This window comes from Sebastes fasciatus, chromosome 7, assembly GCF_043250625.1.
Source record: "Sebastes fasciatus isolate fSebFas1 chromosome 7, fSebFas1.pri, whole genome shotgun sequence".
Classification (NCBI taxonomy): domain Eukaryota; kingdom Metazoa; phylum Chordata; class Actinopteri; order Perciformes; family Sebastidae; genus Sebastes; species Sebastes fasciatus.
Genome location: NC_133801.1, coordinates 36,976,893 through 37,048,981, shown reverse-complemented (window position 1 = coordinate 37,048,981; position 72,089 = coordinate 36,976,893). Strand labels below are relative to the sequence as shown.

General features: G+C 41.6%; 1 long non-coding RNA gene across 1 annotated transcript; it reads left to right on the top strand.

The window, feature by feature from the left end:
- The first annotated feature begins 15,376 nt into the window (after positions 1–15,376).
- LOC141770857 (uncharacterized) lies at positions 15,377–63,557 on the top strand. The gene is made up of 2 exons (XR_012594635.1): positions 15,377–15,504; positions 63,436–63,557. It is a non-coding gene; the product is annotated as an uncharacterized LOC141770857 (long non-coding RNA).
- The last annotated feature ends 8,532 nt before the right edge of the window (positions 63,558–72,089 follow it).

The window sequence follows — 72,089 nt, the reverse complement described above, 5'->3', positions numbered from 1 at the left end:
CAATGTGTCTATCCAAACTAGCCTAATGATCCAGAATGTGTGAAAACATCAAAGGACGATGACATCACATCAAAGGACGTCACATCAAGGGATGAAGACATCACATCAAAGGACGATGACATCACTGTAATACATAAAAGTATATGTATGAATATTTGAAATGAACTATGGAAAACAAAATTTAAATTTCCAGAAAAGTGGCAGTGTTGCTATGCAGCAGTGTCTGATGTACGTTGTGAAGCTGTGTGTTGAGCAATGCAAGTTGCATCCAATTCATATTTACATGGCATTGGAGCTACAATGATCAAGTATTTTATGACAATATTTTTTTTTAAAGTTAAAAACCAATACAGATTAATACCATCCATATTCTTGAAAAGAAGCATTATTTTGAAGAAAAAAATATGTATGTTACAAATATCCAACTGAGTAGAGAAGTCAACTGTGAGTGCATTGTGGCAGCACGCTTCAATGTGTCTATCCAAACTAGCCTAATGATCCAGAATGTGTGAAAACATCAAAGGGCGATGACATCACATCAAAGGACGATGACATCACATCAAGGGACGAAGACATCACATCAAAGGAAGATGACATCACTGTAATACATCAAAGGATATGTATGAATATTTGAAATGACGTATGGAAAACTAAATTTAAATTTCCAGAAAAGTGGCACTGTTGCTATGCAGCAGTGTCTGATGTACGTTGTGAAGCTGTGTGTTGAGCAATGCAAGTTGCATCCAATTCATATTGACATGGCATTGGAGCTACAATGATCAAGTATTTTATGACAATAATTTTTTTTAAAGTTAAAAAAAAATGTAGATTAATACCAGCCATATTCTTGAAAAGAAACATTATTTTGAAGAAAACAATATGTATGTTACAAATATCCAACTGAGTAGAGATTGTCAACTGTGAGTGTATTGTGGCAGCACACTTCAATGTGTCTATCCAAACTAGCCTAATGATCCAGAATGTGTGACAACATCAAAGGACGATCACATCACATCACATCAAAGGACGATGACATCACATCAAAGGACGATGACATCACTGTAATACATAAAAGGATATGTATGAATATTCGAAATGATGTATGGAAAACTAAATTTAAATGCCCAGAAAAGTTGGCAGTGTTGCTGTGCAGCAGTGTCTGGTGACCGTTGTGAAGCTGTGTGTTGAGCAATGCGAGTTGCATCCAACTCATATTTACCTGGCTTTGGAGATACAATGATCAAGTATTTTATGACAATAATTTTTTTTAAAGTTAAAAACCAATACAGATTAATACCATCCATATTCTTGAAAAGAAGCATTATTTTGAAGAAAAACATATGTATGTTACAAATATCCAACTGAGTAGAGAAGTCAACTGTGAGTGTATTGTGGCAGTACGCTTCAATGTGTCCATCCAAACTAGCCTAATGTTCCAGAATGTGTGAAAACATCAAAGGACGATGACATCACATCAAAGGACGATGACATGACTGTAATACATAAAAGGATATGTATGAAATTTCAAAATGACGTATGGAAAACTACATTTAAATGTCCAGAAAATTTGGCAGTGTTGCTGTGCAGCAGTGTCTGATGTACGTTGTGAAGCTGTGTGTTGAGCAATGCGAGTTGCATCCAACTCATATTTACCTGGCATAGGAGTTTAGATGATCAAGTATGTTATGACAATATTTTTTTTTTAAGTTAAAAACAAATAAAGATTAATACCATCCATATTCTTGAAAAGAAGCATTATTTTGAAGAAAAAAATATGTATGTTACACATATCCAACTGAGTAGTAAAGTCAAGTGTGAGTGTATTGTGGCAGCACACTTCAATGTGTCTATCCAAACTAGCCTAATGTTCCAGAATGTGTGAAAACATCAAAGGACAATGACATCACATCAAAGGACGATGACATCACATCAAAGGACGAAGACATCACATCAAAGGACGATGACATCACTGTAATACATAAAAGGATATGTATGAATATTCAAAATGATAAATTTAAATGTCCAGAAAAGTGGCAGTGTTGCTGTGCAGCAGTGTCTGATGTACGTTGTGAAGCTGTGTGTTGACCAATGCGAGTCGTATCAAAATCATATTTACCTGGCATTGGAGATACAATGATCAAGTATTTTATGACAATAATTTTTTTTAAAGTTAAAAGAAAATACAGATTAATACCATCCATATTCTTGAAAAGAAACATTATTTTGAAGAAAAAAATATGTATGTTACAAATATCCAACTGAGTAGAGATTGTCAACTGTGATTGTATTGTGGCAGCACGCTTCAATGTGTCTATCCAAACTAGCCTAATGATCCAGAATGTGTGAAAACATCAAAGGACGATTACATCATATCAAATCAAATCAAATCAAATCAATTTATATTTGTATAGCGTCAAATTACAACAGAAGTTATCTCAAGACGCTTTATGTCATCGCTTTATACATCAAAGGACGATGACATCACTGTAATACACAAAAGGATATGTATGAATATTCAAAATGATGTATGGAAAACTAAATTTAAATGTCCAGAAAAGTTGGCAGTGTTGCTGTGCAGCAGTGTCTGATGTACGTTGTGAAGCTGTGTGTTGAGCAATGCGAGTCGCATCCAACTCATATTTACCTGGCATTGGAGATACAATGATCAAGTATGTTATGTCAATAATTTTTTTAAAGTTATAAAGAAATACAGATCAATACCAGCCATATTCTAGAAAAAAAGCATTATTTTGAACAAAACAATATGTATGTTACAAATATCCAACTGAGTAGAGATTGTCAAATGTGAGTGTATTGTGGCAGCATGCTTCAATGTGTCTATCCAAACTAGCCTAATGATCCAGAATGTGTGAAAACATCAAAGGACGTCACATCAAGGGATGAAGACATCACATCAAAGGACGATGACATCACTGTAATACATAAAAGTATATGTATGAATATTTGAAATGAACTATGGAAAACAAAATTTAAATTTCCAGAAAAGTGGCAGTGTTGCTATACAGCAGTGTCTGATGTACATTGTGAAGCTGTGTGTTGAGCAATGCAAGTTGCATCCAATTCATATTTACATGGCATTGGAGCTACAATGATCAAGTATTTTATGACAATATTTTTTTTTAAAGTTAAAAACCAATACAGATTAATACCATCCATATTCTTGAAAAGAAGCATTATTTTGAAGAAAAAAATATGTATGTTACAAATATCCAACTGAGTAGAGAAGTCAACTGTGAGTGTATTGTGGCAGCACGCTTCAATGTGTCTATCCAAACTAGCCTAATGTTCCAGAATGTGTGAAAACATCAAAGGACGATGACATCACATCAAAGGACGATGACATCACTGTAATACATAAAAGGATATGTATGAATATTCAAAATGACGTATGGAAAACTAAATTTAAATGTCCAGAAAAGTTGGCAGTGTTGGTGTGCAGCAGTGTCTGATGTACGTTGTGAAGCTGTGTGTTGAGCAATGCGAGTTGCATCCAACTCATATTTACCTGGCATGGGAGTTTAGATGATCAAGTATGTTATGACAATCATTTTTTTTAAAGTTAAAAACCAATACAGATTAATACCATCCATATTCTTGAAATGAAGCATTATTTTGAAGAAAAAAATATGTATGTTACAAATATCCAACTGAGTAGAGATGTCAATTGTGAGTATATTGTAGCAGCACGCTTCAAGTGTTTACCCAAACTAGCCTAATGTTCCAGAATGTGTGACAACATCAATGGACGATAACATCACATCAAAGTAAGATAACATCACATCAAAGGACGATGACATCACATCAAAGGACGATGACATCACTGTAATACTTAAAAGGATATGTATGAATATTCGAAATTACGTATGGAAAGCTACATTTAAATGTCCAGAAAAGTGGCAGTGTTGCTGTGCAGCAGTGTCTGGTGACTGTTGTGAAGCTGTGTGTTGAGCAATGCGAGTTGCATATGTTACGGGTCCCAGGGACGGGTGTCACCGTAACAGAAATGTTACCTGTAGAAGAGTAAACAATGAGGAGACGGTGCATCTTGTTTCGCGCCAAATTGCTTCTGTTTTATTACACTCACTCAACACATGTAGCCATAAACACAACATATTTCTATTATCTGTATTTCCATACTCTTCATTAAAGTCCATTACTTACTTCAGTATTTTCACAGTCTCAATAAAACACACATTCACTTGGTCAGTTACTCTCTCTGTGATGAACATCCATTTTCATATTTAAATAAACATCTTAAGTCTTAAAATACTTCTTCTCTCACAGTAATTAACTGGTTTAGACAGTATTATACTCATTTAGAGCAATTCAGCAGTTGTACACAATGCCCCTTTAACTATGCCAATATGCCAACTGGCTCAGTTCGGCGCTCCAGGCGCTATTCTGTAATAATTACAGGATTCAGAAATGTATAAACAAGAAAATGCTGTGCTACAGGAACAAAACATACTTTAGTGTAATTAACAACTTACATTCAATTTATAACTTTCAGTCACTATTAATAAAGTGCCTGAGACCCAATAAACACATCAGTAAACACATTAGTACACAATCATCCTAAATATTCACAATAGCCCTGAGAGACACTCTTCTATTGTCAGGCCACTTTAGACCTAAAATGGCGCCAATATGTAAACCCTGCTCCAGGACGGACGTAACTCCCGTTGGTCTTCTATGCATATAAAATCAATATAAACTCCGTAAACATTTAGCTAATAATCTCATTAATAAAACCCGACCTTGTAAAGTATATAATAATAGTTTATTTACAGTTTACCGACCTGTATTAAGCAGGTAGAAGAGTAAACAATGAGGAGACGGTGCATCTTGTTTCGCGCCAAATTGCTTCTGAGGAAACAGCGGAAGCGTGCGCTCTCTCAACCGTTCCCCGGAGCAACTGAAGCGAACACAAACGTTCCGCCTCACAACTTCCTTTTTAAAACGGTTTCATTACTCCATTAATGTAAGAAAATAAATAAAGGTCCAAACATAAATGCAAATAATGATCCAAAATAATAAGTTAAATCATCACACACCATATTATCACTGAAATGTGGCCACACTGTCTCAGGTGTGCCACACATACAACTCATATTTACCTGGCATAGGAGATACAATGATCAAGTATGTAGAGACAATCATTTTTTTTTTAAAGTTAAAAACAAATACAGATTAATACCAGCCACATTCTTGAAAAGAAGCATTATTTTGAAGAAAAAAATATGTATGTTACAAATATCAAACTGAGTAGAGAAGTCAACTGTGAGTGTATTGTGGCAGTACGCTTCAATGTGTCCATCCAAACTAGCCTAATGTTCCAGAATGTGTGAAAACATCAAAGGACGATGACATCACATCAAAGGACGATGACATCACTGTAATACATAAAAGGATATGTATGAATATTCAAAATGATGTATGGAAAACTAAATTTAAATGCCCAGAAAAGTTGGCAGTGTTGCTGTGCAGCAGTGTCTGGTGACCGTTGTGAAGCTGTGTGTTGAGCAATGCGAGTTGCATCCAACTCATATTTACCTGGCTTTGGAGATACAATGATCAAGTATTTTATGACAATAATTTTTTTTAAAGTTAAAAACCAATACAGATTAATACCATCCATATTCTTGAAAAGAAGCATTATTTTGAAGAAAAAAATATGTATGTTACACATATCCAACTGAGTAGAAAAGTCAAGTGTGAGTGTATTGTGGCAGCACACTTCAATGTGTCTATCCAAACTAGCCTAATGTTCCAGAATGTGTGACAACATCAATGGACGATAACATCACATCAACGTAAGATGACATCACATCAAAGGACGATGACATCACATCAAAGGACGATGACATCACTGTAATACATAAAAGGATATGTATGAATATTCAAAATGATGTATGGAAAACTAAATTTAAATGCCCAGAAAAGTTGGCAGTGTTGCTGTGCAGCAGTGTCTGGTGACCGTTGTGAAGCTGTGTGTTGAGCAATGCGAGTTGCATCCAACTCATATTTACCTGGCTTTGGAGATACAATGATCAAGTATTTTATGACAATAATTTTTTTTAAAGTTAAAAACCAATACAGATTAATACCATCCATATTCTTGAAAAGAAGCATTATTTTGAAGAAAAACATATGTATGTTACAAATATCCAACTGAGTAGAGAAGTCAACTGTGAGTGTATTGTGGCAGTACGCTTCAATGTGTCCATCCAAACTAGCCTAATGTTCCAGAATGTGTGAAAACATCAAAGGACGATGACATCACATCAAAGGATGATGACATCACATCAAAGGACGATGACATCACATCAAGGGACGAAGACATCACATCAAAGGACGATGACATCACTGTAATACATAAAAGTATATGTATGAATATTCTAAATGACGTATGGAAAACTAAATTTAAATTTCCAGAAAAGTGGCAGTGTTGCTGTGCAGCAGTGTCTGATGTACGTTGTGAAGCTGTGTGTTGACCAATGCGAGTCGCATCAAACTCATATTTACCTGGCATTGGAGATACAATGATCAAGTATTTTATGACAATAATTAGTTTTTAAAATTAAAAACCAATACAGATTAATACCAGCCATATTCTTGAAAAGAAGCATTATTTTGAAGAAAAAATTGTGTATGTTACAAATATCCAACTGAGTAGAGATTGTCAACTGTGAGTGTATTTTAGCAGCATGCTTCAAATGTCTACCCAAACTAGCCTAATGTTCCAGAATGTGTGAAAACATCTAAGAACAATGTCATCACATCAAAGGACGATGACATCTCATCAAAGGAGGATGACATCACATCAAAGGACGATGACATCACTGTAATACATAAAAGGATATGTATGAATATTCAAAATGACGTATGGAAAACTAAATTTAAATGTCCAGAAAAGTTGGCAGTGTTGCTGTGCAGCAGTGTCTGATGTACGTTGTGAAGCTGTGTGTTGAGCAATGCGAGTTGCATCCAACTCATATTTACCTGGTGTAGGGGTTCTACTTTAGTAGGTTTTGGTTATTAGCAAAATAATTAATAAATAATAATATAATTATTAATATTAATAAAGATTATCAATAAACATCAATAATAAACGGGGCACCACCCTGGAATCAGGGACCAATGACCAAAACGTTAATATAGTCTCATTATATATGCTAAACTATCAATTTGGAACGTTGATTAATAATTAAATTAATAACTATAACCAAAATAGATAGTAAAGGTTGATATAATGAGACTATATTAACGTTTTGGTCATTGGTCCCTGATTCCAGGGTGGTGCCCCGTTTATTATTGATGTTAATTGATAATCTTTATTAATATTAATAATTATATTATTATTTATTAATTATTTTGCTAATAACCAAAACCTACTAAAGTAGAACCCCTACATAATGGTGCCCCGTGTGAGGCATAGTATTCTTGTTGGCAAATGTTCATAATTGTGCAATATTAATTTTCAGCATAATTTTTGGTCAAAAACAAAAATTTCATATTCCACTTCTAAACAAACCAAAAGTGTTTACATTCTACACCACTAGTCTTCCACAGGAGTAGAAGTCCAGTTGTACTTTTAAACAAGTACATGGTGGTTAGAATTGTTTATTTGAGAGATTTTGAGTATTAACACTTTATGCCTTCATGGTGTTAATTTTAATAATTTGCTTTTGCTGCTAATTCAAGTTGACCTACGCTGTAGACCTTGAAAGAATTTTGGTTCAGCATTTGAATACCACGTATTCAATGCAATCTAGTCTAGTTGTCATATTTTGCTGTTAATCTAAGTGTTCCTTTAATGACACAGCGTGCCACCGGCCCTGTGTAACATAGAGAGCTTGTACCCTGCTGTGTAACTGCCAAGCATTCCACAGCCTGAGTTAAGATAAGAGCCACAGTGTGCTACCAGCCCTGTGATATAAGTTTGCAACCTAGCTGTTACTTCCACGTGTCCAGCTTGAGTCACCTTTAAGAAACATCATCACAACTGTTACTGCCGTGCATCTCAGTTAGTGCATGTTGTGTGTAAGCAAACTTATTTTGTAAACCTTTGTTTAATTTACTGGCCTTTTGTTGATGCCCACTAGAGTCACTAGTTGGTCCCCTCCTCCACAGGAGCTACTCCACAGGGAGCTACCCCCCATAGGCCAGTGTATTGTTGTTTTGCTAGTGTACCTCCCAAACTACACCACAAGGTGTCTGCCAGCGCAACACCATAGCCAACAACATTGTTTTGTTTTCTACTAGACATCCTGTTTAGTTTCACCCTCCATTCCAGGTTTAACAATGGAGAACCCCTGTGTTGAGCTTTTTATTTCTTCCCTAGCACAGAGCCTAAACCCTGGATGCCCTGAACTCATCAGCAGGTTGAGTTTCAGTGAGTGCAGGAAAGAAATGGAATCGCTCCTCACAGACAGGTTTGATGCGCAGACTGCATCCAAAGACTCATTGTTAAAATGCTTACTTCTGATTTTTCACAGGCAAACCAGTCTTGCCATTCAGAGTAAAGCAGCCCTGGAAAAAGAGGTAGATAGCCTAAGAACGCAAAGTGCTGCTCTCCTTCATGAAGTTCAGACAGCTGATAAGAAAGCCATGCGTTACTTAGGAGACCTGCATTCAGCAGAGTTAGCTCTTTTTCAATATAAAGAAAAATTGTTAGGGCTTAGATTAGAATGTCTTTCCCCACCTGTCAGTTACTGTGATTCTGGTTACTCCTCACTTGATGAGAGCTGTCCAGCCTCTGCCTCTCAGCCAGAGAGGACATTAGCATGTGATGCACCAGTGCATTGTAATGCTAATTTAGTCTTGCCTTCAGCAGAAAGGACCCCACAGGGTCCACGCCATGAAGTGCTGGAATTCATAGCTAAGGACATTGAATGTTTTGATCCAGGCAACTGTGATCAACACATTGATGACTATTTTAAGGAATTAGATCACAATCTAATTGACTTAACACACGCCACCCAAAGGGAGAAGGTTAAACTTGTGTGGAAAACCAGCTCTAAAGCTGTGCACAAGTTTATACAGTCACAACCTCTCAGTGTCAGAAATGACTTTAGTGAGCTTCGTCATGCACTGATAGAAGAATTCTCTTCCACAGCTGACGAGACCTCAGCGATGTTTGCAGCCCTTCAGATTAAACATTCACGTAGTGAGAATCCTAGAGATTACTATAAACGTTTAAGGCATGCATACTTCCAAGGTAAGAATGCGCCAGGCTTAGAAGAAAACTCCTTCTTCAAGTCCTTGTTTCTGCAGAATCTGCATCCCTGCGTACGCACTCACGTCGTACTGAGGATGCATGAGGGTAACCCCTCACTGTGTGAGATAAGGAAGATGACACAGATAGCTTGGGAAACTCTGGTCATCTCCAAAAGGGGGGGTAAATTAACTGAGCCCACCAGCTCAAACACTGACGTGTCAAGCAGATCTGCCACCTCAAAAGACCACCTTCACAACAGGTCGAAGGGGGGTCAGAAGAGGTTGCATAGGGACACTGAGCGTAACCGCCATGTCCCCCATTTGCATAGAGATAGGCATTCACACAACAGAAGTGTTAGAAAGCCATACGCTGAAATTCTGTCCCAGAATTGGCGTGACCGGTCTGACGATGACCACAGCATCTCTGACCACATTTCAGACTCTGAACAAGGTTCAGAACATGGACATAATCTAGCAGACAGTGATAGCTACTCTGAGTGCATCTCTGCCTCTGGCTACCTGGAGCGTTACAGCCCTGAGTCACGAGGTAAGCATCAGAGATCCAGAGCTACCTTCCCACGGTACTAGCTACACCTAGCTAACAGTGAGACTGACGCTAGATTACGGTGCCTTAATTTTCCTTTCCTCTTTTGCAGATACTAGGGAAAACTTGAGTTTGTTAGCAACAGCAAAAACTCAACTCAGACACCACTGTCCAACTTTACAAGTACACTTGGACCAACTCCTTAGTAGTATCTTGTTTAGAGATCACTAGTGCACACACTAGCTTAGGACACCACATTATGACTGTACAGAACCAGTCATACACCTGTCCGCATTGTTTTAGGTGACACTCTCCGCATCTCACCGTAACAACTTAACACCTCTAACATTCCTGTTCTTCACTAACCTTATAAATAACAGAGAAACACAGTTATGTATTTTATACAATGCTATTGTTTTTGTTTATCTGGTTTTATTTGTAACTTAGGGACTGTTCTTGCTTAGCCAGGATAGATAGTCTTAACCAATGCCCAATTGGTTAATGAACTGCCCAGACGTTACAAAATGGAATGAACTGTTGAATGAACTTTTTCAATCATGGATTTAACAACTTTTCAGTTGTCCCCAGGGATTGGACTGTACAACCTCCAGGTTGTTTCCAAGGATCTGTGAACTGTTCAACCTTCTGTTTTGCTCTTCAAGGATGACACACATCTTAAGACCACAACAGGGGGGATGTAGGGACCTGCCATTTCGGGTGGCAGACACAGTGAACTGTCTCCCAGAATCCTGGAGGTATGCTCTCCTTGACCACAGGACTCAGCTCAGTCCTCATTGGCTACAGTAACATTTCACCCAGAGGTGTGAAAATCACACAGAACAAAACCAGAGGAATGTCCTTTGTTCCTTCTCTTTCGACCTCTTTCTTCTCATCTGCTCATCTCTCCTGACGTGTGAGAGGTGAGCTGCTGCGCTCTCTCTGCTCTTCATCTACTCAACCCAGGCTGACCTGGTTGAGGTGAACGGCTCTCAAGTCCAGAACTTGCAAAACAGTTCTGGTTCTGATCAATGGCCTGTTAGGAAACAGCCATTGCAACCAAGGAACCAAACGGCAGACGACGCGAGTGCTCTGCCCTTTCCACCAGCTAACTTCAAGCTATCAAGCAAAGAAGTTAGCACCAAACTAACAGCAAAGACGACCTCTTTGACTTGGAACCACAACTTCAACACATGGAATCACAAACCCTTTTCTTCCATGGATTGGTAACGTACTGGGCCTTAGCATTAGCAATCGCACAGGGCTGAGCAAGACTGTCCAACTTTGATTTCTAGAAAGTACTTGTATTGATTTGGTTTAATGTTATTCATTGAGTTTGACTGTGTTGATTTATCTGTATTTGATTTTTGGGTAACTGGCTTCGCCACATCTGATGTGTTTAGTTTATGCTTCACATAGACAAGGTCTTGCATGCAACTAACCATCTTTTCTAACCCACTGCATATCTAACACACATAAAGATCACATACAGAAACTGTGAATTAGTTAAACATAAACATACAGCTTCAGATAATCTTAACCCCACATCACCCCCCCCCTCTCTGTCCTTCTTCTCAGAAGAACAAAGAGGTCATGTGGTGACATGCTGATGGCCATCTTTGATTCCGCCATCTTTGATTCCGCCATCTTTGATTCCGCCATCTTTGATTCAGCCATCTTGTTTGTAGGCCATACAGACATTTTGAGACAAGAACCCATCTTGTTTCCCCCCCCCCTCTCTCTCTCTCTCACACACACACACACACACACACACACACACACACACACACACACACTTTGTTTGATTTGTTTAGTTTAGTTATTTAGTTAGATTAATATTGTGTTTTGAACCTTTATTAACTTGTAAATAAATGTTTGTGGAATATACATGCTGGTCTCTTTAATGTTGCACAAGAGTGAATACTGCCAACCTCTGCTATGTCAAGAACTCCGATATCCTTCAACCTTTACTATCTATTTTGGTTATAGTTATTAATTTAATCATTAATCAACATTCCAAATTGATAGTTTAGCCTATATAATGAGACTATATTAACGTTTTGGTCATTAGTCCCTGATTCCAGGGTGGTGCCCCGTTTATTATTAATGTTTATTGATAATCTTTATTAATATTAATAATTATATTATTATTTATTAATTAATTTGCTAATAACCAAAACCTACCAAAGTAGAACCCCTACATAGGCATTGGAGATACAATGATCAAGTATTTTACGACAATAAATGGTTTTTAAAGTTAAAAACAAATACAGATTAATACCAGCCATATTCTTGAAAAGAAGCATTATTTTGATGAAAAAATTATGTATGTTACAAATATCCAACTGAGTAGAGATTGTCAACTGTGAGTGTATTGTAGCAGCATGCTTCAAGTGTCTAACCAAACTAGCCTAATGTTCCAGAATGTGTGACAACATCAAAGGACGATCACATCACATCAAAGGACGATGACATCACATCAAAGGACGATGACATCACATCAAAGGACGATGACATCACTGTAATACATAAAAGGATATGTATGAATATTCTAAATGACGTATGGAAAACTAAATTTAAATGTCCAGAAAAGTGGCAGTGTTGCTGTGCAGCAGTGTCTGGTGACCGTTGTGAAGCTGTGTGTTGAGCAATGTGAGATGCATCTAACTCATATTCACCTGGCATGGGAGATGCAATGATCAAGTATGTTATGACAATAATTTTTTTAAAGTTATAAAGAAATACAGATCAATACCAGCCATATTCTAGAAAAGAAGCATTATTTTGAAGAAAAAATTATGGATGTTACAAATATCCAACTGAGTAGATATTGTCAACTGTGAGTGTATTGTAGCAGCACGCTTCAAGTGTCTACCCAAACTAGCCTAATGTTCCAGAATGTGTGACAACATCAAAGGATGATCACATAACATCAAAGGACGATGACATCACATCAAAGGACGAAGACATCACATCAAAGGACGATGACATCACTGTAATACATAAAAGGATATGTATGAATATTCGAAATGATGTATGGAAAACTAAATTTAAATGTCCAGAAAAGTGTCAGTGTTGCTGTGCAGCAGTGTCTGGTGACCGTTGTGAAGCTGTGTGTTGAGCAATGCGAGTTGCATCCAACTCATATTTACCTGGCTTTGGAGATACAATGATCAAGTATTTTATGACAATAATTTTTTTTAAAGTTAAAAACCAATACAGATTAATACCATCCATATTCTTGAAAAGAAGCATTATTTTGAAGAAAAAAATATGTATGTTACAAATATCCAACTGAGTAGAGAAGTCAACTGTGAGTGTATTGTGGCAGCACGCTTCAATGTGTCTATCCAAACTAGCCTAATGTTCCAGAATGTGTGAAAACATCAAAGGACGATGACATCACATCAAAGGACGATGACATCACTGTAATACATAAAAGGATATGTATGAATATTCTAAATGACGTATGGAAAACTAAATTTAAATGTCCAGAAAAGTGGCAGTGTTGCTGTGCAACAGTGTCTGGTGACCGTTGTGAAGCTGTGTGTTGAGCAATGCGAGTTGCATCAAACTCATATTTACCTTGCATTGGAGATACAATGATCAGTTATTTTATGACCATATTTTTTTTTTAAAGTTAAAAACCAATACAGATCAATACCAGCCATATTCTAGAAAAGAAGCATTATTTTGAAGAAAACAATATGTATGTTAGAAATATCCAACTGATTAGAGATTGTCAACTGTGAGTGTATTGTGGCATGACACTTCAATGTGTCTATCCAAACTAGCCTAATGATCCAGAATGTGTGAAAACATCAAAGGGCGATGACATCACATCAAAGGACGATGACATCACATCAAGGGACGAAGACATCACATCAAAGGACGATGACATCACTGTAATACATAAAAGTATATGTATGAATATTTGAAATGACGTATGGAAAACTAAATTTAAATTTCCAGAAAAGTGGCAGTGTTGCTATGCAGCAGTGTCTGATGTACGTTGTGAAGCTGTGTGTTGAGCAATGCAAGTTGCATCCAATTCATATTTACATGGCATTGGAGCTACAATGATCAAGTATTTTATGACAATAATTTTTTTTTAAAGTTAAAAACCAATACAGATTAATACCATCCATATTCTTGAAAAGAAGCATTATTTTGAAGAAAAAAATATGTATGTTACAAATATCCAACTGAGTAGAGATTGTCAACTGTGAGTGTATTGTAGCAGCACGCTTCAAGTGTCTACCCAAACTAGCCTAATTTTCCAGAATGTGTGACAACATCAAAGGACGATGACATCACATTAAAGGACGATGACATCACTGTAATACATTAAAGGATATGTATGAATATTCAAAATGATGTATGGAAAACTAAATTTAAATGTCCAGAAAAGTGGCAGTGTTGCTGTGCAGCAGTGTCTGGTGACCGTTGTGAAGCTGTGTGTTGAGCAATGCGAGTTGCATCAAACTCATATTTACCTTGCATTGGAGATACAATGATCAGTTATTTTATGACCATATTTTTTTTTTAAAGTTAAAAACAAATACAGACTAATACCAGCCATAATCTTGAAAAGAAGCATTATTTTGAAGAAAAAATTATGTATGTTACAAATATCCAACTGAGTAGAGATTGTCAACTGTGATGTATTGTAGCAGCACGCTTCAAGTGTCTACCCAAACTAGCCTAATGTTCCAGAATGTGTGACAACATCAAAGGACGATCAATTCACATCAAAGGACGATGACATCACATCAAAGGACGAAGACATCACATCAAAGGATGATGACATCACTGTAATACATAAAAGGATATATATGAATATTCGAAATGACGTATGGAAAACTAAATTTAAATGTCCAGAAAAGTGGCAGTGTTGCTGTGCAGCAGTGTCTGGTGACCGTTGTGAAGCTGTGTGTTGAGCAATGTGAGATGCATCTAACTCATATTTACCTGGCATGGGAGATAGAATGATCACGTATGTTATGACAATAATTTTTTTGAAGTTATAAAGAAATACAGATCAATACCAGCCATATTCTTGAAAAGAAGCATTATTTTGAAGAAAAACATATGTATGTTACAAATATCCAACTGAGTAGAGATTGTCAACTGTGAGTGTATTGTGGCAGCACACTTCAATGTGTCTATCCAAACTAGCCTAATGATCCAGAATGTGTGAAAACATCAAAGGACGATGACATCACATTAAAGAACGATTACATTACATCAAAGGACGATGACATCACATCAAAGGACTATGACATCACTGTAATACTTAAAAGGATATGTATGAATATTCGAAATGATGTATGGAAAATCTAAATTTAAATGTCCAGAAAAGTGGCAGTGTTGCTGTGCAGCAGTGTCTGGTGTACGTTGTGAAACTGTGTGTTGAGCAATGCGAGTCGCATCCAACTCATATTTACCTGGCATTTGAGATACAATGATCAAGTATTTTATGACAATAATGTTTTTTAAAGTTAAAAACCAATACAGATTAATACCATCCATATTCTTGAAAAGAAGCATTATTTTGAAATAAAAAATATGTATCTTTCAAATATCCAACTGAGTAGAGAAGTCAACTGTGAGTGTATTGTGGCAGTACGCTTCAATGTGTCCATCCAAACTAGCCTAATGTTCCAGAATGTGTGAAAACATCAAAGGACGATGACATCACATCAAAGGACGATGACATCACTGTAATACATAAAAGGATATGTATGAATATTCAAAATGACGTATGGAAAACTACATTTAAATGTCCAGAAAATTTGGCAGTGTTGCTGTGCAGCAGTGTCTGATGTACGTTGTGAAGCTGTGTGTTGAGCAATGCGAGTTGCATCCAACTCATATTTACCTGGCATTGGAGATACAATGATCAAGCATGTTATGACAATCATTTTTTTAAAGTTATAAAGAAATATAGATCAATACCAGCCATATTCTTGAAAAGAAGCATTATTTTGAAGAAAACAATATGTATGTTAGAAATATCCAACTGAGTAGAGATTGTCAACTGTGAGTGTATTGTGGCAGCACGATTCAATGTGTCTATCCAAACTAGCCTAATGATCCAGAATGTGTGAAAACATCAAAGGACGATGACATCACATCAAAGGACGATGACATCACATCAAAGGACGATGACATCACTGTAATACATAAAAGGATATGTATGAATATTCAAAATGACGTATGGAAAACTAAATTTAAATGTCCAGAAAAGTGGCAGTGTTGCTGTGCAGCAGTGTCTGATGTATGTTGTGAAGCTTTGTATTTTATAATTTTTGACATGCCGCAGCATGACTTTTTATTTGTTTTCGACATGACTTGTATTTTATCATTTTTGACATCGCGGCATGACTTTTTATTTGTTTTTGACATGACTTTTATTTTATTATTTTCGACATTTCGACGGCATGACTTTTTATTTGTTTTCGACATGACATGTATTTAATGATTTTTGACATAACGCTACATGACTTTTTATTTGTTTTTGACATGACTTGTATTTTATGATTTTCGACATGCCGTGGCATGACTTTTTATTTGTTTTTGACATGACTTGTATTTTATGATTTTTGACATGCCGCGGCATGACTTTTTATTTGTTTTTGAAATTACTTTTTTTTTATTTTCAACATGACTTTTTATTTGTTTTTGACATGACTTTTTTTTTTTTTCGACATGACTTTTTATTTGTTTTTGACATGACTTTTTTTTCATTTTGACATGACTTTTTATTTGTTTTTGACATGACTTGTCGATGTAAGGCTCATCTACCTCCCGACTGAGGCCAAGGCAATTGATCTGCTAAAGCTTCAAGCTTCACTGGCAAAATCGAATCTGAAACTGCATAAGATCGCCTCAAACAGCGTCACAGTGATGTAAGCCTTCACACCTGGAGACCTGGCTGCAGGCCTTAAAGACTTAGGCCTTGACGAAGAGGCTCTCCCTGTACAAAGAAGCCTTGGCTTGTGCTGGAACATAGACTGTGACACCTTTACATTCCAAGTAGCAGTCAGTAACAAGCCATTCACCCGGCGTGGAGTGCTATCCACAGTTAATAGCCTCTTTGACCCATTGGGCTTGGTTGTCACAAAATTACTGGTGAGTCATTACCACACAAAGGTAAAACACCAAGGGCGGCAGTTCACGGAGGGAGCAGTCAGGGCTGCTGGCCTGTGGATTGTTGCTGGCAAGAGACTGATAGGTTCAGTACTTCAACACTGTGGCAAGTTGAGGGGAAAACTCGAGACCCAAAAGATGGCCGACCTCCCTCCAGAACGTCTGAGCTCATCCCCACCATTTACGTATGTGGGCTTGAATGTTTTCAGTCCTTGGAATGTGGTCACCCGACGCACAAGAGGTGGAGCAGCTCAGAGTAAGCGATGGGCCATACTTTTTACGTGCATGAGTACCAGAGCCATACATGTGGAAGTTATAGAGTCCATGGACACTGACAGTTGCATCAATGCCTTGCGCAGGTTTTTTGCATTAAGAGGGCCAGCTAAGCAGCTGAGATCGGATAAAGGTATGAACTTTGTTGGAGCCAGTTCTGAACTGGGCATGGGACGAGATGATCCAAGACAAACCAACATTCTTAAGTTCCTAAACGAGAATGGTTGTATGTGGGAATTCAATCCCCCACATGCATCCCACATGGGGGGAGTCTGGGAGCGCATGATTGGCGTAACCCGAAGGATTCTTGACTCCATGTTGTTGCAAACCAGACATACTCACCTGACTCATGAAGTGCTCTCTACTTTGATGGCAGAAGTGTCTGCTATCGTCAATGCGAGACCTTTAGTCCCTGTCTCCACCGATCCCTCTTCTCCAATGCTGCTGACGCCTGCTATGCTCCTAACCCAAAAACCAGGTGTGCCTGCTCCAGCCGGCAGCTTCAATGAAAAAGATCTTTTCAAATGTCAGTGGAAACAAGTGCAGGCACTAGCTAATGAGTTTTGGTCCCGATGGAGAAACGAGTATCTCCACACTCTTCAGCCAAGGTGCAAGTGGCACACAGCACGTCGGAACCTGGAGGTTGGAGACATCGTGCTGCTAAAACAGAGTCAAGAGCCTCGCAACGAGTGGCCAATGGGTCTTGTCACCTTCACCCTCCCAAGCAGTGACGGACAGGTCCGCAAAATCGAGGTCAGGACAACATCGCGTGACAAACTAAAGACATTCTTGAGGCCTATCTCTGATGTTGTCTTGCTCTTGCCAAAAGAAAGTCAAAGTTCAAGTACGGACAATTGAGTGGCACCAGTAAATGCCAGACAGGGAGTGTTCTGCCCTGAGTGTGTTTAACATGCTAAAAAGACCAAGTTGACTGTTGAAAATTTGTTTGTATCTTTATTCTCAGAAAAGATTGTTGAGCTTTATTTTGAAGGCTGGAAAGATAGTGTAAACAGGAAGCAGGTAACAAGAAGTATAGAGGAGACCTGAAAACAGAGAAAGAACATGGGTGCAGTTGTATAGTCCCTCATGTTGAATCCAGTGTAATCCTGCATATGAGTCCCTCAGAAAGCAATGGCTGTAAGTGATATATGTTCTTTACATGTTTGAGAGTTGATATTGATGACTTTGATGGGCATTTTTCTAAGATTTGTACAAATGTAATAACTTTATGTGTTAATGCTAATAAGACAACTTTACCGCTTATACTTACCTGTTACATACCTATTAAATTTATAAGTTAATGGTAGGTTGTTTATATTTACCTGTTTTTGTAATAGCAGTTCATTAAGTATATCTTTTGTATTTTCTTTTCTAGTTTCACTCCAATTCAATGTGTCATCCTGACTTGACCTGCTGTGAAAGAAGTAATTAAAGGAGCAAGCACGCTCACTTCCTGGCTCTTGAAAAGGAGTTTGGCTGGCTGTTTATTTATGTTAACACTTTGGAAGTAAAACACATACAGAGAACAGTACAAGGAGTGACTTGGAGGAGTGACATGGAGGAGAAACATGGAGGAGAAATATTGAGGAGAGACATGGAGAAGCGATTTGGAGGAGTGACATGTAAAAGTGACATGGAGGAGAAACATTGAGGAGAAACAAGGAGGAGCAAGGAAAAGTGACATGGAGGAGTGACATGGAGGAGCAACATGGAGGAGTGACTTTGAGGATCTACATGGAGGAGTGACATGGAGGAGTGTCATGGAGGAGTGATATGGAGGAGCGACTTGGAGGATAAATATAGAGGAGCATTATTGAGGAGCGACATGTAGGAGCAACATGGAGGAGCGACATGGAAGAGCAACGTGGAGGAGCGGTGTTGTGGAGCGACGGGGAGGAGAGTCGTGGTGGAGTGACTTGGAGGAGCGACTTGGAGGAGCAACGTGGAGGAGCGACATGGAGGAGAAAAAATGGAGGAGAAACATGGAGGAGCAAGGAGGTGTGACAGGGAGAAACAACATGGAGGAACAACATGGAGGAGGGACATGGAGGAGCGATGTGGAAGAGTGACATGGAGGAGTGATAAGAAGGAATGACATGGAGGAGTGACATGTAGGATTTACATGGAGGAGCGACATGGAGGAACGACATGGAGGATCGACATGGAGGAGCAAGGAGGAATGACATGGAGGAGTGACATGGAAGAGAAATATGCAGGAACAATATTAAGGAGCGACAAAAGGAGCGACATGGAGGAGTGACATGGAGGAGTGACATGGAGGAGCGACATGGAGGAGAAACATGGAGGAGACATATTGAGGAGATATGGAGAAGCGATTTGGAGGAGTGACATGTAGAAGTGACAGGGAGGAGAAACATTGAGGAGAAACAAGGAGGAGCAAGGAAAAGTGACACGGAGGAGTGACATGAAGGAGCAACATGGAGGATCTACAAAGAGGAGTGACTTTGAGGCTCTACATGGAGGAGTGACATGGAGGAGTGATATGGAGGAGCGACTTGGAGGAGAAATATGGAGGAGCATTATTGAGGAGCGACATGGAGGAGCGACATAGAGGATTGACATGGAGGAGTAAGGAGGAGTGACATGCAGGAGCGACACGGAGAAGTGACATGGAGGAGTGACATGAAAGTGAAATGAGGAGTGACATGATGGAGTGACATGGAGGAGCGACATGGAGAAACGACATGGAGGATCGACATGGAGGAGCAAGGAGGAGTGACATGGAGGAGTGACATGGAAGAGAAATATGCAGGAACAATATTAAGGAGCGACATGGAGGATCGACATGGAGGAGCTACGTAGAGGAGCAACGTGGCGGAGCTACGTTGAGGAGCAACATGGAGGAGCAACATGGAGGAAAAACATGGAGGAGCGACATGGAGAAGCGACGTGAAAGAGTGTAATGGAGGATCTACATGGAGAAGCGATGTGGAGGAGAGACATGGAGGAGCAATATTAAGGAGAGACATGGATGAGCGACATGGAGGATGAGCGACATGGAGGATGACATAGAGAAGAAATATGGAGGGGAAATATTGAGGAGCGACATTGAGGAGCGCCATGGAGGAGCGCCATGGAGGAATGACATGGAGGAATGACATGGAGGAATGACATGGAGGAGCAAGGAGTGACATGGAGGAGTGACATGGAGGAGCGACGTGGATTAGTGACATGGAGGATCTACATTGAGGATCTACATGGAGGAGAAACATTGAGGAGCAAGGAGTAGTGACATGAAGGAGTGACAAAGAGGAGCGACATGAAGGAGTGACATGGAGGAGGAAGGAGGAGTGAAATGGAGGAGCGACATGGAGGAGCGAAATGGAGGAATGACAAGGAAGATTGACATGGAGGAACAAAATTGAGGAGAGACAAGGAGGGGCGACATGTAGGACTGACATGGAGGAGTGACATAGAGGAGAAACATGGAAGAGAAACAAGGAAGCGCAAGGAAAAGTGACTTGGAGGAGTGACATATAAGAGCAACATGGAGGATCTACAAGGAGGGGTGACATGGAGGATCTACATGGAGGAGTGACGTGGAGTTAAAACAAACTCAAGAATAATTTCCTCGTTCAAAACAACAGTTTCACCATGGTAGAAAAGTGTAAACGAAACAGGACTCCTCTGCTCATGGAGGATCTACATGGAGGAGCGACATGGAAGAGTGACATGGAGGATCTACATGGAGGAGAAAGTCATGTCGAAAATCATAAAAAAGGAAATCATGTCGAAAATCCCCAAAAATGTCATGTCGAAAATCATAAGAAAGTCCTGCCACGGTATGTCGGAAAAAAATAAAAAGTCATGCCGCAGCATGTCGAAAAAGCCTAAAATACAAGACATTTTGAAAATCATAAAATACAAGTCATGTCGAAAATCATAAAAATAATCATGCCGCGGCATTTCGAAAATAAAAAAAAGTCATGTCGAAAACAAATAAAAAGTCATGCCAAGACATGTCGACAATCATAAAATACAATTCAAGTCAAAAGCAAATAAAAAGCATGTCGAAAATAAAAAAAAAGCCATTTCGAAAATCATAAATAGTCATGCCGCGGCATGTTGAAAATCATAAAAAAGTCATAACGCGGCATGTCGAAGATCATTATCAAAAAGTCATGTCAAAAACAAAAAAAGTCATGCCGTGTCACATCGAAAATCATTAAAAAAAAGTCATGTCATAAAAAAATAAAAAGTCATGCATGTCGAAAATCAATTAAAAAGAGTCATGTCAAAAAGAAATAAAAAGTCATGTATGTCGAAAAATTTATAAAAAAAAGTCATTTCAAAACCAAATAAAAAGTCATGTCGAAAATCCTTAAAAAAAGTCATGTCAAAAATCATAAACAAGTCATGCATGTCGAAAATCATTAAAAAAAAGTCATGTCAGAAGCAAATAAAAAGTCATGCCGCAGCATGTCGAAAATCATTAAAAAAGAGTCATGTCAAAAAGAAAAAAAAGTCAAGTCGAAAATCATAAAAAAAAAGTCATGTCAAAAACAAATAAAAAGTAATGCCGCAGCATATCGCAAATCATTAACAGAAAGTCATGTCGATTATCATAAAAAAGTCATGCCGCTGCATGTCGAAAATCATTAAAAGAAAGTCTTGTTGAAAATCTTAAAAAAGTCATGCCGCTGCATGTCGAAAATCAATTTAAAAAAAGTCATGTCAAAATCAAATAAAAAGTCATGTCGAAAATCATTTAAAAAAAGTAATGTCAAAAAATCATAAAAAAGTCATTTCTCGGCATATCGAAAATCATTTAAAGAAAGTCATGTCGAAATCTTAAAAAAGTCATGCATGTCGAAAAAGTCATGTCGAAAATCATTAAAAAAAGTCATGTCAAAAATCATAAAAAAAAAGTCATGTCAGAAACAAATAAAAACTCATGCCGCGCCATGTCAAAAATCATAAAATACAAGTCATGTCGAAAATCGAGAAAAAAAAGTAATGTCAAAACAAATAAAAAGTCATGCCGCGGCATGTCGAAAATACTCAAAAGAAAGTCATGTCAAAAAAAAAAAAAAAGTCATGTCAAAAATCATAAAATACAAGTCATGTCAAAAACAAATAAAAAGTCATGTCGAAAATAAAAAAAAAATAATTTCAAAAACAATTAAAAAGTCATGCCGCGGCATGTCGAAGATCATAGAATACAAGTCATGTCGAAAACAAATAAAAAGTCATGTCGAAAATAAAAAAAAGTCATGTCAAAAACAAATAAAAAGTGATGTCGCGGCATGTCAAAAATCATAAAATACAAGTCATGTCAAAAACAAATAAAAAGTCATGTCGAAAAAAAAAAAAAAGTCATGTCAAAAACAAATAAAAAGTCATTTCGAAAATAAAAAAAAGTCATTTCAAAAACAAATAAAAAGTCATGCCGCGGCATGTCGAAAATAAAAAAAAGTCATGTCAAAAACAAATAAAAAGTGATGTCGCGGCATGTCAAAAATCATAAAATACAAGTCATGTCAAAAACAAATAAAAAGTCATTTCGAAAATAGAAAAAAGTCATTTCAAAAACAAATAAAAAGTCATGCCGCGGCATGTCGAAAATAAAAAAATACAAGTCATGTTAAAAACAAATAAAAAGTCATGTCGAAAATAGAAAAAAGTTATTTCAAAAACAAATAAAAAGTCATGTTGAAAAAAAAAAAATAGTCATATCAAAAACAAATAAAAAGTCATGCCGCGGCATGTCGAAAATCATCAAATATAAGTCATGTCAAAAACAAATAAAAAGTCATGCATGTCAAAAGTCATAAAATACAAGTCATGTCAAAAACAAATAAAAAGTGATGTCGCGGCTTGTCAAAAATCATAAAATACAAGTCATGTCAAAAACAAATAAAAAGTCATGTCGAAAAAAAAAAAAAAAAATGTCAAAAACAAATAAAAAGTCATTTCGAAAATAAAAAAAAGTCATTTCAAAAACAAATAAAAAGTCATGCCGCGGCATGTCGAAAATAAAAAAAAGTCATGTCAAAAACAAATAAAAAGTGATGTCGCGGCATGTCAAAAATCATAAAATACAAGTCATGTCAAAAACAAATAAAAAGTCATTTCGAAAATAGAAAAAAGTCATTTCAAAAACAAATAAAAAGTCATGCCGCGGCATGTCGAAAATAAAAAAATACAAGTCATGTCAAAAACAAATAAAAAGTCATGTCGAAAATAGAAAAAAGTTATTTCAAAAACAAATAAAAAGTCATGTTGAAAAAAAAAAAATAGTCATATCAAAAACAAATAAAAAGTCATGCCGCGGCATGTCGAAAATCATCAAATACAAGTCATGTCAAAAACAAATAAAAAGTCATGTTGCGGCATGTTGAAAATAAAACAAAATAGTTATATTAAAAACAATTAAAAAGTCATGCTGCAGCATGTCAAAAATCAGAAAATACAAGTCATGTCAAAAACAATTAAAAAGTCATGCCGTCGAAATGTCGAAAATGATAAAATACAAGTTATGTCAAAAACAAATAAAAAGTCATGCCGTCGAAATGTCGAAAATCATAAAATACAAGTCATTTCAAAAACAATAAAAAAGTCATGCCGCGGCATGTCGAAGATCATAGAAGTGCCTGTCGACGAAGTGGCGTGTGTCAGATCCATACTCCTGTTCAACCCGCTTGGGCTGCTTTTCGAAGGCCATATATAACCACCGCAGGTGAGGGGCTGTTTCCGAACACATGCACTCGCATTCGGTACTCTACTACCTCCTTAGTCAGGTCATTATCCTTGTGCCAGAGGAATCTTAAGAAGTTTCGGTGGTCGTCTCTCACCATGAAACCATAGAACATTTCTTGAATGTCGGCTGTTAGTGCAACAACTTCCTTTCTGAACCTTAGCAGTACTCCAAGTAGGGAGTTATTCAAGTCAGGGCCCGTAAGCAGGACGCTGTTGAGAGAGATGCCATCTTCTTGAGCACTCGAGTCGAATACTACTCGTATTTGGCCCGGCTTTTGGGGATGGTACACCCCAAAAATGGGTAAGTACCAACACTCTTCATTTTTGTGGAGAGGTGGTGCTTCCTCTGCATGTCCGTTGTCGAAGAGCTTCTCCATAAAAAAAACAAAAAAACTGTTCTTTCATTTCAGGATTTCTGTTCAATTAACGTTGCAAGGATTGGATATGGGAGAGGGCTTGAGCACGGTTATTTGGAAGGCATGGTCTGGGTGACCTGAACGGTAGAGGGGCGATCCAATAGTTTTGCTCATCTCTTTGGACCTCTGCTTGCATGATCTCCAGAAAGGTCTCGTCCTCGAAAGACAAGGCAGGTTTGTTATCGTTCTCTGTTCTCACAAACACATCTTGTCCAAGTTTGTGTTTAGCAGGGACACCAGAAGCAGGACAGCTGGACAGATGTGTGGGGGTACAGTGTCTGTGCTCCCCACCGTAGCCTACTCTCTCCTTCACGCTGATGTGATTCTGACAGGGCGTCAGAAAAGATGGACGTCCATTCTGCAGGACATTGGTCTTAAAAACAGATAAAGTGGGCTTATGAGCACTGTCAATGCAAACCTCCCCGACAATCACCCACCCTAAGTCCAAACGCTGGGCAAAAGGGTCGTTGTGGGGCCCATTGATTTGTTGTCTCACCTTGTGAACACGTATGAGGTCTCTCCCAAGTAGGATTAAGATCTGGGCTTCAGGATCGATCTCTGGGATGTAAGGCACCACGGACCTCAAGTGAGCATGGGAGCAAGCGACCTCTGTTGAAGGGATTTCTGATCTGTTGCTCATGATCTCGTTACATTCAATGAGTGGAGGTAAGTCCAAACACACTTCACCATTCATTGCTTCGATCTGAAAACCGACTGCCTTCCTTCCAGTCATTTCAGTGGTTCCAGCACAGGTCCTCATCAGGTAAGATGCAAGGCTACCATGGACATCAAAGAGCTGGAAAAACTCAGATCTGACCAGCGAGCGATTGCTCTGGTCGTCGAGGATGGCATACATTTTGACTGAGCGTTCTCGTTGCCCTTGTGGGAAAACTCGCACCAAACATATCTTTGCGCACGATCGCGCTGGGAGACCTTCTCCGCAGACCTCAGTGCACCTGGAGGTTATCTCTGGAGGAGAGCTGTTTTGCTGCTCTGTGTCTGACTCTGTTGCAGGAGACACTGCAGGTGAGACGGTAGTATCTGGGTGCAAGGCTGTGCAGTGTTGATTACTCTCGCACTCATTGCATTTCAGCTCCACTGGACATTCTCTGGCCATATGAGTAGCAGAGCAACACCTATAACAACGTCTGTGTTCTTTTAGTAGTTTCTTGCGTTCTGTCAGTGGCTTCATTTTAAAGGCTCTATATTTCTCCAGAGGATGAGATTTATTATGAAGTGGACAGTACTTGGCTGGATTAGTACTATTTTTCCTATCTGTTGATGTTCTGTGCATTGAGCTTGAATCTGCTGTTGCTGACACATCCGTCTTATGCACAGATATAGCTGTCTTCACACCATCATGCCTAGCTGTGGGCCTTTCATTGCGGTAATAGCTGTGGTTGCTGTTCGTCAAGACGAAGCTAGGATAATTTCTGGCTTTTGCCTGACTTCTGACAAAGTCAGCAAAGAAGGAGAAAGGTGGAAAGGAAACCCTGTATTGTTCTTTGTAATGTGAACCAGCAAAGAGACATTTTTCTTGTAAGCCTTGTGGCAGCTTTTCAACAATGGGGTTAATTCCTCGAGGTGTGTCAAGATAGCTCAGTCCTGGAAGGTACCCATCCTCCTTGGCTGAGAGTAGCTCCAAGAGCAGGTCGCTAAGTTCTCTTAGCTTGATGTTATCTTTCGAAGTGAGATGAGGAAAGCTGTCCAGTCGCTTAAATAAAGCACTCTCGATCACCTCCGGCGTAGCGTAGCACTCATGGAGTCTGGTCCACGATAACTTGAGTGCAGCTTGAGGGTTGGTGATGTGAATGGCGCGTATTCTTTTAATGTGTTCAGATGACTCCTTTCCAAGCCATTTTACAAGTAGACCTAACTCCTCACCGGCTGTTAACTCTAAGTCCTGAGTGACATTAAGGAAGGAGAACTCCCACGCTCTGTAGCTCTCAGGCTGGTCATCGAATTTAGTGAGCCTGCGGGCGAGATACTTAGCAAAGTCTACCATGTTAGCAGCTGGAGCAGTAGAAGAATCCTGTGTGTTGTTTCTTGTAAAACAGTTTGGATAGCTTACTTGTCTAAATGAAGGAGAGCCCTGCTCCAAATATGTTTTAAAGGAAGACTGGGGGTTCTGAGGGTGTGAGCTTGGAGGCTTAGGCAGATGTGTCTGGTGCTCAGGTGCTGGAAAGTACTCACTCTGCTGTGTATCTCTTGTGGACGTGACATCACAGTGGTATGCAGGGGTTAATTCAGGGGCTTCCTGCTTTGTTAGCGGCGTTGCCTCTTTCAGGAGAGGAGGGGCTTTAACTGGAAGGGGTGTGGCAGGTTTAAAACTGACCTGAGCCTGATGTTCCAAGTAGGCCTCTGTACGTTGTCTTATTGCCTGCGGTGAGACGCTACTCTTGGCGCTGCGCATATCCTCACATCCTGTCCCTGCTGCAGCTTCTAAAACTTCAGCCTCTGCGTTGGCAGCAGCAGCTGCTTTTTCCAGTTCTAGTGCATCCAAATTTGGAAGAGTGACATGGAGGAGTGATAAGAAGGAATGACATGGAGGAGTGACATGGAGGATTTACATGGAGGAGCGACATGGAGGAGCAAGGAGGAGCAACAAGGAGGAACGACATGGGAGAGAACTATGCAGGAACAATATTGAGGAGCAATATAGAGGAGCGACATGGAGGTTTTACATGGATGAGAAACATGGAGGAGTAATATTGAGGAGAGACATGGAGCAGTGATTTGGAGGAGTTACATGTAGAAGTGACATGAAGGAGAAACATGGAGGAGAAACAAGGAGGAGCAAGGAAAAGTGACATGGAGGAGTTACATGGAGGAGCAACATGGAGGATCTACAAGGAGGAGTGACTTTGAGGAGAAACATGGAGGAGAGACATGGAGGAGCAAGGAAGAATGACGTGGCGGAGCGACTTGGCGGAGAGACGTGGTGGAGCGACATTGAAGAGCGACATGGAGGAGCAATATGGAGGAGAAAAATGGAGGAAAAACATGGAAGAGCAAGGAGGAGTGACATGGAGGAGCAACATTGAGGAGGAACATGGAGTAGTGACCTGGAGGAGTGACATGGAGAATTTACATGGAGGAGCGACATGGAGAAGGAACTTGGAGGAATGACGTGGAAAAGTGACATGGAGAAGGGACATGGAGCAGAAAAATTTAGGAGAAACATGGAGGACCAAGGTGGAGTGACATGGAGGAGCGACATGGAAGAGACATATTGAGGAGCAATAATAAGGAGCGACATGGAGGAGCGACATGGGAGAGCGATGTGGAAGATTGACATGGAGGATCTACATGGAAGAGAAACATGGAGGAGAAACACTGAGGAGCAAGGAGGAGTGACATGAATGAGTGACCAAGAGGAGCGACATGGAGGATTGACATGGAGGAGCAAGGAGGAGTGACATGGAGGAGCAACATCGAGGAGCCAAATGGAGTTTCGACATGGAGGAGCTACGTAGAGGAGCAACATTGAGGAATAACATTGAGGAGAAACATGGAGGGGCTACTTGGAAGAGCGACGTGGAGGAGCGATATGGAGGAGCGACATGGAGTAGTGACATGGAGGAGCAATGAGGAGTGACCTGGAGGAGAGACATGGAGAATTACATGGAGGAGTGACATGGAGAAGCGACATAAAGCAGAAAAATGGAGGAGAAACATGGAGGAGCAAGGAGGAGTGAAATGGTGATGAAAAGTGATATATGTTCTTTACATGTTTGAGAGTTGATATTGATGACTTTGATGGGCATTTTTCTAAGATTTGTACAAATGTAATAACTTTATGTCTTAATGCTCATAAGACAACTTTACCGCTTATACTTACCTGTTACATACCTATTGAATTTATAAGTTAATTGTAGGTTGTTTATATTTACCTGTTTTTGTAATAGCAGTTCATTAAGTACATCTTTTGTATTTTCTTTTCTAGTTTCACTCCAATTCAATGTGTCATACTGACTTGACCTGCTGTGAAAGAAGTCATTAAAGGAGCAAGCACGTTCACTTCCTGGCTCTTGAAAAGGAGTTTGGTAAAACACATACAATTCAATTCAATTCAATTCAATTCAATTTATTTTTGTATAGCGTCAAATGACAACAGAAGTTATCTCAAGACGCTTTATATATAGAGCAGGTCTTAGACCGTACACCATAGTTTAGAGACCCAACATGATCCACCAAGCGCACTGTGGCCAGGAAAAACTGGAGCAGAACCGGGCGCAGGGCGGGCGGCCATCTGCCGAGACCGGCTGGGGGGATAGATAAATAGATAGATAGAGAGAGAGAGAGAGAGAGAGAGAGAGAGAGAGAGAGAGAGAGAGAGAGAGAGATAGAGAAGCAGCCACAATAATAGCATAGCAGCTGTAATAGCTAATACAAGTAGGACTGATAACACAAAACCAATAGTGGTGGATGGAAAGAGTGATAGTACAACTATCGGAATTGATGTCATTGGGTCATCCTCAGTCGGGCTTTCAAGCGGAGCTTCCAGCTATCTCAGTCCACCATACATCTGGCTAGCTCGCCAGCACTGTCCAGCATCTCTCCTCAGTACGTCCATGTGTGTTGGTGTGGGACGTCCCTGTGATCGATGCCCGTGCGTTGGTTCCTGCAGCATCAGCATGCTTGCTGGGAGTTCTTGATGTCTTTGGCAGTGACCGAGAAGTGGTATTCTCCAGGCTGCCACTTTGTCACTAAGTGTTGGTAATCCCTCGTTAGCGTTGGTAGTCCCTCGTACAGACGTAGTTTATTAATGATGGTAGCAGTTGGTGTCAAGCAGCCCCCAGACGCGGTAGCAGATGCAGCCACGATACCAGAGACAACCAGATCCAGGTGAAACCCTGCTCCAAGGGTACCCCTGCTCCAGGTGTAACCTCGCTCCAGGTGTGACCCCGCTCCACGGTTACCTGCGAGACAAGGAGGCACAAGGACTCCCGGGAAGGAATGAAGTTAGTAACAACATGGACATGGGACATGAGTATATACAGAAGGAGAGGGGAGCTCAGTGTGTCATAGGAAGTCCCCCGGCAGTCTAGGCCTATAGCAGCTTAAGTATAAGCGTTATCAAAGAGGAAAGTCTTTAGCCTACTCTTAAATGTAGAGACGGTGTCTGCCTCCCGGACTGAAACTGGGAGCTGGTTCCAGAGAAGAGGAGCTTGATAGCCGAAGGCTCTCGCGCCCATTCTACTTTTGGAGACTCTAGGAACCTCAAGTAACCCTGCATTCTGTGAGCACAGTGCTCTAGTGGGGTAGTAGGGTACTATGAGCTCTTTAAGATATGTTTAGCGCTTTGTAGGTGAGGAGGACGATTTTAAAATCTATTCTGGTCATTCTGGTCATCCAGGTTTTTATGTTTTTATGGCATGCTTGAAGTTTAGTTAACTGGTTTGTTTCATCTGGCTTGATCGATAGATATAATTGGTATCATCTGCATAACAATGAAAGTTTATGGAGTGTTTTCTGATAACATTGCCTAAGGGAAGCATATATAAGGTAAATAGAATTGGTCCAAGTACAGAACCCTGTGGAACTTCGTGACTAACTTTGGCGTGCATGGAGGACTCATCGTTAACATTAACAAACTGAGATCGATCTGATAAATAAGACTTAAACCAACTTAGTGCAGTTCCTTTAATGCCAATTAAATGTTCCAGTCTTTGTAATAGGATGTGATGGTCAATGGTGTCGAAAGCAGCACTAAGATCTAACAAGACAAGTACAGAGACAAGTCCTTTGTCCGATGCCATTAGAAGGTCATTTGTAATTTTCACTAGTGCTGTCTCTGTGCTATGGTGCACTCTAAATCCTGACTGATAATCCTCCAATAAATGATTGTTCTGTAGAAAGTCACACAGCTGACTGGCAACTGCTTTCTCGAGTATTTTGGAGGTAAAGGTAAAGGTAAAGTTAGATATATGTCTATAGTTGGCTAGGACCTCTGGATCGAGAGTGGGCTTTTTAAGAAGAGGTTTAATTACAGCTACTTTAAAGGACTGTGGTACATAGGGTGCTAACTAAAGGTAAAACTTCTTTAAGCAGTCTAGTTGGGATAGGGTCTAGGAGACAGGTAGATGATTTAGATGAAGAGATCAATGAAGTCAGTTTGTGGAGGTCGATGGGAGAAAAGCAGTCTAAATATATATCAGGTTGTACAGCCGTTTCTAAGGTTCCTAAGTTTGAGGATAAATTGGTACCAGTTGACGGTAGGAGGTGACAGTACAGTGAAAAGCCATGAATTAGAAGGATTCATCAGCCACAGTTATGGAAGCCCAGGCAACAGAAAAAGATGAGAAAGTGTCATCAGTGTCCAGCTCCAAATACACATCCTCCTCCAAATCTTCCGTAGCCAGCGCTGCTGTTAAAGCTAGAGCAAAGGCTGAAGCTGCCCGCACCAGGGTCACATTCGCACAAAAGGAGTTAAAATTGAAAAAACAAAGAGCCAAATTGGATTTGGAAAAGGCAACCTCCATGTTGCTCCTCCATGTCACTCCTCCATGTCGCTCCTCCCTGTCACATCCCCTTGCTCCTCCATGTTTCTCCTCCATTATTTTCCTCAATGTCGCTCCTCCATGTCGCTCCTCCAAGACGGTCCTCCACTTCACTCCACCACAACTCTCCTCCACGTCGCTCCACAACACCGCTCCTCCACGTTGCTCCTCCATGTCGCTCCTCCATGTCACTCGTCATTGCTCCTCCATGTCACTCCTCCATGTCACTTCTCCGTGTCGCTCCTGCATGTCACTCCTCCTTGCTCCTCCATGTCAATCTTCCTTACTCCTCCAAGTCTCTCCCCCATATTTCTCCGCCATGTCACTCCTACATGTCACTCCTCCATGTTGAAACTCCATATATGTCCTTGTCACTCCTCCATTTCTTCCTCCATGTCACTCCTCCATGTTTCTCCTCCTTGTCACCTCTCCATGTCTCTCCTCAATATTATTCCTCCAAGTTTCTCCTCCATGTCATTCCCCCATGTCTCTTCTTCAAGTCGTTACTCCATGTATCTCCTCAATATTGCTCCTCCATGTTTCTCCTCCATGTCATTCCTCCAATGTCGCTCCCGATGTCGCTCCTCAATATTTTTCCTGCATATTTCTCCTTCATGTCACTCCTCCATGTCCCTCCTCCTTGCTCCTCCATGTTTCTCCTCCATTATTTTCCTCAATGTCGCTCCTCCAAGACGGTCCTCCACTTCACTCCACCACAACTCTCCTCCACGTCGCTCCACAACACCGCTCCTCCACGTTGCTCCTCCATGTCGCTCCTCCATGTCACTCGTCATTGCTCCTCCATGTCACTCCTCCATGTCACTTCTCCGTGTCGCTCCTGCATGTCACTCCTCCTTGCTCCTCCATGTCAATCTTCCTTACTCCTCCAAGTCTCTCCCCCATATTTCTCCGCCATGTCACTCCTACATGTCACTCATCCATGTTGAAACTCCATATATGTCCTTGTCACTCCTCCATTTCGTCCTCCATGTCACTCCTCCATGTTTCTCCTCCTTGTCACCTCTCCATGTCTCTCCTCAATATTATTCCTCCAAGTTTCTCCTCCATGTCATTCCCCCATGTCTCTTCTTCAAGTCGTTACTCCATGTATCTCCTCAATATTGCTCCTCCATGTTTCTCCTCCATGTCATTCCTCCAATGTCGCTCCCGATGTCGCTCCTCAATATTTTTCCTGCATATTTCTCCTTCATGTCACTCCTCCATGTCCCTCCTCCTTGCTCCTCCATGTTTCTCCTGCATTTTCTCCTCCATTTCGCTGCTTCATGTAGCTCCTCCATGGTGCTCATCCATGTCGCTCCTCAATAATGCTCCTCCATATTTCTCCTCCATGTCACTCCTCCATGTAAATCCTCCATGTCACATCTCCATGGCACTCCTCCACATCGCTCCTCCATGTCTGTCCTCCTTGTTGTTCCTCCATTTCACTTCTCCATGTCACTCCTACTTGTCAATTCTCATTCCTACTAAATGTCACTCCTCCATTTCGCTCCTCAATGTTGCTCCCCCATGTCACTCCTCATTTCTCCTCCATATCACTCATAGGTGTCACTTCTCCGTGTCGCTCTTGCATGTCACACCTCCTTGCTCCTCCATGTTTCTCCTCCATTTTTCTCCACCATGTCGCTCCTCCAAGTCGCTCCTCCACGTCACTTCACCACAACTCTCCTCCACGTCGCTCCACAATGCCGCTCCTCCACGTTGCTCCTCCATGTCGCTCCTCCATGTCACTCCTCATTGCTCCTCCATGTCACTCCTCTATGTCACTCCTCCATGTAGATCCTCAATGTTTCTTCTCCATGTCACTTCTACATGTCACTCCTCTAAATTGCTTCTCCATGTCTCTCATCAATATTTCTACTCCATGTTGCTTCTCCATGTCACTCCTCCATGTAGCTCCACATTGTCGCTCCTTAATATTGTTCCTGCATATTTCTCTTCCATCTCACTCCTCCATGTCACTCCTCCTTGCTCCTCCATGTCGATCCTCCATGTCGTTCCTCCATGTCGTTCCTCCATATCGCTCCTCCTTGCTCCTACATGTCATTCCTCCATATCATTCCTCCGTGTCACTCCTGCTTGCTCCTCCATGTTGCTCCTCCACGTCGCTCCTCCATGTCGCTCCTCGATGTCGCTCCTCCATGTAAATCCTACATGTCAGTCCTACATGTCACTCCTTCTTATCACTCCTCCATATCACTACTCCACGTCGCTCCTCAATGACACTCCTCCATGTCACTCTTCCACATCGCTCCTCCATGTTCCTCCTCCATGTTGCTCCTCCCTGTCAATCCTCCTTGCTCCTCCATGTTTGTCCTCCATTTTTCTCCACCATGTCGCTCCTCCAAGTCGCTCCTCCACGTCACTTCACCAAACTCTCCTCCACGTCGCTCCACAATGCCGCTCCTCCACGTTGCTCCTCCATGTCGCTCCTCCATGTCACTCCTCATTGCTCCTCCATGTCACTCCTCTATGTCACTCCTCCATGTAGATCCTCAATGTTTCTTCTCCATGTCACTTCTACATGTCACTCCTCTAAATTGCTTCTCCATGTCTCTCATCAATATTTCTACTCCATGTTGCTTCTCCATGTCACTCCTCCATGTAGCTCCACATTGTCGCTCCTTAATATTGTTCCTGCATATTTCTCTTCCATCTCACTCCTCCATGTCACTCCTCCTTGCTCCTCCATGTCGATCCTCCATGTCGTTCCTCCATGTCGTTCCTCCATATCGCTCCTCCTTGCTCCTACATGTCATTCCTCCATATCATTCCTCCGTGTCACTCCTGCTTGCTCCTCCATGTTGCTCCTCCACGTCGCTCCTCCATGTCGCTCCTCGATGTCGCTCCTCCATGTAAATCCTACATGTCAGTCCTACATGTCACTCCTTCTTATCACTCCTCCATATCACTACTCCACGTCGCTCCTCAATGACACTCCTCCATGTCACTCTTCCACATCGCTCCTCCATGTTCCTCCTCCATGTTGCTCCTCCCTGTCAATCCTCCTTGCTCCTCCATGTTTGTCCTCCATTTTACTCCTCCTTGTCGCTCTTACATGTCACTACTCTACATCGCTCCTCCACGTCACTCCACCACGTTTCTACTCCACATCGCTCCACCACGTCGCTCCTCCACATTGCTCCTTCATGTCGCTCCTCCATGTCGCTCCTCCATGTCACTCCTCATTGCTCCTCCATGTCACTCCTCCATGTCACTTCTCCATGTCGCTCCTGCATGTCACTCCTCCTTGCTCCTACATGTCACTCCTAAATGTCACTCCTCCATGTAACTCCTCCGTGCTCTTCCACGTCACTCCTCCACGTCGCTCCTCCACGTCGTTCCTCCACGTCGCTACTCCATGTCGCTCCTCCTAGTCGCTCCTCCATGTCGCTCCTCCATGTCGCCCCTCGAAGTCACTCCCCCATGTCACTCCTCCTTGCTCCTCCATGTCATTCCTCCATATAATTCCTCCGTGTCACTCCTGCTTGCTCCTCCATGTCGCTCCTCCACGTAGCTCCTCCATGTCGCTCCTCCATGTCGCTCCTCCATGTCGCTCCTCCATGTAAATCCTCCATGTCACTCCTCCATGTCACTCCTTCTTATCAATCCTCCATGTCACTACTCCACGTCGAGCCTCAATGACACTCCTCCATATCACTCTTCCACATCCCTCCTCCATGTCCCTCCCCATGTTGCTCCTCCATGTTGCTCCTCCACGTCGCTCCTCCAGGTCACTCCACCACATCCCTCCTCCACATCGCTTCACCACGTTGCTCCTCCACGTTGCTCCTCCATGTCGCTCCTCCATGTCACTCTTCCATGTCACTACTCATTGCTCCTCCATGTCACTCCTCAAAGTCACTCCTTCTCGCTCCTCAATAATGCTCCTCTATATTTATCCTTCAAGTAGCTCCTCCATATCACTCCTCCATGACACTCCTCCATGTCACTCCTCCATGTAGATCCTCAAAGTCACTCCTTCTTGTAGATCTTCCATGTTGCTCCTTCATGTCACTCCTCCATGTCCCTTTTCTTTGCTCCTCCTTGTTTCTCCTCAATGTTTCTTCTTCATGTCACTTCTACATGTCGCTCCACTTTGTCGCTCCACTTTCTCCACTACATGTCGCTCCACTTTGTCGCTCCTAATATAGTTCCTGCATATTTCTCTTCCATATCACTCCTCCATGTCACTCCTCCTTGCTCCTCCATGTCGATCCTCCATGTCGTTCCTCCATGTCGCTTCTCCATGTAAATTCTACATGTCACTCCATGTCATTTCTTCTTATCACTCCTCCATGTCACTCTTCCACATCGCTCCTCAATGTCCCTCCTCCATGTTGCTCCTCGATATCGCTCCTCCTTGCTCCTACATGTCATTCCTCCATATCACTCCTCCGTGTCACTCCTGCTTGCTCCTCCATGTCGCTCCTCCACGTCGCTCCTCCATTTCTCCTCCATGTAAATTCTCCATGTCACTCCTATATGTCACTCCTTCTAATCACTCCTCCATGTCACTACTCCACATTGCTCCTCAATGACACTCCTCCATGTCACTCTTCCACATCGCTCCTCCATGTCCCTCCTCCATGTTGCTCCATGTCAATCCTCCATGTCACTCCTCCATGCTCCTCCATGTTTGTCCTCCATTTTTCTCCTCCATGTCGCTCCTCCACGTCACTCCACCACGTTGCTCCTCCATGTCGCTCCTTCATGTCACTCCTCCATGTCACTACTCATTTCTCCTCCATGTCTCTCCTCCATGTCACTTCTCCATGTCGCTCCTGCATGTCTCTCCTCCTTGCTCCTCACTCCTAAATGTCACTCCTCCATGTAACTCCTCCGTGCTCTTCCACGTCACTCCTCCACATTGCTCCTCCACGTCGCTCCTCCACTCGCTCCTCCACATAGATCCTCCATGTCGCTCCTCCAAATCACTCCTCATCGTAGATCCTCTATGTCACTCCTCCATGTCGCTCCTCCATGTCACTCCTCCTAGCTCCTCTTTGTCGCTCCTCCACGTCAATCTTCCCTACTCCTCCAAGTCTCTCCCCCATATTTCTCCTCCATGTCACTCCTACATGTCACTCCTCCATGTTGAAACTCCATATATGTCCTTGTCACTCCTCCATTTCGTCCTCCATGTCACTCCTCCATGTTTCTCCTCCTTGTCGCCTCTCCATGTCTCTCCTCAATATTATTCCTCCAAGTTTCTCCTCCATGTCATTCCCCCATGTCTCTTCTTCAAGTCCATGTATCTCCTCAATATTGCTCCTCCATGTTTCTCCTCCATGTCATTCCTCCAATGTCGCTCCCGATGTCGCTCCTCTATATTTTTCCTGCATATTTCTACTTCATGTCACTCCTCCATGTCACCTCTCCATGTCAATCCTCCACATTGCTCTTCCATGTCACTCCTCCATGTCGCTCTTCCACGTCGCTCCTCAATATTGTACCTACATATTTCTCTTCCATGTTCCTCCTCCATGTCACTCCTCCTTGGTCCTCCATGCCGATCCTCCATGTCACTCCTCCATGTCACTGCTACATGTCACTCCTCCACATCGCTCCTCCATGTCCGTCCTCCATGTCGTTCCTCCATGTCACTTCTCCATGTCGCTCCTACATGTCACTTCTCATTCCTACTACATGTCACTCCTCCATTTCGCTCCTCAATGTTGCTCCTCCATGTCACTCCTCATTTCTCCTCCATATCACTCTTAGGTGTCACTTCTCTGTGTCGCTCTTGCATGTCACTCCTCTTTGCTCCTTCATGTCACTCCTGCATGTCACTCCTCCCTGTAACTCCTCCTTGCTCTTCCATGTCGCTATTCCACATCGTTTCTCCACGTCGCTACTCCATAGAGAGAGAGCGAGAGAGCCCAGAGTGTGCACTCTGGGCTCTCTCGCTCTCTCTCTAACTCATTTGTAATGAGGTATTTGTATGTTGAAGTCTCTTGTTTCCAGTGGGAAAGGACAGATAAGGTTTGTGGTAAGGAGGTAGAGGGCATAGGTAAGTCTGGGGTACCCTGTACACTTGCACGTAGGTTGTTTCATGTCTAGAAACACTAGGTTTAGTGGTTGTTGCCATCCCATGTATGTTTTGTAAAACTGCTGTTAGTAGAGAAGTTAGTCAGCCTTTTTGTTTGTTGTGTTTAAGAAGACAGATTTAGTTAGGCCTAGTTTTGGTTTCTTAATTTTGATTATTTGGCAAAACTATATTGTCCCTACCTCCCCCACATTTGTGAACCTTCCGTTGTACTGAAATAAACTGTTACAGTTTGAAACTTCACGTTGACTCTGTTTTAATTTGGTTGTTGTTTAGTTATTGTTCCACTTTGTGGACGTAACAAATGGGGGCTCGTCCGGGATCCTTTTTCCCATGAACAACTCAACAACCGAATTGATGAGTCACTGTGGTAGTTGGAAAAATGTGTAAAAATGGCGTTTAATCTAAAGGATTTTGTGAATAGTCCTAATTTGGAGCAAGTTGAGAGATGTCGTAAAGACGATTTACTTAGCATTGCGGCACACTTCAACATTGTAGTGTCCAAATATAGTGTAAAAAAAGAAATAAAAGTGAAATTAATTGAAAAATTGGTTGAATTAAATGTTTTAGAGGTTCTAGGAAACCCTGATTCCTCTGTTGATGGAAGTTTACATGAGGCAGGTTCCCTAGAAGAACCAAAGACTCCCAAGGAGGAGCAAATAGGATTAACTACTCCTACGAGGAAAGTAGCTGAAAGTGATCCCCCACCTGCAACATTACCACGCTTTGAGGCTTTCTCTCCAGGCAGTCGAGGTTCTAGCAGTGATGCTAAACTTAAGGTTCGTCTGGCTCGCCTTCAGTTAGAAGAGAAGGAAATGGTGCGTAAGGCAGAGTATGAACATCGATTACAGCTTCGTAAATTAGAACTGGAGGCAGAAGTTAGAATACGGGAGCTTGATTTAGAGGCCCTGAGAATCACGTCCAATCGGTCTCTAAAACCTTCATCTGAGGAGGATGTACCAAAACATGATGTTCATAAAACTAGGTTTGATGTCAGTAAGCATATTGCACTTGTGCCAACATTTAGAGAGCCAGAAGTTGATTCTTACTTTGGTGCATTTGAACGGATTGCTACTGCACTAGATTGGCCCAAGGACATGTGGCCCATCTTATTACAGTGTAAGTTGGTAGGTAAGGCACAGGAAGTAGTATCATCTCTTTCGTTGGAAGACAGTTTGAACTACAAGGTTCTTAAGGAGTCTATTTTGCGTGCCTATGAGCTTGTGCCAGAGGCCTACAGACAGAAGTTCAGGAATCATAGGAAACTGGCTGGACAGACCTTTGTTGAGTTTGAACGTGAGAAAGGTGTTCTTTTTGATAAGTGGTGTGCAGCCAATGATGTTAAGAATAACTTTGAGTCCCTCCGTCAGTTGATTCTTTTGGAGGACTTTAAGGATGCTCTCTCAGAGAAAATGGTAATGTTCTTAAATGAACAGAAGGTGACCTCAGTGAGTAAAGCAGCAGTACTATCAGATGAGTTTGTTCTTACTCACAAGAATGTGTATGTGTCTTCCTCTCGTCCAGATAAAGTCACTGTGTCGCGTCCTGTGAGACCTGATCCCTCACTGGAGAAAACCTGGGGACCACGGTCTCCTCCACGTAGTGAGCGTGAGTGCTTTTACTGTCGGAAAAAAGGTCATCTTGTTGCTGATTGTTTGACTCTAAAGCGTAAACAACAAAATCCGTATAAGCCAACACAACCGAAAGGTGTGGGTCTGGTGAAGACTGTGTCCATGCCAGGAATCAAGAAAGTTCACAGTGAGGATGTTGAACCTGATCCCTGTTTCAAACCTTTCATTCAAAAAGGTTTTGTTTCACTTACTGGTGATCCAAAAGACCAGCAGTCGGTAACGATTTTGAGAGACACAGGAGGTTCCCAGTCGATAATTCGAGCAGGTATCTTACCATTGTCGTCTATCTCATCATGTAACTCAAGTGCAATTGTACAGGGTGTTGGAATGAGTTATATTCCGGCCCCTTTACATAATGTACATGTTCACCATGCCCTGGTTAGTGGGTTATTCAAAGTTGCGGTTCTTCCTGCGTTACCAATTAAGGGTGTTGACTTTATTCTGAGCAATGATCTGGCTGGTGGTAAGGTTGTGCCAGTTCCTGAGGTGGTTGAAAGCTCTCCTACCACTTCTGAGTCTGACCAAATGGGACAACTGCTCCCCAGTGTCTTTCCGGCTTGTGCTGTTACCAGGGCCCAGTCAAAGAAGTATGATCTTGATTTGTCTGACACTATCTTTGTTAATGACCAGGTTCCTGATATTGCTGTGACACAGTCTGATAGTCAGCTTACTGATCAGCCCGCTGACATCATGTCTCAGTCCACTCGAGAGGTTGTTGAACTCCCGGCAAGTCGTGCGGAATACATTGCTGCACAAAAAGGTGATTCCACTCTTTCCAAATGTCTGTCTGCTGTCTTTAGTCAGGAAGAAGCTAAGAAAAAGAAAATGGCTTATCTGTTAAATGATGGCTTGTTGATGCGTCGCTGGACAAGTGAAGTTTCAGAGGATGTAGATGTAGACTGTAATGCAATTTACCAAGTTGTTGTTCCCACTGTGTATCGTTCACAGGTACTGTCCTTAGCTCATGATCACCATTGGTCAGGACATATGGGGGTTACAAAAACTTATAATAGAGTCCTTAGACATTTCTTCTGGCCTGGACTCAAGTCTGATGTTGTTCGTTACTGTCGTACCTGCCATGTGTGTCAGGTTTCAGGGAAACCAAATCAGGTGATTGCTCCTGCTCCTCTCAACCCGATTCCAGTGCTGGGTGAGCCATTTGGGAAAGTAATTGTTGATTGTGTTGGACCGTTGCCAAAGACTAAGAGCGGTAATCAGTTTTTGGTCACAATTATGTGCTCTTCCACCAGATTCCCAGAAGCCATTCCGCTACGGAAAATCACAGCTCCGGTTGTCACCAAGGCTCTTGTGAAGTTTTTCACGGTATTTGGTCTGCCTCGTGAGATACAAACTGACCAAGGTACCAATTTCAAGTCCAGAGTCTTTGCTCAGGCCCTGAAGGCCTTAGGAATTAAGCATGTAACCTCTAGTGCTTACCATCCAGAGCCAGGGGGCACTAGAGAGATTCCACCAGACTCTGAAATCAATGCTGCGCAAACACTGCCATGACAGTCAGAAAGATTGGGATGATGGCATTCCTCTTTTGATGTTTGCTGCCCGTGAAGCAGTGCAAGAGTCACTCGGCTTCAGTCCTGCACAGTTAGTGTTTGGACATGAAGTTAGGGGTCCATTAAAGGTTCTCAAAGAACAGTTGGTGTCTCCAACAGTCAAGATAAAAAGTGTTTCTGAGTATGTTGCCATGCTTAAAGTTCGTCTGCAGCGCGCCTGCTCATTGGCTAAAGAGGCTCTAGAATCTTCTCAGGTAAAGATGAAGCAGCACTATGACCAGAAGGCAGTCGCCCATTCATTTCAGCCAGGTGACAAAGTTTTGCTTCTCTTGCCTGTGTCTGGTTCGGCCCTCTCTATCAAGTTTTCAGGTCCCTATGTAGTAGAGAAGAAGCTTAGTGATACAAACTACGTTATCCAGACACCTGACCGCAGGCGACGGACCCGAGTGTGTCATGTAAATATGATAAAACTGTATCATTCTCGAGATGATCAAAGTGAGTCATCTCCAGTCCATGATGTGAAGACTATTGTTTCACCTGTTGTCTCTTTTGCAGGAGTGAGTAGTGCTGGTGATGAAGATGGGTTGGTGATGCGAAATGCCACACCACAGGGGGCAAGGTTGAGCAACTCTGAGGTATTGTCTAATTTGCCCCAATACTTATCTCATCTCCGTAGTAACCAGCGTAAAGATATTGAACAGATAATAGGTGAGTTTCCAAGTTTGTTTGGTGATGTTCCCTCCCGGACTTCTGTCGTCAGTCACGACATTGTCTTGACCTGCCCTCGGCCGATAAAGCGAAATGCTTATCGGGCAAGTCCAGCAAAAAGGGAGGTGATGAAAAAGGAGGTTGACTATCTTCTTAAGAATGGATTTGCAGTGCCAAGTTGTAGTCCATGGAGCTCCCCTTGTCTCTTAGACATGAAGTCTGATGGGAGTCCTCGATTTTGTAGTGATTTTCGCAAAGTGAATGCTGTGACTGTTGCTGATGCATATCCTTTGCCACTTATGGATGACTGTATTGATGAGATTGGTCCGGCAAAATTTGTCACAAAGCTTGACATGTTAAAAGGGTATTGGCAAGTCCCTTTAACCCCACGTGCTTCAGAGATTTCTGCTTTTGTGACCCCTGATCATTTCCTTCAGTACACGGTGATGCCCTTCGGCATGTGTAATGCTCCTGCTACCTTCCAGAGACTGGTCAACAAAGTACTTGGAGGTGTCTCAAACTGCAGAGCCTATTTAGATGACATTGTTGTTTACACCGATGATTGGGAGAGCCACAAGGCCACATTAAGGGAAGTTTTCTGCCGACTTTCAGCGGCATCTTTGACCCTTAACCTTGCAAAATGTGATTTTGGCAAAGGCACTGTTCTTTATCTTGGTCAGCAGGTCGGTCAAGGAAGGGTGCGTCCTGCAGATGCAAAGGTAGCTGCCATTGCTGCATTCCCTGTACCCACCACCAGGAGGGAATTACGGCGTTATCTGGGGATGGCCGGGTTCTTTCGTCGGTATTGTATGAACTTTTCCACTGTGGCGGCCCCACTGACTACTTTGACCAGTCCATCCAAGCCCTTTGTTTGGACGGATGAGTGCCAAAAGTCCTTCGAGAGTCTAAAAGCTCTATTGTGTTGTGGTCCAGTTTTGTCTGCCCCAAATTTTTCCTTGCCTTTCAAGGTAGAGGTTGATGCCAGTGGTGTCGGGGCTGGAGCGGTGCTTCTGCAGGAGGACACCCAGGGTGTTGACCATCCCGTGAGTTATTTTTCTCGCAAATTCAATAAGCATCAGCTTAATTATTCCACTATTGAGAAGGAGGCCCTCGCTTTGTTGTTGGCTTTGCAACATTTTGAGGTCTATCTTGCATCCAGTGTTGAACCCATTAGAGTCTACACAGATCATAATCCTTTGGTGTTCCTCTCAAGGATGTACAATCACAACCAGCGTTTAATGCGTTGGTCGCTGATGGTTCAGGGGTTCAACCTAGAAATAATACATAAAAAAGGGTCTGAAAATGTGGTAGCTGATGCACTATCACGTAGTTAACAGGTTTGTAGTATAGCATTGTGTGTATATAATTCCAGCCATAGTTGGAATCTTATGGGTGGAGGTGTTACGTGCCTGCAGGGCCAGACAGGCCTGCAGAGTTTTTCTCCTGTGTTGTTCTGCCCCTCCTCCTTGTCTTGCAGGTGCTTCCAGGAAAGAGTTAATGGAGGTGATTGGAGTCCATCTGTGCAGAGTTTGCCAGCTGCAATTAGCTCACACTAATTCCATCCAGCCAATCGCTGTCGTGGGCTGCCCATAAAAGAGGCACACTCTGGGCTCTCTCGCTCTCTCTCTAACTCATTTGTAATGAGGTATTTGTATGTTGAAGTCTCTTGTTTCCAGTGGGAAAGGACAGATAAGGTTTGTGGTAAGGAGGTAGAGGGCATAGGTAAGTCTGGGGTACCCTGTACACTTGCACGTAGGTTGTTTCATGTCTAGAAACACTAGGTTTAGTGGTTGTTGCCATCCCATGTATGTTTTGTAAAACTGCTGTTAGTAGAGAAGTTAGTCAGCCTTTTTGTTTGTTGTGTTTAAGAAGACAGATTTAGTTAGGCCTAGTTTTGGTTTCTTAATTTTGATTATTTGGCAAAACTATATTGTCCCTACCTCCCCCACATTTGTGAACCTTCCGTTGTACTGAAATAAACTTACAGTTTGAAACTTCACGTTGACTCTGTTTTAATTTGGTTGTTGTTTAGTTATTGTTCCACTTTGTGGACGTAACAGTCATCAACACAAACAACTTCTGTCAAAATTGGAAAAAACTGAATAAATCACAACATGAGGAATTGGCTATACAAAACGGTGACATATGGACAACTCATTTTAAAACACTATACCATACCCTTCAAATTAATACAAACACAGAACAATCACAAATTCATGAGAAGTTTACTAAATTGGAACTAGCTATAAAGGACAACATTAGACTCCCCAATTACTGAGCAAGAGCTCTATGAGAAGCTACAGGCCCTCATACCTATAAAAGCATGTGGGCCTGATGGCATCTTGAACGAAATGCTCAAACAAGAAATTCCAATTGGCAATATTAAAACTATTTAATTTGGTTCTGAGTGTAGGTTATTTTCCTGACATTTGGAATCAAGGACTCATAACCCCAATCTACAAAAACGGAGACAAATTTGACCCTAACAATTACCAAGGCATCTGTGTAATTCTGGGGAAGGTTTTCTGTAGTATCATGAATGCCAGACTTTTGAACAAGCACAAGGTCTTGAGTAGAAGCCAAATTGGATTTATACCAAAACATCGCACAACTGATCATATTTACACCTTACACACCCTGATTGATAAACATATAAAACAAAATAAAACCAAAGTTAATGCCTGTTTTATTGACTTCAAAAAAGCTTTTGATTCTATTTGGCATATAGGACTGTTCTACAAAGTTATTGAAAGTGGTGTAGGGGCTAAAACATATGATATTATTAAATCAATGTATACTGGCAACATGTGCAGCATAAAAATTGGTAAAAAAAGAAACCTCATTCTTTATCAGGGCTGTAATCTCATCCCTGCCCTCTTCAATATTTACATCAATGAATTGGCTACTAAAAAAAATAAAAAATCCCCGATCCCTGGTGTAAATCTCCACAATCAGGAAGTGAAATGCCTGCTCTTTGCAGATGACCTGGTCCTGTTGTCCCCCACAGCAGACGGCCTACAGCAGAGCCTGGACCTGCTAGAGCAGTACTGTCAGACATGCACCTGCTAGATCAGTACTGTCAGACATGCACCTGCTAGATCAGTACTGTCAGACCTGGGCCCTGACAGTAAACCCCAAAAAGACCAAAATAATGATTTTCCAAAAAAGATCCAGATCTCAGGATGTTCTACCAAAGTTCTCAATTGGTACAAAACATGTAGAGTACTGCACACACCTCAATTCCCTCGGTTTAAAAATGAGTTCAACTGGACATTTTAAAGAGGCAGTTCATGAGCTGAGAGAGAAAGCACGCAGGGCTTTCTATGCCATTCCAAAAAATATCCAAACTGAAATACCAATTAGAATTTGGCTTAAACTTATCGAGTGTGTTATTGAACCAATTGCACTCTATGTCAGCGAGGTGTGGGGTCCACTTACAAACCAAGACTTCACTCAATGGGATAAACACCCCACTGAGACCCTGCATGCAGAGTTCTGTAAGATTCTCCTACATGTCCAGAGGAAAACTACAAATAATGCATGCAGGGCAGAATTAGACCAGTATCCACTAATAATACAAATACACACATCTAAAACATAGTGACCCCCTCTCATATCATTACCAAGCCCTGCAGGGCGAAGAGATGAGCAGAAGAGGGAACCCCCTTACCCAGCTGGTCCTGAGGCTGAGTTCACCAACCCTCTCCACTAACACACCAAGGCCTCAGGAACAGAACAGACCACCAATTAGACTCAACCAGATTACAACACTGTTCAAACTAAACTACATCACCTATTGGCAAACACAGACAAAGGCACAGAGCAGAATGCAGTGCTATCTGGCTCTAAACCGACAGTACACCATAGCAGACTATCTGAGCATGGTTACCGATCTACATTTAAGAAGAACCTTGACAAAGTCCATACTGAGTGAGCACAGCCTCGCCATAGAACAGGGGCGACACAGGAAGACCTGGCTCCCTGTAGAGCAACGGCTGTGCTCTCACTGCAGCCTGAGTGAGCCTGAAACAGAGCTACACTTCCTCACCAGATGGGAGAAATATCAAAACATCAGGGAAATATATTTCACAAGAATCAATTTAATAACTAAAGGCTTTCTACAGCTCTCAGATGAAGAGCAATTCCTACTGGGGGAGGACACTAGGACCTGTGAGCTGGTAGCAGTCTATGTTGCTGCCTGCTATAAACTGAGGGACAGGAACATAAACTGAGGGACAGGGACAGCTGTCTGCACCTTGTTGTTGTTTGATTGTTTGTTAATTTGCTTTGTTTCCTGTTTATATCGTTGTTCCAATTGATTGATTGAAAATTATTTTTTATTTTATTTTATTGATGTTAATGAAATGTAAATTTTCATCATTTGAATATGCTTTGGCAACATGTAGAGTGTTACGTCATGCCAATAAAGCCATTTGAATTGAATTGAATTGAATTGACAGAGAGAGCTCTCTCCCTCTCTCAGAGAGAGAGGGAGAGACGGAGAGAGAGAGAGAGAGAGAGAGTGCTCGCTACCGGCATCCCTGTTAAACATGAAAGGCACAAACTGTAGCTACTGGGACTTCTCACAAATACTAGAATATACTCCTGCACTTATTATAACAGGTGAACATGCAGTTTTCTCTCCAAGTCCAAGTGGGCGTTGGTGCAACTTGTGTGCTGAGTTTAATTTCAAATCCAGTTCCATCATTCTAAATCAAGTTTAACTACATCATGATGACACTTAACCTTTACAAAACCAAGTCAGTCAGAAAGAAAGCATTCACATCATCAGTTCAGCGCTCACTGCATCCATTCCATTGTGGTAAAACAGAGGGAACGGTGACATCTGCTGGCAGAAAGCAGCTCCAGCAGGAACAACAGAACATGAACGGTGGTGAGAACGACCGCTTCAACACGGATTTCTGATGGGAAGAAGCTCCACAGGGGACTTTATGTGTCATTGTTCAGTCATGTAACGAGAAAACAGATAGAAGATAGCAGAGTCACACATAAAAAACTCTCTACCTCAGTTCTTATCCTGCATTATATTCAATGTTTGACATTTCTTAATCCCTTGGTCTCCACTGTATATCTCCTATATTTTATTATCCAGCACTATATCACTTTCTGCACTGGAACTGAGATGCTGGGAACCTGAATTTCCCTAGGGATCAATAAAGTTACTATCTATCCATCCATCTATCCATCTATCTATCCATCTATCCATCTATCCATCTATCCATCTATCCATCTATCCATCTATCCATCTATCCATCCATCCATCCATCCATCCATAGATAGATGAATCCATCTATCTTTAACTGGAATTTTCCTGTACGTACATGATTAGTGAATATAAAATCTAAAGTACCCATGTTAATCAGTTCTGTTTGTTTATCTTATATCAAACATGATATTAAATATGAAGGTGCTGACTTTATACCAAAATCCAGACGTAAGCTGTTTGTAGTCACTTGAGAAACTGAAGTGAAGCCTCTGTTTGTTACTAGCAAATATTCCTCTTTTATAATATACAGTATATATAATAGAAATGTCTGGTATTGGTTTTAATCATGGATGTATAAAGAGAACTGGATCCAGCGTCGGAGGCTCCCGTTCATTCATCTGAGAGTTGCTCAGTGGAGCATGAAGCCAAAATGGCTCGACTGCTGAGTGATAAAGTACCCGGATCATCCAGCACCTCGCGCCGGCTTCACTGCCGGCTTCACTCCTCGCACGGCTGTAGTCTGTTACAAATATCAACATTGCCTTATTAATCTGTATCTCATTACTCTGACAAATTGTCAACTTTCATTGATTTTTGACATTAATTATATGACAACAGACATTACAGGCACCTATCTGTGTAGGTCTGTTCTCTCTTTTATCACTTGGATCACATCACTGTGTCTTTACATGTGTTTAATCAGCAAATCTTACTCTGGACATACCACTGAATCCCTGTAATGAGTAGCTGACCCTGCACCTGTCAGCAGTATGCATGCTGTTGCTTTAGCTCCAGTTTGCCACTTTGCATTTTAAGGTGTGGATTGTCAACATAGCTCTTCACGTTAGGACATTTAATTTCAACAAGGCCGAATTGGGGATTCTCCATTGGGTCGGACTCAAAGACAACCCCATCTGGAGATGAGCCAAGCCATGGGGCGACAGGGTGGATTACAAACCCACAAAGAAGGTAGTTGAACCTCTATCTGGCAGTACTCCTGCTTCCATTTCAATCTGCAGAAGAACTTTGCCCCCTAGATGCTCCCTCTATGCTGTGAGACATATCCCAGGTGATCTCGAGAGACTTTAAGTGCAGCTGTTGATGTTCACTACAAACAAAAATGTATGCAGATAGTTGTAGTAGTAGTTATAGCCAGTGAGTGGTAGATCTGGGCATGGTGTAGCATCATGGTGTAGCATCATGGTGTAGCATCATTATGCATTATGGTGGCATCATGGTTTGTTGAAGGCCCTTCAGCCCCACCAGTAAAAACAGAAGCAAAACAAAGAACTTTGTCTTAATTCTATCAGGGTACAATTTTGGTTTGATAACATTGTGCTATTTTAAGGAGTAAATAATAAGGCATATCATCATTTCTAGATCTTTTTTTAATATACTTTCAACTTCTTATACAGACTGATATGAATTAATTTATTTTCATACTATGAATGAAAAACAAGAACTCATAAACAGCAGAACAGGAACAAAACAGACAACTGTGAAATCTCTGCATGCACAAACCAAAAAGAAACCAGTCGTCTTACTTGTGTTAAGTAATGATGAAGACTTCATGTATCTTTTTTACACTCAGTTGTCAGTTTATCGGGTCGGTCTATGGCGCGTCTGTTTAGCTTAAATATGTCGGCTCATTCTCCTCTAATTTGTTAACTGGCACCTGCTAGATAGCTTTGGTTTAAGTGCGTCATTCTACGCTCCACTTCTTTCAACAATAACAACCACGTATAATAAAAAAACTCATGTTCCACCTCCTAGGTTGTAAAAGTGGCATACATAAATACCATTGGGTCATGCAACAACATAGGCTCTACATGTTTGCATCTAACGACCAGTTTGAAAAACAAACATTGCCTCATCTTTCTAGGAGAATAGGTATCCTACTGTTCTGCTTACAGAGAGGCTGAGATGAGGGTCTGAAATGAACTTTCATGTAACTGGAATCCAGCTAATTAATTAATATGTGTATTTATTTATTTGTCTATTAATATGGAGTAACTGTGAAGTAACATTCATTAAAGCAGCAGTGGGTAGAAATGGAGCAAATATGATTAAAAAAAGTTGAGACAGGTAATCTGAAAACAATCATGTGCCTCTGTGCCCTCCGGTGTCCTCTGGTGGACACCAGATGCTCATAACAACTTCTGCAAGATTTCACAAACCGGAGGAAAACAACCAATCAGAGCTGATCTGGAGTCTGCTCTCAGTCTCTGAGCAGCTGTCAATCACTCGTGAACTCTGATCAAACGGTCAAACTATGCAGCGCTGATCAAACATGAATCAATATTCTGTTACGTTAATAACTATTTCTCTCCTCAGATGTTCTCAGAATCATCTTGTAGTGTACTGTTTAGCTGTAAAGTGAGAAAGTTTGTGACCCGGCAGCCATGTTGAGATCAGTTGAGGAAATACCAAACACCGCCAACCAGCCGGAGCACAGCCAATAGGAACGCTCTCTCTCTCTGAGTCTCCCGTCACGGGCTAGATGTTCTAAAGCCTGAAAACAGAGCCATGAGGAGGAGCAGAAGTCTAGTTTTTTCTCAGAACACTTGAATTACAGTATGCTGAAAGGTTATTATGGGATAGCTCCAAAAGTCCCTAAATCTAAAGTCGGCAATACTGACAGTCCTTCCATTCACTACAAAGCCACTCCCCCCAAAATTCTCATTATGAACATAAACAATGAACTTGTCTATTGTTAGTTGTCAGCTGTCAAGATAGCAGCTTGTGAATGGTGAGACTTGTGGTGACGTGCAATGAGTGCACCGGCAGAGTGCACAGTAGTAATAGTGCCGAATGAAATGATTGGACAGGCTTATTAAAGGCCTGCGACAGCCACAGATACCGCGTTGTTTTTCTGAGTATTTGATTTATTGATTGCTGTAGAAATGCAAAGATATTTTCAACAAATATAACATACAATACATCCTGCATTTATTCATGCAATAAATCATCATGACTCATGCATTCGTTAAAAATGACTTAGCCTACTGTAGGTCTATGATTTGTAACCTTATTATAAAGTCTGGCTGCAAAAACATATATGGGCAATGCACAGCAGGCCTAGTGAGGTACTGCTCAATGACAAATGCTGTTTAGTTAGCAATGGAAGACACACACAGCCTACAGTGTGTGTGTGTGTGTGTGTGTGTGTGTGTGTGTGTGTGTGTGTGTGTGTGTGTGTGTGTGTGTGTGTGTGTGTGTGTGTGTGTGTGTGTGTGTGTGTGTGTGTGTGTGTGTGTGTGTGTGTGTGTGTGTGTGTGTGTGTGTGTGTGCGTGCGTGTGCGTGTTGTAAGTGAAACCATCACCACAGTGAACAAAAGCCATCTAGTGTAGCAGTCCAGTAGAGAATGTCAAATGGGGCTCACAGAGTTGCCTCCAGTCCCGTATACAGAGAAGGGAGGAGGGGGGGGGGGCAGAGTCTGGAGAGGCAGAGAAGACGAGCATGAGGTCTGGTGAGACAGAGTAGGGTGGGGATTCAGCATCCAGGGTCCCTGGGCTGTCTATGGGTCTCGGCGGGCCGCGGTCCGCTGCGGGTGGACTGGCAGCAGGGCGGCGGAGCGGCTCCGGACTCTGGCGCAGGTTACGCGGCTGGACGCAATGACAGGGCAGAGAAAAGTCGCGGCCACTGAGGAGCACAACTGACATTTGTGGCTGTTACAGTGAAGCAGCATGCCAGCGATCACTCCCACCGACCGTGGGGTGTGAGGGACAGGCAGGCTATGGACATGCCGGAGGATGAGTTGCTGTTGAAGAACCGGATGGAACACGGGCCGGAGCCGAGCCAGGGGGCAGCATGGATTAACTGACTGTGGACCAGGGAATTAATTCAAGTTAATATCTTTAAATGTCCAAAGTTAACCAATGTGTTAACCAATGTGTGTAGATATTGTGTTTCATTCATGAGGGATATTTTACGAGCCTACTGCCTTGTTGCTCTGCACTGGCTGTTACCATTAAAATGTGAACATTATTCAAAAACTCTTTTTAATGACTGGACAAAGTGTGCAGAGTTCAAACATTATTTTGTAGGATTTATAGAGCTCTATAATTCCTATCCACCTATTATTTAAAGTGTGTCTCTCAGAATTGTATTTCTATTTGTGGGAATAAATGTGAACACACAGACATGTTTGTAGTTGATTGTGAAAGTTCATTTGACAAGGTGCATCCTGCTAGCTGAGTGGCTGAGACGTATACAGATTGTGGTTGGGGATCTTTGTTGCATGTTCTCTCTCTTGCCCAATATTTCATGTATCTCAACTGTAAAAAAAAACAAATACTTTTTAACTCAACATCTGTTGTGGCTCAGTTGTCATGGAGACAACTTGTTACCAGTTAAAAGTTCCTTAACATATAGTTAGAGGCCCTTGACCTTTTTGGTGGAATATTGTAAAATTGTAAGTTTAAAGCCCCTCTAGCAGCAAAGTTCAGTACACCCCACCGAGCCACTGCTACTGATACATGATCTTGTCTTCAGTATCCTAATAAAGTCCCCAAAGGGGATATTTTTTATCTTTTGCGCACAAGTTACTATCTTGTGGGAACAAGTTCATTATCTTGTGCATACAAGATAACTTGTATTTATTTGTTTACCCAGGAGAGTGCACATTAATCAACAATTCTGTTTCTACCTCAACATAAATGTGCCAGTGTTAGCTCATGTGCTAATTTCCATCTGTAGTCCCTGAGCAGGTTATTACAAATTAGTGGCAAACATTATCAATACAATGCTTCAGCAGGCAATACAATGCAACATGATACAATCCAATACAATGAAATACATGAATACGTTACAAAAGTAGCAGATAAACTGTAAAAAGAATTAAGAGTAACGACAGTGTCAGAGATGGTTACTCATGATTACAGAAACTACATTAACTAACTAACTAAATACAAACTTCACCATACTTGAAACTGTCAACACATAAGACTTTGAACTAATGATGGTGTCATTTAGACCACATTATCTAGCATGTGAATTCAGCCAGATTACCGTTGTTTTAGTATATGATCTTGCCACTTGCCACTTAAAATGAGCCATACAGTACAGGGGGGGAGTTGTGTGTTCATAGACAAACTCAGTGTCAGCCACGGTCCAGCAAGACGACAGTAAACAACCATGTTACCCAGTTCAGTGCTGTTCACTCATATAAGCGTGACAGAAATACACTGTGTAGAAATTGTTAAGGAGATTCGTCCGCCCCCACCCCCTATCCCAAAAAACCTTGATTCACACAAGTCACCCAAATTGGCATGAAAATAGCGGCGTTCGCCAAAAAGGGAATGGTTTGCATCCCTGTGTAACACACAGTCAGACTGTCGTAAGCACATGTTCTGCACCACATCATGTTATTTGCCTACAGTTTCAATGTACAGAGTTCAAGTTTCAACCTGCAGAGCGCTCCAGTGTGATTCACTGTATCTGTGCTCTCCAGTAACTCAGTAGTAGGCACATTTATGAAGTGTTTGCAGTGCAGCTCCAACACATAATCAGGTTCAGGAGCAGGGTAGTGACATCCCTGGATGCCTCCTAATCAATTCCCATTTGTAGCCTGCTAGTCCTAGATCTGTGTTCTCATCCAAATATGGCAGCTTACAATGAATTCACGTGTCCTCTCTTTATAGTGAGTATCCCAAATTTACGGCCTTGATCATAGAAATGTTGATTCCAATCAACAAAATTAATACACATAGGGCTGTGGATGGATAAAATAATGTGGTATAGCTGAATGGGGGGTGTTTAGGGGGTGATAGCAGGTCAACAGTAGATGTCACATAGAAGTGGTGTACATCATCTGAAAGCTGGGAGACATTTCCCTTACAAATTAGTGGTATTTTCTTTTTAATGTATAAGGGACATGAAATGTTTTATACATTCTGGTGAATATATATCCAATCAATCTTATTTCCATAGATGTACTTTGTATATACAGTTCCCTTTGTTAACACCTTATTTTGAAAAGCGTGTCTACTTCCTCTAACTTGTCCAAGGTGGTCTCTAGCTCTCCCGTCAGCTCCGTTCTCTTTATCCATCCATGGTCAGCTCCATCGGGTCTGAATGCAGAGAACACAAATGTCAGTATATGGGTGCTCTACAGTTGTAGCGTCAGCCCATTTGACCACGGAGACGAGAGCGACGGCCGGCTCCACCGCACGTTACCGCCATACGATAACGTTTCCTGTCCGTGACAGAGTTAGCAAGCAGCTTTAACCGTGATGTCTAGCTCTGCTTTTCCTGTCAATGTGTGAAACCCAAAGTGTTTCTATCCTTTACTGGATGTGTAGTGTTTACCACGCTGGATTTATTGTTTTGGTTGAAGGGATATGACATCATTTTACTTCAGACTACAACAATAAAAGTGGTAACTTCCTGCTGCCTCCACATAGACTCAGATGAAGCAAATACATTGGTTGTGGGCGGCTGTGGCTCAGAGGGTAGACAGGTTGTCCACCAATCGGAAGGTTGGTGGTTCGATCCCCGGCTGCTCCAGGTCACATGTCGATGTGTCCACTTAACCCCAAATTGCTCCCGAAGGCATAGCCATCGGTGTGTGAATGAGTATTTAGATTAGATCCTGATGGGCAAAGTTAGCACTTGGGTGAATACTGACATGTAGTGTAAAGCGCTTTGAGTGGTCGGAAGACTAGAAAAGCGCTATATAAATGCAAGTCCATTACCATTATGGCACTAAAAAATCTATTTCATAAAAAAAATGCAAATGGAAATACAATTTTTTTCCCACCCCTATAGACAATAGTTGTTTGTTACTATATTAATGCTCTGAATGTCATATAGAGAACCTTTAAGCTTTACGTTTGGTCCTATTCTCTGAACTCCCTCCTTTTTCAAAGGAGTTTGCAGGCCTGATACTGAGAATCAAATGTAGATTTTCAGTGGAGTATTCCTTTAACACTTACATAAGTTTGTGTACATATTCAGTAAATCCCAGCCAAATGTCAGCCAATCTCAGTTTTTACACCCAGACAGTGAATAATACAGGTTATACAAGCATGCAATGACCCATCAAAGGCCCCCTGTGGTCCAGGTGGCCAATCAGCAGAGAGGGTAGTGCTCATTGATATGCCAGTACAGTTCCAAAGAGTCTCAGAAATACCACAGCTAATGAAAAGGAGCCAATTAGAGAGCAGTATAGAGGGAGAGAGGCGACTCCTGAGGCACAATGGGTGAGAGACCTTTCATACAAGTCATCAACAGAGAAAGGGAGAGAGAGAATGCCTTCAGCACAGCTTGATATCCCTCTGTGTCTGCCTCTGCCTCATTTGTGACCTGCTCCATCATTATGAGTCACATTGACCCCGAAACACATTTTGAGTTATCTGTCTGACTGTAAAGAGGAAAGTCTCAGCTTTATGGCAATACCAAGATTATCTTTCTACGCCAAATATTCAATGAGATATGCTCTTTCAAAGTTCGACTGTCATGAAACATTACTTTTGAGAAAAAGGGCATTAAAGATAAGAATTCATATTCAGACATTTTTTGCATTGATTAAAACACATTTATTGAGACTCAAGTCTAAATGAACACAATATGTTTTGGTCAAAAGTGACACCCAACATTTCATAATTTAGCCTACACATACCTTCATGCATACATGTGCACATAGTCACGAGCATGTGACGTGCACGTGGCCACGTGCGCGCGTATGACCACAAGCAGTACAGTAGATAGGGCTAGAAGTCCATGTAGAAAATAATCCAAAATGTATGGAATAAAATTGATAAAATCTAAAAAAAATATACTGTACATATGATATAATATACAGTATATATATATATATATATGTTTATTTCAATATAATAATTATATGAAGAATACATAATTAAAAATATTAAATATGGAGCCATGTGCACACAGGTACATGCACAAACTTACAAGTCCATATCCAAACAATAAAAAAAACATACTAGAAAATGAATAGCATATGAACAAATACTATGTACATATTATGTATGTACAATATTATATAATATAATATATAATAGAAATATAGATATAATAGAAAGACTATGAAATGTGGTGCCTGTGCTCATTCTGCTGGCTTCTCCTGGAGCTCACTGTATCCTTTCACAGGGTCATGTGGGAGCTGATCTTCTCAAGGAGATCCCGATGTTTCTCATCTACAAAATGACATAAAGTGAAAAGCATAAAGTGAAAAATCAAGTCATCTCAAAGATTTTAGGCTGGCTAAATCATGTTGAATCATTGTTGAATGAGGCCTGATCATTATCATATTAATACAGCCCTATATTCATTAACATAGCCTATTCACCATGTGATATCAGATTAATATACAACATATCATTTTACTATATGTTAAGCTATTTATTTTGCTATTTAAAATGATATCCTCACCTTTTGTGTCTCTCACAGCAACCCTGTCTGTCCCTGTCTCCTAGAAATGACGTTTGTATATTGTTTTCATAAAACCTGGTGTGGTGATGATGTAACAGCTGCCTGGATTATGTTCAGATACAGTACTTCTTTGAATGAATTAAACACTTCCTCATTAATAATAATAATTTATAGGAGACAGGCACCTGAGAGACACACCTGAGACAGACAGACACCTATAGACTACACACACATTAGTAGCTGCTATTAATGCTTCTTAGCCTGCTCTATAGTGATTTTAAAAGTCTTTAAAACAAACAGATAAAATAAGGATAGTGTAGTTTAACTATAAGAACTTACCATCAGTCATTTCTTTCATCTGGTCGTGTCTTCTCTCCATCTCCTCCGGTGTAGAGAGCGGCGCTGTTTTACAGTTTGCAGCTACACTGGTACTCCCGGCCGGGCGATCTCAGTCTCTATAACACTGTCCTGATTTAATAACTTTAATCAGAGACACTGTGTGGCATCATCGGCTCAGCCATGAGTGGAATATCTTCCTCCTCGTCTTCCTCCAACTCTCTTTCTCCGTCCTGATCAGCGGATTGAGAGCTAGCCTAGCCTCTAGCGTTAGCCGGGCGTCCGACCTGACCCGGCGCACCCGCTGTCCTCATCACCCGGTGCGGTGAAATAATCTGAATTTAAATCGGTCCAGTTGTCGTCAGATGTAGCACCTCTAACAGGAATTTAATTTAAAAGTCGAGCGATGTTTTCCTCACGTGAATTCATCTTGTCAAGCAGCTATCTCCTCTGTCAACCACAATCTGTCAACCAGCTCTATTGAGCCGCGTCAATACACAGCGGCATAAAAAAAAACAAAAAAAAAACACACTTTTTCATAAAAAAACGTGTTTTTACAAGAATGCGCTGCCGCGACATCCGACTCATTTTGATAGAGCGGGTCACATTTCATGGATTCTCTCTCTCTCTCTCTCTCTCTCTCTCTCTCTCTCTGTTTCTGTCGGCATATATCTCTGTCACTGTCTTTGTCTCGTTCATCTTTTTCCCCATTTTGGGTGTGAAGCAGTAAATTGAGAAACTATGGTACACTACATAGCCAAAAGTATGTGGCGCCAAGTCAATGTTTTTTCTGACTGATAGCTGACCCTCGTTAACTGATCATTAACGTCCAGGACACACAGGGAACATCAGCAGCGCGTGGCTGCTGCCGAACCTGTTTTTTTTTTTCAGTGCCCATGTTAACAGGTTAGAGCAGCCACACTGCCCGCGTGAGCAGAACAGCTCATAACTGTACTACTTATGGTCCCGCCGAGAAAAGTTGTGTCTAAACCTTTCCCTAAAAAATATTTCCAGAGGTCCTAAAAATCAGGGAAAAAGCAAAAAATTACTAGACATCACTCTGATTGACGGGGCCGATAACTGAACCTCTGGCCCTCCCCCCCGCGGAGTTATAATATGTCAAACTTGACTTATTTTTGGGATCCTCAGTGCAATCTGTCATCTATCCACCAGATGGCAGGCTCCCTTGGGTATTGCCATTGGACAACCCCATCCTTAATCGCTGGGGTATTGCCATTGGGCAACTCCGTCCTCAACTGTCGGGTATTGCCATTGGACAAAGGTATTCATAATAAAAACAAATTAATTATTATTATTAATTAAAGGGACTATTTGTAACTTTCAGCCACGCCCAAATAGCCCCCCCTCCTCACCTCCTTTTTGCAGATATGTTTCATATCAAGTTTTTTCAACCTTACAAAGTTACTATTTGTAACTTTCAGAAATGCTTCTTAACAGCGACACCTGTCAACGAAAGTCAGCGTCGGGCTCGCGCTTGCTCGCTCTAAATATACCTGAACGAGCATGGTTCAAAACAGTGAGGCGACACAAGTCAGCTAAAACCACAATATCACTCTATATTTCAGCTGCTTGGCAGTAATGTTAGCTGACCAGACGAAGGTCTCTCCATGAACATGATTTAGATCTGATCCTAGTGTTGGCTTTTCCTGCCTAAGTGCAGGCTGAAGCAGCGGCGCTCTGCAGCGAGTCTCCTCTGCTCTCTCCGCCCGCAGCAGGAGAGAGCAGAGGAGACACCGGCACCCGGTCGGTAACGAGAAGCCTACGTAAATCTCTGTAGAGCTCTGTCACTTCACAAGACACGGAAAACCTTGCAGCAGTTATTTCTGCACAAACGTCCCCTGTGCATTCACTAGATATTCTCAGAGCTAAACTAACTCTTCTGCAGTGTGTAGTGAGCGCGCGTTCAGGTCTAGAGGTGGAGCGAGCTGAGCTGTCTGAGTGAAGGCGAGCAGGCAGAGGAGGAGTGTACAGCGGCTACACGCGAACGCGCATATGGGAGCGCGCATGTGTAACGACCCGCTACATTTATGCGCGTACAAAGTTACAAATAGTCCCTTTAAACAACACAAAATAAAAACAAAACTTACTTTTTACAGAGCACTGTCCACTCCAGCCTTCTCTCGGTCCTGTCCACTCTCCTCTAACATCACCTGCCACACACTGGCCTCTCTGAAGCATCAGATCACCCCACTTGAGTTCTCAATCAATCCAGTGGCATCAGAATGCACAACCAATTAAGCTATATTTCAGAAGCATAATTAACTCCTGGATCTCCACAACATCCATTTGTGTGTGTGTGAGATGGTGTCACAGCCAAAATGTCAGCATCCTAGTACATTCCAGCACAAAGTTATGAAGTTTGTCTTTTCTTCACGTTTCACATTAAAGCTGCAGATGGAAAAAAATAAACTTGTTCCGATCTTCTTCATTTTTGCAGCATTTATTCATCTGTGGGAAAGGGTGTTACTGGAGAATCTTCAGCCTCCTAGCACAAGGCCTTTTGAATCTTCAAAATACCCGCATACCCGAGGCCTGAAGTCATGTGAAGTGGACAAATCAAGTCCACTTCACATACTTTACTACAGGGCCCCGGGTATTTGAAATGGACAGTATAGCCACAGTGCCTTGTGCTAGGAGGCTGAAAATTCATCAGTAACACCCTTTCCCACAGATGAATAAATGCTGCAAAAATGAAGATCAGCAAAAGTTTGTTTTTTCCATACTGCAGCTTTAATGTGAAAACATGAAGAAAAGAGGAACTTAATAACTTTGTGCTGGAATGTACTAGGATGCTGACACCCTCTCACACCCACAAATAGATGTTGTAAAGAAGAGAAACAGATTGGAACAAGGGCATGTTTGCCACACTTGAACATATTTCCATGTTTTTGCACATAGTGTCCCAACTGGTTCCCAAGGGTCTACAAAAACACACTTCCATAAACAAGACCAAAACTGTAGGCCTCAACCAGTAGGAAAATGCACAAAACAGGTCAAACTTGGCCAAATGTGGCACAATAAGGCAGAGTTTCTTATTAATTATGTCATACACATCCCAAGTATTTTATCAAGTTGTCTAATTTGATCCACATTTGGAGGTTAAGTATAGGTCTGAGTATAGGTCAGAGTATGAGCCTAATTGCAGAATAGGAAATCAAAACCTGCTCTGATTGACCTGCAGACACTGTGGCCTCGAGCGGCACAGAGTGACCAACTTGAGGTCACTAGTAAGAGCCCAGAATGGCCCCCAAAGTGAGACGAAGTCGGCAATATAAAGGTATATTAAGTGGACATTTTGTCCATTTCAAATTCACTTGCATTCAAAAGTTATGGGTTTTAGATTAGGCTGCTGCTCGGGCTCCTGAGGAGCAATAGAGCTCAAATTTGCTGCACGTCCCCTTTGTTGGCAGCAGAAAGGGTCCCTGAAATGTGGAAGCTCTGGACACATTAGAAAGAAAACTACTGCACGCCTAATTTTTCCACCAAAATTTTACATTTTACACTTTGGGGGCCATTTTACATAATCTGCAGTACCCCCCACAGGATTTCCGGGGGGACACAGTTGTAAGCCTTTTACAAGTCAACAAAGCACATGTAGACTGGATAGGCCATGACCCCTCCAGCAGCCCCGCAAGGCTAAAGAGCTGGTCCACTGTTCCACGGCCAGGACGGAATCCGCATTGCTCCTCCTGGATCTGAGGTTCAACTCTCGGTCAGAGTCTCCTTCCATACTGGAATAAAGTTTCCCGGGGAGGCTGAGGAGTGTGATACCCCGATAGTTGGAGCACAATATCCGGTGCCCCTTTTTAATTCAATTCAATTTATTTTTGTATAGCGTCAAATCACAACAGAAGTTATCTCAAGACGCTTTATATATAGAGCAGGTCTTAGACCGTACACCATAGTTTAGAGACCCAACAAGATTCACCAAGCGCGCTGTGGCCAGGAAAAACTCCCCGATTACTGGGAAGAAACCTGGAGCAGAACCGGGCTCAGGGTGGGCGGCCATCAGTAACACCCTTTCCCACAGATGAATAAATGCTGCAAAAATAAAGATCAGCAAAAGTTTGTTTGTCTATCCCTCTGGGATAGAAGAGAGAGAGAGAGCGAGAGAGAGAGAGAGAGAGAGAGAGAGAGAGAGAGAGAGAGAGATAAGCAGCCACAATAATAGCCCAGCTATTACTATTACAAGTAGGACTAATAACACAAAACTGATAGTAGTGGATGTAAAAGAGTGATAATACAACTATCGGAATTGATGTCATTGGGTCGTCCTCAGACGGGCTTTCAAGCGGAGCATCCAGCTGTCTCAGTCCACCATACATCTGGCTAGCTCGCCAGCACTGTCCAGCATCTCTCCTCAGTACGTCCATGTATGTTGTTGTGGGACGTCCCTGTGATCGATGTCCGTGCGTTGGTTCCCGCAGCACCAGCATGCTTGCTGGAAGTTCTTGGTGTCTTTGGCAGTGACCGAGAAGTCTTATTCTCTAGGCTGCCACTTTGTCACTAAGTGTTGGTAGTCCCTCGTACAGACGGAATTAATTAATGTCAAGTTAAGTTGGTGTCAAGCAGGCAGCGGATGCAGCCACAATCCAGGTGACATCAAGTAACCCTGCATTCTGGAAGCGCAGTGCTCTAGTGGGGTAATAGGGTACTATGAGCTCTTTAAGATATGATGGGGCCTGACCTTTTAGCGCTTTGTAGGTGAGGAGGACGATTTTAAATTCTATTCTTTATTTTACAGGGAGCCAGTGCAGAGAAGCTAATACAGGAGTAATATGATCTCTTTTTCTAGTTTTTGTCAGTACACGTGCTGCAGCATTCTGGATTAACTGGAGAGTTTTAAGAGGCTATTTCAAAATGGGAATGAACCACCACCCAGGTCTGCCAGTCCACAGGCACTGTCCCCGACCTCCCCGCGACACTGAAAAGGCGTGTCAGCCAAGACAGACCAACAATGTCCAGAGCCTTCACCATCTCAGGGTGAATCTCATCCACCCCCGGCGCCTTGTCGCTGAGGAGCTTTCTGACTACCACAGCGACCTCTGCCAAGAATATGGCCCTGAGTCTTCAAACTCTGCCTCCTCTACGGAGGACGTGTTGGTCGGGTTCAGGAGTTCCTCAAAGTGCTCTTTCCACTGCTCGACGATATCCCTAGTCTGGTTCCGCAATTCTCCTCCCCTGCTGAACACAGCCTGAGACAACCCCTGCTTTTTCTTTCTGAGTCGTCTAACGGTTTTCCAGAACTTCCTTACGGCCAATCGAAAGTCCTTCTCCGTCCCCCCGAACTTCCGACTAAAACTCCTAGCAGCCGCTTCCACAATGGAGGCTTTGAACATGGCCCCATATTCCCAGTCTCCCTCTGGATGCATGAGAAGTTCTTCCCAAGGTAGGGAGCAATTTGTGGTTAAGTGTCTTGCTCAAGGACACATCAACAGGTGACCAGGAGCAGCTGGGGATCGAACCACCGACCTTCCGATTGGTGGACAACCTGCTCTACCCTCTGAGCCACAGCTGCTTCGGAAAAGGAGAGAGTCCAGCCCCTCTTTAATTCAATTCAATTCAATTTATTTTTGTATAGCGTCAGATCACAACAGAAGTTATCTCTCTTTAGGGTTATGGTTCCGAAACCAGAGCTATGCGTGGAGGTGAGCCCAACTACAGTATATCTAGTTGATACTGCTCCACCTCCCGCACCAGAGGGAGGACGTTCCACGTTCCACGTTCCAAAAGCCAGTCCGCGTTACCAGGGATCAGCACACCTAGATCCCCACCTTTGCCTGCCGCCCGGCTGCCATTGCAACCGACCCCTATGCCTATCCCTGCGGGGGGTGGGCCCACAGTGAGCGACAGGTTTTTGAATTTGATGCGAGCGGCAACTGTGAGCCAGTGGAGGGATATGAACAGCGGAGTGACGTGTGCTGTTTTGGGTCGGTTGAAGACCAGTTGCGCTGCTGCATTCTCGATCATCTGCAGAGGTTTTAATGTGCATGCAGGGAGGCCTGCCAGTAGGGAGTTGCGGTAGTCAATTTGTGACATTACAAGAGCCCGTCTCAGGAGTTGTGTCGCATGCAGGTAGGGTCTGATCTTCCTGATGTTGTACAGGGCAAATCGACACGACCGAGCAATTGAGGCCACGTGAATCTTAAAGGTTAGATGAATTCCTTCATTTGTAAACACAAGGCTTTTATTCTAAAATATTTAAAGGACAGTGTTGTAGAAAATCCAGTGACTTGCACGGTTCCATGAATGAATAAAGTACCAGGATTTAATTGTGGATTATTACTATTATTTACAAATGAGCACACGCTTCTTAACCTTTTTATGTCTCAAATAAATATAAATTAGATTTTAAATTAAATTAAATGACCATTATGACAGGCAACCTCGATGTAGATAGAAGCAGCAGCAGCAGCTCATCAACAGAAACGCTGCTGGTGTCCCACACATGAGAGACGCAGTAGTTCAGCAAGGCAGCCGTCACGCTCTGCTCATGTGGCCTGTCTGGCTTGTCCGTAAGCGTTAAACAGCAAGATTAGGGAGCTCTATAGTAAAACATATTTCTACAAAATAGTGCAACTTTCACTGAACATTCACCGATATTCTCAGAGCTAAACTAACTCTGTCTTCTGCTCCACTAGTTCACTTCACCTCACACGTTACAACCAGCTTGTGGGCCGCAACAAAGAAGGGAGATGCACACCAAGCTTTAGCAAAAATCAACTTAAATTTATTAAAGTAAGCTTACAAGTGGAAATAACGATGAGGCGTGAAAGTCAGAATCAGTGCTGTGTGAGGTGCATGAATGTAGTGCGTAATGTGGGGATGCATGAATACAGTGGGTAATGTGAGGATGCATGAATGCAGTGGGTAATGTGAGGATGCATGAATGCAGTGGATAATGTGAGGATACATGAATGCAGTGGGTAATGTGAGGATGCATGAATGCAGTGGGTAATGTGAGGATGCATGAATGCAGTGGGTAATGTGAGGATACATGAATGCAGTGGGTAATGTGAGGATGCATGAATGCAGTGGGTCACGCCTCATGTGAGGATGCATGAATGCAGTGGGTAATGTGAGGTGTATGTTGTCAGTGTAAAACAAAGAGAATCAAAACAAAGAAACGATCAGCATGTCGAAGAGAGACCGGCACACTGGCATCCGAGCAGGCAGTGGTTAAATAGCTGAGGAACACTAGCCAGGTGCTCCCAGTGGACATGATGGCACCTCCAGCCATCCAATTAGGACCAACAAAACACACGCACACACACACACACACACACACACACACATACAGACACAGTACCTAGCAGGACCACGGCCAGGACCAGGAATATGGGGCCGTCACACACCATCACACATATTTGCCACTGCTCTCTCTCTTTTGCTTCACCATGCACTTCTCATATACAGACACTCTCCACACTGGCTCTGCTAGTCTCCAAATGTCTTGTGCTACTCTTACACCAGCTCTGGCCATTCAAGTTTTCACATCGGCCACCGTAGTTCTCCAGCATGCTTGGACCACGAGATGTATGTACAACCTCTCTGCTAGATGCCGCCAGATGTTACACACTGCACCTTTAACAGACAGCAGAACTACAATACAGTCATATGTGTCAACAAAATGTAACAAAGCCACAGTGAGAGAGCCAGGTTCAAGAATGGATGGAATAGACAATGAACAGGTTCAACCATTTGATGTTTGTCCAAGTTCCACTTCTATTGTGTGATTATTATTACACTAACACATTACGGATTAAATTGGTAAATTTCTTAAATTCTTTATGCACTTTTAGTTATCAAAGTGACATAGTATTTTGACAGGAGGAAGGTGTTGCATTATTGTTTACTGAGTCAAGGAGAGGGTCCAAAGAAAATATGAATAAGGCTGTGGAGGGCTTTTATACGTTTTATACTCCAGACATCAGGTATCAGGTATCAGGTATATGCTCTAATTACCTTGAGGATGGCTTCTCGCAGCACAGAGCTGCTGTGCTGTAGAATTCTGTTAAGACTGCATGCTTTTACCCCTTTAGAGTCTTTGTGATAGATCTGAGCTGTTATTAATTCCATTTCCTCCAACTGTTCAACAAGAAAACTTTTGATGATTGATCAGTTATTTTCCAGTGAGCAAAGATTTGACTTTTTTGCTTTTTACTCATGACATCTTCAGATATTCTCTTTTTCTTTTTTCTTGGAATCACTTTCTTTTTCCATTGTTATTCAATTTCTATCATAAGTCCCAGAATCTGTTTTGATCCATGGCTTTGCCAGTTTTTTGTTATTTGTAATTTCTGTAACAACTCCCTCTTTCTCTGCCTGCCATGCTCCCTTAATGGATTTCCTCTCTGCCTCTGTCTGGCAGTCTCTCTGCTCATCCTCTTTATGGACTATATCTCCATCCTTGCTTCTTGCTTCTTTTCCCTTCTTACAGCCGTACTGGCAAGGTCATTCTCCACTTTACTCCTCTTTTAATGACCAAGGCTGTGTGCTGAAGCTCTCTGTATTTTCACCAGTGGCAAAAGAAAAGTTTTAAGGTCATGCTGGCACTGGTCAATTCTCCTCTATCAACATGCACTGCTTAATATGAGTATAGCCCATCATAATTTGAGTCTTGATGGGGAACACCGATTTTACACATCATATTGGCAGAGGATATACAGTATATCCAACCCACTTGGGTGGTCTGAGTGAATCCTTAAAGGTCACCTATTATGCAAAATGCACTTTTCCATGTCTTTTAAACATCAATATCTGTTCCCAGTGTGTCTACAGGTCACCATAGTATTATAAAAGACCATCCTCTCTCTTTTTCTCCTGCTCCATCTGTCCGGAAATGGGTCTAAAAATCGCTGAGCAGCTTTTCCTTACACTGGTGACGTCGGGGACAAATTTCATGCTATACAAGGGTTTCCTGTTAGAACTCTGTGACAAGGGGTCACAGAGAGTCACTCTGTGACCCCGCCCACAGAGTGACTCTCTCTCTCCTCCGCCTCGTAACTATAAGCAAAGTCTGCTCATACTTCTGTTAGTCTGCAAGAACCAGCAGAAACTCCCATCATCTGAGATAAATATAACATGTTCTTTCACAAAGGCTTTATGTAATTACACTGTTTAAGCAGGTGATATGAAACATTAATTTGATGTCATGCATGTAGAAGAGTACAGGTAGTAAATAGTGACTGTAAGCAACACAACACATTTCTGTTTCACAGTCAAACTTTATTTGAGTAGACAGATGACAATATTAATTATTCACAGCATTTGTAATCATCCCACCTGCAGTTATGTTGACATGGTACACGATAAAATCTTTCAGCTACGGTAAGCTACGGCAAGCTAAGCTACGGTAAGCTCCGGTGGTCTGTAGTCATGGTAACACAGAGACAGCTTCTACAGTAAATAATATACAATTACTCTGATTACTTTACTACGTTTATCAGGTGTCTTTTACCAGAAATAATGAACTGACTACTGTTTCACATCTTCTATTTTCCACCCTGATGTTCACTGGGTTTACACACCGTCACATAGCGGTAGCATGTATGCTACCATGTTAGCTCTGTATCTCCATGTAAATAGAACAGTACTATTGTCATGACAGACAGAGCTTCATTCTGTCTAGCTAGCATTAATGTCATAATCGTTGGTTGAAAAATCAGGATTATCATGATGTCGAACAAATTAACTAAATTACATAAACTACCAAATAGGCTAGAAATGATTGAAAAGCATCATAAACCACCAAACAGAATACAGAAAGTTAGTGATTTCAGTTTTTTTGTGAACTCAGGCTGATTAATCATCATTTTAGACTATGATGTCTGAAGGTTGGCAAACATGCTGATCAACCATACTTATCTATCATTGACCATGTTTATTGACTTGACTTTTCATCTATAAATGCATCAAAATTGAAAATTTGACTGAAAAGAAAATCCTTAGGGATTAAGGAGTGGTGACCTCTGACCCCTACGGTGGGTAACGTCACAGAAGGCCTACTCATAAAATGCACTGACTTCACTGATACCGAATCTCCCTCCAAACTGAATTGTAAAGCTGACGGCCCCTCAATAGTACAGGTGGCTGGCAAGAACTCGTTCCATGGTTTTACACAATATGGAGGTTATTGCGATAGGCCGAAGATCATTTGGCATACTTGCGCCTGGCTTTTTTAGCACAGGCCTAATTATTGAGAATTTCCATGATTTTGGCACAGTGCATGTGTCTAGGATATATAATTAATTAGGCTTTTTAAGTACAGTATGGATTTATATAGCCTATTTATCTTCTACTGTTACCTCGATCCTGTGCTTTAATAATGTTACACATTTATAGAATGACCAAACTATCTTTTTGACTTTTATTTTGACATGTTTGCCTTCACTTCCGGGTCACGTTCCTGCAGTTCTCCGCTCTTCGATTCAAAAAGAGAAAATGACAGAAAGAAACTTGAAGAAACTAAAACTGGATTGTTTTTTTCATTTGTTTTTTTCATTTTTCGTTTAGAAACAAAAAACTAACAGAGCACCACATGGTCTGGGTATCATCGGATATTCCGTTTTTCCTTTGGAATTCAGAAAGGAAAAAACGTTTTTTTATTTTTTCGTTTTAAACCAAAAACGAGAAAACGGCCGTTTTCTCGTTTTTTGTTTCTGAATCAAAAAATGAAAAACGAACCCAAACCGGGCCGTTTGTTTGTTTTTGCGAATTCCTTTTCTCATTATTCGTTTTGAATTGAAGAACGGAAGTCACGTGGGTTTTTCGTTTTTTCGTTTTAAACCACAAACGAAAAACAGAATCACGTGGTGCTCTGTTTGTTTTTTGTTTCCAAACGAAAAACGAAAAAAACAAATAAAAAAAACGATCCGATTTAGTTTCTTCAAGTTTCTTTCTGTCATTTTCTCTTCTGAATCGAGGAGCGGAGAACGGCAGTCACGTGACCAGGAAGTGAAGGCAAACATGTCAAAATAAAAGCCAAGAAGATAGTGTGGTCATATTATAAAAGTGTAACATTATTTAAGCACATGATCGAGGTAATAGTAGAAGATAAATAGGCTAAATAAATACATACTGTACCTAAAAAAGCCTAATTAATTATATATCCTACACTGTGCCAAAATCATGGAAATTCACAATAATTAGGCCTGTGCTAAAAAAGCCAGGCGCAAGTAAGCCAAATGATCTGTGGCCTATCGCAATAACCTCCATATTGTGTAAAACCATGGAACGAGTTCTTGCCAGCCACCTGACCAGCACAGTGGCTACTAAGCTAGATCTGCTCCAGTTCGCTTAAATAAGAGCGACAGAGTCCCAGACGACGCTGTGCACCGTCCACAAAACACCTTATAACTAAAGGTTATGCCAGAGCTTTATTTGTGGATTTTAGCTCAGCTTTTAACTCAATGAAGACGCATATTCTCCTGAAAAGGCTCCTTGATCTCAACATCAACACAGGGTTAGTTGTGTGGATCAGAGGGTCTGTGTCAGGGAGAACATGTCAGACAGGCTGCCCACAAGGCTGAGTTCTGTGCTATTCTCTCTTTTTACTAATGAATTTATGACCAATGAGAAACATTTTAGACTGTTTAAGTATGTGGATGACATGGCCTTAGATGGTCTTTTACAGGAAACAGGCCCACTAGGTGAAGCTGCCTATCTGGCCCACACTACAGCCCTTCAGACACGGTGTCACACTAGCCAGCTAGAAATCAATGTGGCCGAGACGAAAGAATTAATCATGTGCTGCACAAAACAACATCTGATCACAGAGCTAGTTTCACTTGATGGCCAACATGTTGAAACTGTGGAACACTTTAAATACCTCGGTACAGTCCTGGACACCCAGGTGAGCTTCTCTGAAAATACAGAGTATATCTTCAAGAGATGCTCACAGCGACTTTATCTTCTAAGGAAACTTAGTGGCCTCGGTGTCAGCCGGCAGATTTTAGAATTAGTGTACAAAACTATTGTTGAGAGGATTTTAACCTTTAACCTTCCTGCCTGGTACGGTCACCTACACTGTAGATAGAAGAATAAACTGTCTAGGATTGTGTCAATGGTAGGCAAAATAGGTGGTAAACCCCAAAAGCCCTTGACTCAACTTTTTACAGAAAAGACGAGGAAGAAAGCGAGGAGCATCCTGGCAGATAGTTCCCATCCTCTCTGCAGTCAGTAGGTCTGGCAACTAAACATGTTTAAAAAGTCTTTCATCCCAAATGCCATCAATACTCTTAACTCAACACAGTGACTGAGCAGATCTGAGCCACAGACACTGACATGAACTGTTTTTAATGTGTAACATAACCTGTCTCTGTTTTTTACTAACTGCTGTCTGTTGTTTTCTGTGTTTTGTGAGCCGAAGAGAAAAATCCACCCTGGTGGACAATAAAGTTTGATTGTATTGATCAGTTCATATTGAGGGGCCGTCAGCTTTACAATTTAGTTTGGAGGGAGATTCAGTACCAGTGAAGTCAGTGCATTTTATGAGTGGGCCTTCTGTGACGTTACCCACCGTAGGGGTCAGAGGTCACCACTCCTCAATCCCCAAGGATTTTCTTTTCAGTCAAATTTTCAATTTTGACGCATTTATAGATGAAAAGTCAAGTCAATAATCATGGTCAATGATAGAGAAGTATGGTTGATCAGCATGTTTGCCAACCTTCAGACATCATAGTCTAATATGAGGATTAATCAGCCTGAGTTCACTAAAAAACTGAAATCACTAACTTTCTGTATTCTGTTTGGTGGTTTATGATGCTTTTCAATCATTTCTAGCCTGTTTGGTATAATATGTAATTTTACTTAATTTGTTCGACATCATGATAATGCAGATTTTTCAACCAGTGGTTAAAATGCACTGACTTCACTGATACTGAATCTCCCTCCAAACTAAATTGTAAAGCTGACGGCCCTTCAATATGATCTGATCAATACAATACAATCAAACTTTATTGTTCACCAGGCTGGAAATTTGTCTTCAGCTCACAAAACACAGAAAACAACAAACATTAAAAACCAGACAGCAGTTAGTAAAAAACAGAGACAGGTTATGTTACACATTAAAACAGTTCATGTCAGTGTCTGTGGCTCAGATCTGCTCAGTCACTGTGTTGAGTTAAGAATATTGATGGCATTTGGGATGAAAGACTTTTTAAACACATGTTTAGTTGCCAGAGGGACTCTATAGCGCCTCCCGACTGGCTGAAGAGAGGATGGGAGCTATCTGCCAGGATACTCCTCGCCTTCTTCCTCGTCATCCGCATACTTAAACAGTCTAAAATGTTTCTCATTGATCATAAATTCATTAGTAAAAAGAGAGAATAGCACAGGGGAAAGAACACAGCCTTGTGGGCAGCACGTCTGACATGTTCTCCCTGACACAGACCCTCTGATCCACAGAACTAACCCTGTGTTGATGTTGAGATCAATGAGCCTTTTCAGGAGAATATGCGTCTTCATTGCAAAGCTGAGCTAAAATCCGCGAATAAAGCTCTGGCATAACCTTTAGGATGCATAAGGTGTTTTGTGACTGTGTTAAGCAGAGTCAGCACAGCGTCGTCTGGGCCTCTGTTGCTCTTATTTAAGCGAACTGGAGCAGATCTAGCACTGTGCTGGTCAGGTGGTTGGCAAGAACTCGTTCCATGGTTTTACACAATATGGAGGTTATTGCGATAGGCCACAGATCATTTGGCTTACTTGTGCTTTTTTAGCACAGGCCTAATTATTGTGAATTTCCATGATTTTGATGAAGTGGCCTTCAGTCCAGTACTATTGTCATGACAGACAGAGCTTTATTCTGTCTAGCTGGCATTAATGTCATAATCGCTGGTTGAAAAATCAGCATTATCATGATGTAGAACTACTCGGCTACAGCCGTCCTAATGGAGTGAAGGGTTCAGGTGGAAGTGTCATGTGTGTTGAAAGGAGTAGCCACATAGTGCTTCTCACCTGCCGACATAAAGAAACAACCTATAGTAAGAGTGTGAGAGAGAAAAGTGTCAATTATGTGAGAGTTCTGTATAACATCTGTAGAGACCCTCCCTGTTGTATAAAATCTTTAGAGACCCTCCCTGTTGTATAACATCTGTAGAGACCCTCCCTGTAATTTATCACACACTTTTTGGATAAAAGATGTGTTAATGAAAAGAACAAAAAAAAAATATCTATGTATGTATTTATTTGTGTATTTATTTAGCCTATCTATCTTCTACTGTTACTTTGATCCTGTGCTTAAATAATGTTACACTTTTATAGAATGACCAAACTATCTTCTTCGCTTTTATTTTGACATGTTTGCCTTCACTTCCTGGTCACGTGACTGCCGTTCTCCGCTCTTCGATTCAAAAGAGAAAATGACAGAAAGAAACTTGAAGAAACTAAATCGGATCGTTTTTTTAATTTTTTTTTTTCGTTTTTCGTTTGGAAACAAAAAACAAACAGAGCACCACGTGATTCCATTTTTCGTTTGTGGTTTAAAACGAAAAAACGAAAAAACCACGTGACTTCCGTTCTTCAATTAAAAACGAATAATGAAAAAAGGAATTCGCAAAAACAAACAAACGGCCCGGTTTGGGTTCGTTTTTCATTTTTTGATTCAGAAACCAAAAACGAGAAAACGGCCGTTTTCTCGTTTTTGGTTTAAAACGAAAAAATAAAAAAACGTTTTTTCCTTTCTGAATTCCAAAGGAAAAACGGATTATCCGATGATACCCAGACAACATGATTTCATTTTTCATTTTTGGTTTAAACGAAAAAACAAGAAACCCACGTGACTCCTGTTCTTCAATCATAAATGAATAATGACAAAAGGAATTAGCAAAAAACAAAAACGGCCCGGGTTGGATCCGTTTTTTGTTTTTCGTTTGAAACAAAAAATAGTTTTCGTTTTTGAATTCGAAAGGAATTACGGATTATCCGATGATACCCAGACCTATAAACCATCCAGGCATGTGGGTCTTCAGCAACATGTGAGTAGAGTGTTACACTTGGTGACTTGAGTTTACACTGATGTAATGTGTTCTTTTTGTTAGCATAAAGTCCGCTAGCCACATGCTAACGCGCTAACGGTTGCTAACAGTAGACTCTCAGATGTGTAGGCTGCTCTGAATGTAACTCTATTGAAGGTCCTACAATGACGATATCTCAGGCTAATGCTCATGTTGTGTTATAATTCAAGTGACCAGCTCATTAGCAATTTACCTTTAGGTTATGTTAGGGTGACCATATTTCAGACCCTTAAGTGTACCGCACGTTCATGCACGCGCGCACGGTAGTCTGAAATCAACAGACCGGTGTAAACAGACCGGTGTAAACAGAACCTAAGCGACACATCCAACCTGGTGGATTGTCAGTACTAAACTATCTCTAAACTAGATTAAAGGGAAAAATTAAAGGAGCATTGAGCTCAATTTGATACCAAATTTTCTGTGGGTCATTATTGGACCAGGCTCATCAACAGTTGCATAAAGCTTGTTGATATCTTATTTCGTTATGAAGCTGTTGACCAATGAACTTTAAGAGGGTGGGGCTTAGCAGGAAATCACCGTAATTCATTGACCATCCAATCATCATAAATCCGTGTTTGGGAATAGACGTACCAAAGCTGTTTTAGCGTTGGGGGCGCCACAAAACCAAAAACTTGAACCTCAAAACCTGGCTCACAGAATTTCACCAAATTTGGTGCACTTGCTCTGGGGGCAAATATTAACCAAGATCTGAAGTGTCATATTGATTGGTGCATGTGGGCGTGGCCTATTTAGCATTTTATGCTATATTATGCCTTTGCTTAATTTGCTTTGAGCTGTAACGAGCTAGAGACATGAAACTATCACTGACGGCCAAAAGAGTGAAAAGTTTAAAGGCTGGCCCCCTCACACCTAAAGGCCGATTGACTTGCAATTTGACACACTGGTCCAGCTGAATGGGCTCTACAAAAAAGCCTCTTGGACCACTAACGTCCGCCAACTAGATTTTCCACCATTTTGATTTTTTTTAATAATACATTTTTGACATCTTCTCCTAAACCACTCTTCCGATACCAAATTTTCGGTGGATCATTATATTGGACCAAGCTCATCAAAAGTTGCAGAAAGCTTGTTGATATATCATTGCATTTCAAAGATAATGACCAATGAATTTCAAAACGGAGTAGCTCAACACATAATCAGACTTAAGTCAACAACCATTTGGCCCATCATCTCGAAATTTACAAGATATGTCCACAAGATTACCTTGAGCGAAAAAAGCTTGAACCCGCCAACTGCCGCTTGCGGCTGTAATATTATATATTATTATAAATTATATTTTGTATTTATGTATGTAAGTATGTATGTAAGTATGTGTGTGTATATATATATATACATATACTGTACAGTATATGTATATATATGATATAACTGTATATATTTATTGCGCTGCTTGTATATAGTTTGTTGTATTTTTTGAATATGTTAATGTTTATATTCTATTCTAATTTGAATATTTTTGAATATCTGTTCACACATTTTCTTTGTGCGGGACAGTGTTCATTTTTTTAATGGAAATTATGGCTAGATATGTTCGTCAACAAGCTTTTTTTCCATGACTAAGATATGATGTTGAGATGATGCAGAAATGGGACCGACCTCATTATACACCAACTGTGACTATATCAACATGCAATGTTGTTGATCAAAAAACAAGACCAAAATGTAGTTTAAAAAATAAAAACTCTTCCAAAATTTCGTTATTTCCATTGATTTTTTTTTTTTTTTCCAATGCAGCAGTTTCATGGGCTGTATCGTAACTACACTGGCAGCGTCATTTTTCCAACCTACTCAAAAACTAAAGGGTTTACCCTCAGCAGGGTTTACCCTCCTTGACTCCCCCACTTGCAAAATTAAAGACTGTAATGAGGATTCTGCAACAGCAGCAGTGTATCCCTAAACCCCATCAGTCCTGCTCTCCTTCCCTCTGCCCTCACTGTGAAAGAACCAGCACAGTCTATATTAAGCATCAGAAGGAATTGACAGAGTATCCTTCTATTAAGAGAGGCTGTCGGCAAGCATCTATATACAACTGCTGCTTGTGTTGCTTTTGAGAGTCTGCTTAGCTCAGATCAGTGTTTTCTTCAGGTCACACATACAGCACTAAAACAAGAAGCATTCAATCTTCTCTCCGTCAGATTATATAACCTTAATCTGCCTTTGCATTGGTCCCTGTAGATGTGAGAGAGAGAGAGCTTCCATTCAATGTTGCCCCCCAGAGAGAGATCTCCTTCAGATGACTTGTTAATCTCTCTCTCTCTCTCTCATTCTCCCTCTCTTGTGCCACATATGCCCCCCTCTCCTATTCCCTTCCTCCTC